This window comes from Chrysemys picta, chromosome 13 (genome assembly GCF_011386835.1).
Source record: "Chrysemys picta bellii isolate R12L10 chromosome 13, ASM1138683v2, whole genome shotgun sequence".
NCBI classification, from domain to species: Eukaryota; Metazoa; Chordata; order Testudines; family Emydidae; genus Chrysemys; species Chrysemys picta.
In genome coordinates, this window is record NC_088803.1 from 39,373,502 (window position 1) to 39,445,590 (window position 72,089).

At 43.6% G+C, this 72,089-nt stretch overlaps 2 protein-coding genes across 2 annotated transcripts; one reads left to right on the forward strand and one right to left on the reverse strand.

The window, feature by feature from the left end:
* Nucleotides 1-281: 281 nt before the first annotated feature.
* PEDS1 (plasmanylethanolamine desaturase 1) lies at nucleotides 282-34,519 on the reverse strand. The gene is made up of 6 exons (XM_005286229.4): nucleotides 34,147-34,519; nucleotides 27,594-27,713; nucleotides 8,881-8,972; nucleotides 8,013-8,157; nucleotides 6,998-7,210; nucleotides 282-1,467 (listed from the first exon to the last, which is right to left on the reverse strand). Exons 1-6 carry the CDS (start codon nucleotides 34,442-34,444, stop codon nucleotides 1,346-1,348), a joined length of 990 nt encoding a protein of 329 aa, XP_005286286.1. The 5' UTR covers nucleotides 34,445-34,519; the 3' UTR covers nucleotides 282-1,345.
* A 10,248-nt stretch (nucleotides 34,520-44,767) lies between these two features.
* CEBPB (CCAAT enhancer binding protein beta) lies at nucleotides 44,768-49,107 on the forward strand. Its single transcript, XM_042858332.2, has one exon. It carries the CDS (start codon nucleotides 47,434-47,436, stop codon nucleotides 48,415-48,417), a length of 984 nt encoding a protein of 327 aa, XP_042714266.1. The 5' UTR covers nucleotides 44,768-47,433; the 3' UTR covers nucleotides 48,418-49,107.
* Nucleotides 49,108-72,089: the final 22,982 nt, after the last annotated feature.

Genomic DNA, 72,089 nt, shown 5'->3' on the forward strand with positions numbered 1-72,089 from the left:
CCCACCCCTGCCCTACGTAGAGCTCACTGTAGGATCTGGATGTAAAGCTTTTCTGCAGGGTGGTAGAAACTGAAATAGTCCTTTGTTAGAATGTCAGATGCTTATATACTGAAAGAGTAAAATACACTGTTATAGTATAAGCAAAGGAAATGCAAGGTTTACCTCCCCAGGCTGCTGGGGGACTTATGCATTAATCCTGTGAATGCTAGATATTTCAGACTAAGTGTTGAGGATGAAGTGTGATTTTATACCATCAAATAAAAGAAGAACTGCAACGAGACTTAACAAATGTGATTAGTATTATCCAACTGCTGTTATAAATTATATACATTCAGAACATCACGTTAAAATATTATTCCATGTTACACCAGAATAGATTAAGGCTTTATATTATTTACAGAAACCAACAAGCACCTTAAAAAAACACCAACCATTAACATTTCTGTGCTAAAGACACAAATTTGATGTCTTTTGCTCTCAAGAGACAACAATTTGCAGATGTGCCCAATGCTACACCTACTTTAAACATTATTGGAACAGGAAACACATACTTGCAAGATCCCATCAGTGAGCACTCCGAATCAATTAATGCAAGCATGTGGGATACACATATACAATGTGCCCTCCAGATACTCAGACATTTATTAATGTAAAGCTGAACGCTTATACAGAAATGGTTGGTTCAAATGCCTCAAAAATTTGAACAAATTTATTTTATTTTAAGAGAAACTGAAAACACTTAAGAATTCTTTGCCCATTGATAGAGTCAAGATTTCAAAGTCTGCTCCACACCACGTTAACAAGACTTAACGCAATAGCAAAGATGGAAGTGACAGATTTATCAACCACTAAACGCACTGAAACGGTGACAATTTTACTGGCTTCGATCACTCTGACATGCTGTTTTCATGCAGCATATCTGGATGGGATTTCTTGAAATGCTGTGACAAGTTATCTTCACTATTCTCCATATTGGTCTTAGACAACAAGCTACTTTTAAAAGTTAAATAATGTTGATACAACACATGTTTACTGTGCCACCAATGTATTAGAAGTGATGGTGCATCGTCTTCCTCTCTGGCTCACCTGATGGCTTTTATGAGACTCTAAGACATCAGCAGACATGGCTAAAGAAAGGTGCTCAGTACAAATGGAAAAGTAACCATTCGCATTTCAAGTATTGTTTTAAGAAGAATGAGTTTTTAACTGCAGTCGATGTTAGCACTTTTTAGCTTGTGCTTTAGTCTGTTATTTCTTTAGAAGTCTTGCATTTGGCTGATGGCTTTTTTTTTTTTAAAAAAAGGTTGGCAACAAAGATAAGAACTGTAGAAGGCTGGTAAGAGTTTTATTTAACTTTCTGAGCCCACTTCATGTCATCTGCTCTAGGCTTTTGCCCAGTCACTCCTTGGATAATATTCTCCAAGCATCTCCAAAATCCAATCTTCTCTAATGGATAGTTCAGCCAACCTGAAAGACCAGAGGGGGGGGGGGGGGGGGGAATTAAAAGTATTGAGCATTAGCTTAAACCATAGCAGTAGAAACTCAAGTTTGCATTGCTTTTCTTCCCTACTTAACAACGTTATTCACTTTAAATATCAAACAAAAATGTGTTAGCGCACTACCACTGAACTTTTCTCTATGGGCAAACAGTGAAGAATGGTCACTACCAGGGCCGGCTCTGGCTTTTTGGCCGCCCCAAGCAAAAAACAAACAAACAAAAAAACTATGGCGCGGCCGGAGCCAGGGTGCAGGGGGACTCCCTATGTTGCAGATGTGCCCCGGCTAGCGGGGAGAAGGGGGAGGAAGCGGGGGAGAGAGAAGGGGGGCAGCCAGGGCTTCAGCGGGGCGCTACCATGCGGCCCCGACTGGTGTGTCGCCTGCCGGGAGGCTTCGCGCCGCTCCGGTTGTCTGGAAGGGAAGGACGCGGACTGCCCTGCCGGACTTGCTGCAGGGCGCTCCTGTCCTCTGCGCCGCCGCCCCCTACAGGGCAGCCGGAGCGGCACAAACAAAACAAAACCAAAAAAAGTGGCCGTGCCGCCCTAGGATTGGGCAGAATGCCGCCTCGAACAATCTGCCACCCCAAGCACCAGCTTGCTCCGCTGGTGCCTGGAGCCGGCCCTGGTCACTACACAAAGCTAAAGGAGACTATTAGGGTAAAAAAGAGACAAACTTAAAAAACAAAAGTAATTTGTAAATACAGCACCTTGAATTTAGATATTTCTCTTTTAAAATTTCTAGCTAGTTATTTAGATTACAAATTGCCCTTCATTCAGACCAGTGAGTTTCACTTTTTGTTCAGATGGTTTCCCTTTCTGGTTCCTGTGCACTAGCGCACAGATGCAATGCCTCATTTGCAAGCAGTGCAAGAGAATATTCAAATCAAACAACGTAACTGGTCACTGACATTTAGACAGATTTATTAACTCACCAGATTTTGTAAAATTTCAGAAAAACCTAAATTTTGGATCTACACTACTTATATCCTTAAAAAACAAAGTTTATACCAACAAGCCAACTCCTTTCTCACCATACACAAAGTACTTAAACAGATCTTCACTTCTGACACTGTAAATACTCCAGATTTGCTTTTTCTAATAAAAAAGAATGAATTAACTTTAAAACAGTAAGATTCAGTATATGTTGCCCCAGTCATAACTAAATATGCTTTATATTAATTCCTTGTTTTCAGTGGCACAGCCAGGGAAGTGGTAGGGAAAACTGCATGTTTAACTAGGGAAACTCCAGCTTTTAAAAACACATTAACTCTCATCTGTCTAAACATTATAACTCAAAAAATAATTCTGATCACACTGTACCCTATGTACTATTATATCTACGCTTTTGTCACCTTGTTATTAGATACTGTCGTGTGTTCTAGATGGGGATACATTTTGAGATTATTTGGAAACTGAAGCTAACACAGCATGGGGCCACCTGTGTTTATTAAGAAAAGCATCACAAAGGGAGCACCTAACTCCAGTGTCCCAGTATCTGAAGTAGCCATCAAAAATTTTCCAGGCAGTGGTCAAGATGTTGGTATTAGCCTATAACAGTAAGTAGCATGGACCTTGGCTATGCAATATTGCCACAGATGCAATCAAGAATGTTTGAGCTGTGCTCCTATTGATTTAAAAAGAGAGGGGCTTGTAGTGCACCTTTGCTTCGACTATAAGGAGTTTCATTTGGGATTATGCTTTTATCACGAGACTTGCTCAGTGGTAGATTTGTTAGGTAACCTTATTTCTGATTTTAAAAGGTGTATAGAACTAGCTTAATCTTAAGAGCCCAGAGTTGCAATAAATTAAGTAAAAAGCAACAGAGGGTCCTGTGGCACCTTTAAGACTAACAGAAGTATTGGGAGCATAAGCTTTCGTGGGTAAGAACCTCACATCTGAAGAAGTGAGGTTCTTACCCACGGAAGCTTATGCTCCCAATACTTCTGTTAGTCTTAAAGGTGCCACAGGATCCTCTGTTGCTTTTTACAGATTCAGACTAACACGGCTACCCCTCTGATAATAAATTAAGTAATGTTAACGTCCTCTGCATACAGTCAGGAGATTAGAGCACTCGAAGTATTTACCTAAAGTATTGGGATACCTTCCTTGGATGTGCTTAGTAAAACAACATGCTGTGCTCAGTATAAAGTTGAAATTCTAAAACAGCAGTTCAGACTTTGTTTAGCATGCAGCTTGCAAGACTCAAGACCACTTGGTGTGCCACTTTCATAATCTTATTCAGGATAGTTACAGTTCTTTCCTGATACTGTACTTTAAACTAACCCACATAATACTAACTGAACTGCTCTGAAAAGCTTAAATCCATCTTTTCCTGCGCAGCGGCATTTAGGTTAGTCATGCCAGTGAATCCATGCTTCGGAAAACTGGCTCAAGTACATAACATTGCACCCACCAGCGGAATCCTCACTCTCAAAATTTTCTTCCCCCAAGAGTTCATGGGTGAAGGGAAAACAGCAGCAGGTGGAGAGGAGGAAACCAAAGAGAAGCACAGGTGCGTGGACATACAAGGGCTATTGGGCAAGAGACAGAACAAGTAGGAAAGGATGGGAGGCAGGATGAGGAGAGGAACTGAGAGGCTGCCAGAGGAGCTGCCCTGCAGCCAGCTTTGTCAGGTCAGAGCAAAGCATTCCTATAGATGGGGTACATCAGAGCAAACCGATCCGGGCTGGTGGGATCTTCATGCTGCGTATATGCCCATCACAGGATTCAAACAAACATTAAAGTGGCACCCATTGATCCCAAAATAAAACAAGGACACTTTCAGGGTCATTTCAGCACTGGCCACCAGTACCCCACCTCCTCCCTACCCAGCAGGTCTATCTCCCACCAAGTCTGTGTGCAGGCTAATGACCCAGCACCTGTACCCTGGGGCCAGTATTTACTAGGTCGCCTGCTAGCAACCCTCCCTCTCTGTACACCTCATCCCTTCTGGAAAGGCAACAAGTCAAGTTTCATCAGAGCAATGTTGCCAGCACCCTCTGGGAATTGACCCATCCTTCCCAAACTTCTAAATGTGACAGTTGTAGGCTTTGCATGAACAATGTAAGGAAACAGAAGTTAACAGACTGCATGAATTCACAAATAGCCTTGTAAATAATATAGAGCTAGTAGATAAATAATAATGATAATAGTAATGCGTGATAAGCTTGCAGCTGCAGCTCTGCTTCCTAACATAAGAACGGCCAGACTGGGTCAGACCAAAGGTCCATCTAGCCCAGTATCCTGTCTTCCGACAGTGGCCAATGCCAGGTGCCCCAGCGAGAATGAACAGAACAGGTAATCATCAAGTGATCCATCCCCTGTCACCCGCTCCCAGCTTCTGGCAAACAGAGGCTAGGGACACCATCCCTGCCCATCCTGGCTAATAGCCATTGATGGACGTATCCTCCATGAATTTATCTAGTTCTTTTTTGAACCCTGTTATAGTCTTGGCCTTCACAACATCCTCTGGCAAGGAGTTCCACAGGTTGACAGTGCATTTTGTGAAAAATGCATACTTTATAGTATATGGATAGCTTATGATCAATACAGGAATTGGTTCACAAAATTAGGAGGCCAATCAAAGCATGTGATACAATGCAGAATGTAATGTGCATGTGTTAGTTTGTTTTAGACTAGGTATATAATCTGATTTATAATTATGCACTTGGGAGTTGTGGTGCATCTTAACCCATCCCCTTCACCTAAGCCTCATCACCTCAGGTATAACTTTATGAAATGCCAATAAAGAGACCTCAGCAATACATCTGGATTCAAACCAATTTTTTGGATTCCAGAGAACTGGATAAACTGTTCTCCCAGAACTGGATGACATGCTCTGGATAAGCCAAGTGGAAAAATCTGGGAAGGAATCCCAACAGTCAGCCTGGAAGCTTTAGCATTAGGAATTCCATTAAGAGTCCGTGTGCTCAGTTATCGGACACTCTCCTGGCAAGATACAAGGGCAGACACTTATGTACATGGGGTCAGCTCTGAAGCAGAGTGTACTCTCAGGATTTGAAGTCTTGCTCAGTGACACTAACAAACAAGGCTGCTTTTGAAGTGCAGTACATGCCTCAGTATCTATTAACACTTCACACACAACACACACAAAGAGCTTTACACGTCAAAGGCTGTGGGTTTCCCCACTGTTCTAAAACTAAGACCACTGGGATTAGGGATCCAAAAGCCTTTGTATACCTACACTTTATTCAATGAAGCAATCCATCATATTACCTTGATGTGAAATTAAAGTGGGCTGGAGAGGAGGGAATGGGATTAATACTTCTTATAATATTTTTCGTTCATTTAGTGCTTTCCGTACGAAGCACTCCAAGTCCTCCACAGAAGCTTGCTATTGGAGGCAGACAGTCAAGTGACTAGCTCAATCCTAACTCCCAGTCCTCTGTTCTTATCACTCTACCATACCGTCTCAATCTCACTGCATTTTGTTCTGACAATGATTAGGAGCAAACCATTTGCTTTGCTTCACATTTGGAGGTTAGGAGAAATCCAGACTTCAGTGTAAGTATAAAAGGTGAGATAGGTCAAAAGAGGACTCAGCTAACAGCACAGTAGTACCTGAAGTACCAGGGAGCTAAAGAAGCTGAAATAGAAATGAAACAAATGCTTAGGGTAGGAGACTATTTTTTGACAGATGACAGGAACAAGTTATAAAGCTTTACACAGGACACAGTACTGCATGACTAATACAAATCTATAGATTTTTATTTATTTCATGGTCCATTTGTCAGAGCAGGAAATGGAGTCAGGAATCTAGAATTTTATTTCCAGCTGTGCCATCGCTCGCTATGTGACCTTGAGCAAGTCATTAGCACTCTGGTTTAGCTTGCCCATCTGCAAAATGGACATAACCAGAATGACTTTAGTTGAGGTGAATATCATGATTTATAGATCCAAGGGGAATCAGAGGCCAAAAAAAAACCTTGATAAAGAAGTTACACATGTTCTGAAGGCCTTTGTTAGAAGTATTTGGAAATTCTCTCATTATGGCCATGAATTTCATAAGTCTAAGAACTTGTTTTGGAAACTAACATTCAAGGAGAGATGCCAGTGTAGATTAAGAAAATGAAATCATTCCCTTTATATGAGAATAGCAGCTTTCACAGAATTCACTACATTGAATAAAGATGCACTAATTTGCATGCAAGATCAGACTGCTTGACCTTTCCCAAGACTCAGCATCACTGACCTGAAGTCAACAGTAAGAAGTTACTGATTTTCAGCCAATCACAAGCCTGATTTTTCTTCTTTTTTGGGATTGGGATTTTTCTTATTTATGTAACAATACCAAGTAAAGAGCCTCAGTTGACTTGTACAGTAGAAGCTAACATACTGCAACTTGTGGCACGTAACATCTTGCACATTTTATAGACTGCTAAATAGTAATCATATATGCAATCAGACTACATTCTTGCCACATGTATGCTTTCTGGCTCAGTGAAAAAAAGCTCAGTCCAGGAAGATATAGTTTACTTTACCTGTGGTAATACAAAAATAAGTCTCATGGGGAGACACATGATGGATTCGGTGGTGTTTCCGCGGCAGGATAACATGCCAGTCCTGCAGAAAGATGACCCAGCGAGGAAGACCAAAGTACGTATGAGACCATTTGTGAATCTGGTTTGTCAACGTTACAAAGATAGCCAGGGCAAAGACATAACATTCCCATGGGCATGTCTGGTACAACGCTTCTGCAAAAATAATAAAAAAAAGCATTAAAAACCCAGACTCTCTTTCCTTTCTTTTATTTTATTGAAGAAGCAGATTCCTACCAGATAGTTTCTAATAATGCCTGCCCTGTTTAGAAGTTGCCCCTCAATTCTGACACTATTCTAGCAGTGGCTGACACTTCAGATGTTAACAAGGCCCATGACCAAATTGCTTCAGCAATAGACTGACAGCAGAGCCGCTGAGTCATGAACAACTCATCTCATATGACGTTCTGAAATACCACAAAGTAATAGGGTTGCAAGACTAGTATGCACCACACCAAATTAGTCAAAATAAATTCAGTCTAATGGACAGTGGGAACCTGAGCTATGGGTTTACTGGCTATTGTAATTAAATAGGAGAATGTAATGCTGCATTATTAGTCTTTACATTTATTGAACTACTTCTGCAAAATAGCAAATTTCACTGGTATTTAATCTTAAGCTTTCTTCCTTAATTGCCTGAGTTTAAAAGTCCTTTGGGAAAGAATGAGATGCTAGTTCTTCTGGAGAATTTATATTTTAAGGCTTCCTTACTGAACTCTTCAATAGAACACTTTCCTGGAGATGGGAGATCCTTGGCACGGGAAAAATTAATCACCCATTATCAAACAGTGGAAATTCCCCCCCCCCCCCAAACATCTGCTTCCAACATAAATTAGAGCCGTTGACATGAATCAGATTCAATTTTTAATCCCTTCCCCACACAAGGACAAGCACTTATTCAATTTATCCAGTGATGAAGATTCTAAATACATCTACATAGTCACTGTTAATAGCTTACCTGGGGAAAGAGAAACAAATTTGTAGGCCATGTTTGCCAATGGCACTAGCGTCATCATGCAGTTATCTCCATTGGTCTCTATAAAATCATGTCTAGTAATTGCTGTGGGGTCAATGTGATGTTCTCTGAAAGGTCTGATGAAAGCCTGAAAGAACAAAGCCAAAAGTGCCAGGCCATTACTCGTACGAATGAATGGATCAGAAACAGAATGAAAACATCACATCAAAGAGTGATAAAAGGGCTTCCATACTATCATGCACCTAAGAATTAAGGTTCAAGCTTTTAGAAGTAGCGTTTGAAATAATTCAACTATCTGTTGCTTTACACTGGCAAATCTTCATACAATGCTTATATTTCAGCCCAGTTTTTGCATTTTTAAGCAATGTATTAATATTGTTAACACATACGTAGCACTTTTCATCTCAAAGTGCTTTATAAAGGTGGATATGCATTATCACAATTTTACAGATGGGGGAGAAGCACAGACGTTAAGTGACTTGTTAAAGGTCACACAGCTAGGCAACAGCAGATCTGGGAACAGAGATACTTAGTCTTAGTCTACTGTTACTTCTGCTTGTCAATACTCCCAGTCAGAACAGGGCACATTAGAAAGAGAGTCACCTCAAACTTCCTGACTTATCAGTCTAGAAGAAGTTTAACACTGTATGTCATAGCTCTACCGCCAATATGCCAGGCCAATTAGCATGGGATAAAGAGAGTGAGGAGGACACAAGCAGGCCAAATCAGTAGGAGAGAAGACAAGACAGAAAGAAACAAGTTCCTATATAGTGCATAGCACATTTAAGATGGTAGCAGCTTCCCCAAAAGTGATTTTTATTTGACATTTTAAAAATTAAAAATCTCAAACCTTTCCAACTATGGGCAGCTCCACAGATCCCCAGGTGTCTGCTCCCCAGTGCACTAATCCTGACAGAAAGTCAGCAGTAATAACTCCTGCAACTTTAAGAAAACAGAGTTAGGAATCCAGAAGTATTGTTTCTATGTCCACAATCTCATAACCCTCCCCCCCCCCCCAGAAAAAAAAATATCACTACTACTATTTTCTGGACAGATGCACACTCCCAAACACAAGAGTGATCTGGCCACTCTGAATGCACAAAAGTCAACTCTTCAATGAAAGTGGATGATCATGACAGAGGTCATTAAAAGATTAAGTCTTCTCTTAGCTGACAATAAGATCTTGGATCTGACCTACAATCCTATTGTTATCAAATAATAATTTCCATACCAGTAAATCTAGATTTGTCAGATATTAATTTATAATGATAGTCAATCAGTGAAACCAATTCCTTCTAAAATGCATCTCTACTCTGCATATGATCCTCTCTCAAATATCTATATGTATAGCTGGTAGATCTAATTAACATATCTAACAGCCAACGTAAAGGGACAGTTTGGTTTTACCTAGTACGTACTCTGTTTAGACCACCCTTTTCCAGATCTGCACAGATATTCATAGTGTTAGTGGGTAGCACTACCCACAGCGTGGTTGTTATTCTTTTTGCACTCGCAGAGACCTCCTACCAGCAGACCCCCGCTACCACCACACACTCTTGGACCTCGCCAAAGCTTTCTAAGCATGATCCGCAGAGAACTCTCTCAGCTTACTACTAAATAATATCAGCTACAGATGCACACTTTAATACCTGGAAGGGGCTTCCAGACATGGTTCTTTACAGCAAGGCTATTTATAAAGTAAGGTTGAAAGCCTAGCAGCCAGCTATCGGGTGGAGCCACCTACAATAATGCAATGAGGAGCATCAGAGTCCATATTGATGATTCCCTGCAGAAAGTGTTCTATACTGAAGAGTTATTACAGTGGCATGGTAGATGTAGAAGAATGTGTGTCTAAATCTGTAAACAAACATGGACAGTTTGTGAATAAGAATATCTTTTTTTAAACTGCCAGCCATGTGCACTAAGTTTGCAATTTAAATGGTGTTCTTCTGTTCCTGCGGATAAGTAGATTTATTTAAATTTTAGTTTTATACAAACTCTTTGCCAAAAGCACCTGTTCAAAAACTCAGGGCAACTTTGGCGCATCTAAAGACAAATAAAAATTGATTGAAGCAACAGCACATCTTCCCGTCAGACATCTGGTCAGTTGTGTGACCAATGCATCGTAAGATGACCCTATCATACTTCCTCACTACATTGAAATTCTACCATCAGCTGCCTCAGCTCTTCACTAGACAGGATTTACAGCATGCCCAGAATGTCAACCTATTGGGGGGAGATAATTAGCAGGAAAGTCCTTGGAGAGAAGGCTCTGCCAGCAGCCACTTTATAGGGGCAAGATGGGGGGAGGGGGAAGTCAAGCTCAAAGGCCTCTGCTGATCACAGCTGTAGCAGCATAGCACAGGGAGAGACACTGTCTCTCCAGTAGGCAAGTCCCGAGGCATTTAGGGCCTTATAGGTCAAAACCCAACACCACCTTAACCATCACATGGCCAGCAATAGGTACAAAAAAAAAAAAAAAAATTAGTAATAGATTCTACAGCTCCAACTTTGCCCTTATTGCTCTGAATGGAGTTTCTGAAGTGTCACCAAGGGCAGGATTTGGTTACAATTTTGTTGATACGCAAGCAGGAATAGAATCCAACTCCCTTGTGGAGCCGTGTTGGCTCTCCAGGTATAATAGAATTGCAGTCTTTCTGTGCATTTAAAGTCTTATCTTCTGAATTTGGCCACAGAGAAGAACTGTATTGAGTAAAAAGGTGCATTAGTTTCTCAGTGTATAACTGCACTTAAACTGTCAAGAACAGCAGTACTCTCCTCTCCCACACCCACTCCTTCTGCAGCTCTATTTAAAGGCATTCAGTAGACACTGACCTAAACTTCCACATCTGCAAAGTGGAATATGCAAATAAAATATACCTGGAAACTGATTAGGTGTTTTATCCTGGAGGGAGTCACATGGAAACTTTACACAACTCCTGCCAAGCTAAGCATCACACTGATCTTTCAATCCATTGTCAAAGGGCACCTTGGAATCAGAGAAGTAAATAAATGAGGGGTGTGTGCGTAACATTTCAATAAAGGGATTGGCTAGCAACCAGTATAAAACCTAATGAACCATACCATTCATATCTGACACTTGGAATGTAATTTATAAGGCAGAGGCCTTAGTCTAGCAGTACGTGTACTAAGGGTGGGTGCATGCTGTATTTGAGGAGCTGGTTAACTGCTCATAGGAAGCCACATAATAGAACTAGTCATATAGCCACGGTCACAGAGTTTCTGGAAGTTATTTTAGTTCTCCATTTTTTACAGTCACATTAACATTTTAAAACCGGCTCGGTTACAAAAGTAACGGTGTCAGACATATTCTGACTTTTTAACTCTAGAAACACCAGCTAGTTTTTAAAACAAGATAAGAACAGAGTTTTATTTTATTTTTGCTGTATATAACTGGAGGGCAATACCCAAACTGCCTCACTGATTCTTCCTGGGACCTTGGTCTGCCACTCCAAGAAAACAGGGGGCTCCTGGCTTTCTACTCAGCAGGCAAGCATCTTCTCTTCCAGATGCCTTAGGGTATGTCTACACTGCAATTAGATATTACCACATCCCCCCAACCCCCACACAGGCCCAAGTCAGCTGACTTGGGTTCATGGGCTCAGGCATGGTGAACTGTGGTGTTGACATTCCAGCTTGGGCTGCAGCCTGAGCTCTGGGACCCTCCCAACTTGCAGGGTCCTAGAGCCTGGGCTTCAGCCTGAGCCCAGAAGTCTACACCACAATCAAACAGTCCTGCAGCCCAAGCCAGCTGGCATGCGCCAGTCATGGGTGTCTAGTTGCAATGTAGACAAACTTTAGACCTCTCCTCCACCTCAGCTCCCCAGTCACAGGAGGTGGTGCTTTTGTCATGTGGGTCTGCTAGGGTTTAGGCAGAGACAAGCAGACCCGTGTCACTACTTGTGACCCAAACCAGAAATTAATGGTTACATTGTTAGCTTGCCTGGCTATGTTATTCTGGCATCTCACTGCTGCTCTAAAGAGAGTCTCAAACACCTCCTTCCAGGATGCACCAGGAGTAAATTACCTCTGCATTTTTATCCAGCAGTGAGACAGGTTGGGTTTCTCCTAGTCATGAGTTGATGTTGACATGCTTTTTACTATGGGGTTATGGAGCCACACATCCTGTTGCAATCAGGATGCTTAGATCATCTGTCTTGGGACCGTTAACAAGATTTTGTTTGACGTTAGCAGGATTCCCAAAGTGCAGATACTTTTATGAAACAAGAGGAGTAGTCTTTTTGTTGTTGTTGTTGTTGTTAATACTATGAAGTACTGCAGGAATTCTCTTAGTCTGCGTGTGGTGCAGAGATAGTGCAGCTCACCCACTCCCCTCCATTCACACAGTATATTCTGAGGGTCCCCCTCACTCTTTGCCCTTCCCTTGGTCTTTTAGCTAATCCCAGACATGTGCCTCTCTGCCCCCAACAATAATGGAATTAACAAATTATATTCCTTTTCTCTGTCCTTTGTCTTGCCTTGTCAATTTAGACTGTAGGCTCTTCAGAGCAGGAACTGTCCACTGCTGTTCTTGTATGGTGCCTGTCTCAGTGAAGCCCTGATTTGGCTAGTCCCTAGGTACTACCATAAAAAAACCCCATGATTAATTCATTTTAGAACAAGACTGTCTTGTTCTAAGATAGATGGATATGCTAGAGATACAGCTAGCCAGTGTGGGACAGCACTCAGCCTTTGGGATCACCCCACATCATGAATCTGAAAGAATGTGTGGCTTCTACCTAAAGGGGAAAAGGAATAGGTGGTTTATTTTAAAAACTTGGGCCATGGCTACACTAGAGAACTTACAACTGCATCAATACAGCTGCGCCGCTATAAGCTCTCTGTGTAGCTGCTCTAAGCCGACAGGAGCGAGCTCTCCGGTTGGCTTAATTATTCCAGCCCCCGTGAGTGGTGGTAAATACGTTGGCAGGGAAAGCTCTCCCACGACCTAGTGCTGTCCACATCAGCATAAATTATGTTGCTCAGGGGGGTGGCTAATTCACATCCCTGAGCGACGTAACTTAGTCAACTTAATCTGTAGTGTAGCCATAGCCTCAAATACCACGAATACGGAGGCTGTAGCAGCCATGTACCCAATTCTTTCTCACCTGACCTCACAAAGACTGAAGTATGTTCTGTGAAGATCATATGGCCTTGAAACTTTCAAGATAACTGAAAAAGGAAGAGAAGAAGAGCAGAAAAAAAGTCTCTGTGGAAGGGTCTGAGAATATTTTACACAGCGTTTCAGGAGCAGTCACTATCAAACACCAAGATCAGGGAAAGAGTGAAGAGTTTGGTAAGACGTGTCTTATTCTAAGGCCGTTTGAAATCCCAGCAAATGCTAGAAGCTCCTTTCTAGCAAGCAGCATTGCTAGGTAGGTTTCACTTACAATCTAGCTGATTCACAGCTGGGTAATTCTGGCAGAAAGGAGTATGGAAAGAGGATGCGGGATTATACCTGGCACTCGTGGTGGGGATAATACTTTGCACTTTATAACACTTGGATTCAAGGATCTCAAAGCACCTTACAAACATTAATGAATGTAGCCTCATTTTCCTCACGAGTCAGGCATTCTCCCATTTTAAATAAGGAGATGGAGGCATAGATGCTAAGTGACTTGTTTAAAGTCACACAGGAAGCCTATAGCAACACATGGGATAGAACTAAGGTCTCTGGACTCCTACACCTGTGTGACTATAAAGAACTTCCTTCCTTTCTGACTGAGTGAGATGTAACGAGGTCTGGAGAGAAAAACATAGCCCAATTGTGATTGATAACATTAGGGAGGGCCAGTCACATATCCAGTAAAGATGGAAGCCCAAAGTTTGTGATTCAGGGATGCACGAGTCTCATGCTGATCAGAAGCCAGGCCACTGTAGAACAGCAGAAAAAGGGACTTTTGCTGAACTTGATCTTATTTCAATCCAATCAATAGGAACTCTGAACGATTTATTTCATGATGGATTAGAAAAATCTCAGAAAATATCATGGCCAAGAATAATGGACATTGACTACCATCATTGAATGTAATTAGAAATATATAATAATGTTTTTAATTTTTTTGATTAATGCTTTTTAAAAAAAAAAATCAGTTCAGAACTAGGTATCTAATGAAAACTTTCATTTGTTGTTTGATGTATAGACCAATATGTTGTTAAAAAAAACACTTCATTTCAATAAACAGAATCAGCTACTAGCCCAATAAAAATATTTATCTAGTTTTGGGCTACTTTTTAAGTGACTTTAGACTATTAATGCAGAATGTCGTTCTGCTGAAAAGAAGAAGTGGAAACAGAGGCCTGGAACACACAGAAGGGCGTTTCTTTCAAAAGCAGCCTACTGATCATGAAGTGAATAAAACTGACAGGCCTCAACAGAAGGTGAAATCTGGTTTCACAGGCAAAGAGTTTAATCAGGCATTTTAACTGGAGCAAAGAACAGCAACAGAGGTGGTTTCAATAAGGCAGAACCCTCATATCATTGGCATGCAAGGGAGGAAGTTTTATTAAAGAGGCTAGGCACTGGTTTTTGCCAGAAAGGCTGTGGCTGGTTTTGCCCTCAGATACATACAGGGTCTTGAGGTACAGAAGCAAGAGGCTGCAATGGACCTCGGCAGAGGCAAAGGTGTGATGGCTAGTGGAGCAAGATCTTGAGCTGGTGGTTATTGTTACAAAATGAGCATCATTGTGGAGAACTCAGTAAAGAGTTTCTAGGTATACAGGTGAGATACAGCCAGTGAATATGACTGACCCTTAAAAGATCTGAGACGTGTTAAGAAGCTTGGAGCTTTTATACCATGCATCAATACAAGCAGAAGCCTAGGGAACGGCAGCTTCTGATGTTTTTGGGCTGTTTTGCAATAGATGGCAGGCAGGAAAAACCAAAAATTGCAACAGCCAGAGAACAGAGTGTATCCAAGAACGTCGCATTAGAGCAAGTTACACAACACTGACAATTCTCTGGTGACCTGAGCTCCCAAACGCTATAGGAAGGTGCCAGAGAGCAGTGCACCTCATATGCCTGGGAGCTCCACAGATAAAAGTTCTCTCTTTTTGGATTTGTGACAAATCAGATACATTAATGGGGATAACGCCAATGTCATGCCAAATATAACTGTACCTTCCCTTGGTTGTGATTTCCAAGTGAATTCCACCAACAGAGCAGTCTTATACTGGAGTAAGTGACGTTTCACTCCTACTCACAGAGTTCCTACTATAGGTGTGTTGGACTGAGGAGTGTCACATGTATTGAAGTGTTGTATTTTTCCCTAGACTGTGTACCGAAGAAGTGGGCTGTAGTCCACGAAAGTTTATGCTCTAATAAATTTGTTAGTCTCTAAGGTGCCACAAGTACTCCTGTTTTTCTTTTTACTTTACCACAATTGCTGTTTAAAGTGAATGACTGAAAATTTGCAAGTGGAGGGGGTTAGAAGGGAAAAAACTCAAGCTAAATTCCCAAAACAGATAGAAATATACATATATGTTTACTGGTAACACATCTTTACTCCTAGAAGCACTTGTTTTAGGTATTCCCATAACAGTAACACCCATCTACATTCCATACAAATTTGTCACCCCCTCACTTTTGTTGAAAATTATTTACATGACAAATAAGAACTAATGACATCGATGTTTTAGAAAACAATTAACAGCAAAGGAAGGAATCCTGCAACATTTTAAGTTTCCTGCAATTAAAAAAAAAAAATTAAGAGTCACTCATTTTAGCCCTGTCACATATATGGGCCCTGGCTGGCCATTACAGATAAATACCAAGTAAAGCAATCAAGATTGGAGCTGGATGCATAGCCTACACAAGCAGCTAACTAGATCAACAGGACAGCAGAGTCTCAATGGCTGCTAGGAAGGTGGTCCCTCAAGGATTTAGCTAGAAGAAGCTGAAGGTTTTTTCCTTTTGCCACTGCATGTGTCCCACAGGTTGGCAACACCTGATCTAATCTACAGGGAACATTAAAACCAACAAACAAAGGTCAAGCAAGCACAAGACAATGATAAACTTTGTAGCTACTGGTCACATGTCCACCAGGGGTAGTTGGGGCAGCACAGAGGGTGTGGTGACAAGACAATTTGTGACTGTCTCAAGTAGCAACAGCCTGCTGAACATGTTAACCTTGGCTGCATTGCCCCCAAAACAAACAGTGCACAAAGTTTACTCAAAAGTGAGTATAGTTTAATGATAAAAATCTACTTATATATAGTATTGTCTGAACATTTAAACAGAAATCCTGAAACAAACATTGGTCGATGTGTTTGAATATTAGGGCACTGAATGACTATTCTGCCAAGTGTAATTATTACTAATATTTTGCTATTCTACAGCACCTTTCAGCCAAAGATCTCAAAGCACTTTACAAAATTTAAGCCACAAGTATTCCTGAGAGGCAAAAGGAGGAGAGTGAGGAACAGTTATTAATCACCCCACCCAAGGTCACATGGCGAGTCAGTGGCAACGCCTGGATGGAACACAGGTCTCCTGGTTTCCTAACCACATGTGGTCTAGTCACTGTATTACACTTCTTTTAGAAATGCTTTATTAGAATACAGCAGTATCTCTTGCCTGGCCTCCCACTATTTTAGCTCACATCTGAACACAATGGAAGAGTCCACCAAAAAGCCAGAAACAGTGTGTGGCCTAGAGGAGAAAGTGCAGGAGTCTCAGCCTTTTACTTTACATCTGAAGGTTAGATGCTTATGGGAGAAACAAACTAATAGGTTCTTTTGGTTAAACTACCAAAGTGTGAGGGGAAGAGAGTTAGATGCAAAACAGCAGCAGCAATTCAAAGTGAACAGGATAGGCTCTCCTCAGACAGCCTGGCACATTCTCTGTTCAATCAACTAAGGAAACAAATGACTCAGTTCTGGGAAACCTGTGCTGGGTAGCTTTACACATTGGGAGTCTCATTCAGTTCAATCCAAAAGAATCAAAAAGCAAGTACTAGAAGGATGGAAACATCTCCTGAGATGCTCTCTGTCCCCTTAGAGAGGAACTGACAGAAGTTGGCTGCATTAAAGTTGTGTCTTTTAAGGCGTGTATTGGGGAATTTAGAAACAAGAGTTACATCTAAGAAGGTACTGTGACGTTGTGCAGTCTATATGGTTTTATAAAAACATGATAATAAGTGAATATAATGTAACTGGGATATGCTTCATGCAAAAGGTCTCTTGTAAGGTATCATTACAAAGCTTATAATCTACTGAGTGTGATTATCCTATTTGTATAAATGTACCATTCTTGTATCTAAAACTAGAAATATAAAATATAACTCTGAGGGCCTACTGTAATTATGCAAAGTGTGGGCCATTAATGGTGGTTTGGAATCTTGATGACTCCCATTAACAAGGACCATTGTCTGCAGATGGCTGTGTTTTGCCTGCGAGTCTTCCTGTGTGTGTGTGTGTGCTGGCAAATGGGTAACGAAGTCTTGCAGTGATATGTGATCATGTCACCTGAACTGGAATCCATTTTTAACCTGGTGCTTTTCCAGTGAGGGGGGGGTGGAAACCCAGAGGGACAAAGGGTTCCCGCCTTATGCAAAAGATATATAAAGGGGTGGAACAGAACAAAGAGGATGAGAGAAGCCATCATGAAGAATCCCCTAGCTATCACTTGACCTAGAACAAGAGCTGTACCAGGGGAAAATTGTGCCCAGGCCTGGAAGGTGTCCAGTCTGAGAAAAAACTTACTGAAGCATCTCTGAGAGTGAGATTATCTGTATTCAGTTTGATTAGACATAGATTTGCGCATTTTATTTTACTTTGCTTGGTGACTTACTTTGTTCTGTCTGTTACTACTTGGAACCACTTAAATCCTACTGTCTGTATTTAATAAAAATCACTTTTTACTTAGTAATTAACTCAGAGTATGTATTAATACCTGGGGGAACAAACAACTGTGCATCTCTCTCGATCAGTGTTATAGAGGGTGAACAATTTATGAGTTTACCCTGTATAAGCTTTATACAGGGTAAAAGGGATTTATTTGGGTTTAGACCCCATTGAGAGTTGGGCATCTGAGTGCTAAAAACAAGCACACTTCTGTGAGCGGTTTTCAAGTAATTCGGATCCTGGGTCTGTGTTGGAGCAGACGGGAGTGTCTGGCTCAGCAAGACAGGGTGCTGGAGTCCTGATCAGCTAGGTAAAACAGGGATAGAAGTAGTCTCGGCACATGGGGTGGCAGCTCCCAAGGGGGTTTCTGTGATCTAACCGGTCACAGGTACCGAAGGGAAGAAGTGCCCAGAAAGATGGAAAACAGCCTGTCAGACACTGTAGCTTGAGTTACAGCCAGAAGCTGCCAGCAAAACCAGCTGGGGAGCCAGACACTAAACACAAGGATCGGCCAGAGAAATTGGCTCGTAAGCAAACATCTATCAGATAGACGACTTGAGCAAAACAACCCAGCCCCAGTTCAGCAAACTAAAGAACCAAGTTTCAACTAAAAAAAAAAAAATAGCAACAAAGCTAGCTTGCTTTGGATGTACCCAGCTAGCTGGAGAGCCAGATGGGATTGAAGTGAGAGACCTTCCTATCACACTTACACATGCACTAGTCTAGAATTCTGTTTAGAACTGAAAATTGATGGTTATACAGAGGACACTGACATAGAAACTCTTCTGCTCCGTCTCTTCAGAAAAACGATGGCAGCATGCGGACCCCAGAGCAGGCTGGTATAGTAGAGGATGCTGCAGGAGAACCAAAATGGAGACTTGCTCCTTTGCTAAAAAGACTCCCCTCCCCCCAGCAGTTCACCTCCTGGGTGGCTTAGTGAGCAAAGCCTCTTGCCACACACCGACACTCTCTGAAGTCTCTGGTTCCAATCAAGCAGGATCAATGCAGCCCTTTGCAGTACCATGCAGTTTACTCTGGAGGTCCCTTTTGGAGGATAACATAATACTCAAATATACCTTCAGGATCCTATGGTGCGCTTCATACAAGGCCTGTGTCTGCCCCTAGCGTGCCTGTTCAACACTCCCTCCGGCAGCACTAGCTAGCACCTCCACCCCAAAGTTGGCAGCATTTCAATGGTGCAGCATGTGTAGGGCTCAAGGTAAAGGGCTCAGTTTTATAAAATAATGTATATTTCTAGAGTACCTTTCTCTTTGAGGGATCCCAGAGCATTCAGCTACATACTTATAAGAATCATTGCACCCGTCTGCAATGCAGCTGCAATAGTACTGAATGTGGGATTTTTTTAACCAAGACATCTATTCTTTCAGAACAGGCTATGTACAAATGTTTACACTAGTGTGATTCTCAGCTTGGGTTAGACACACTTGTGCTAGCTCTAATGGAGTTAGTGTGCTCACATGGGTATGTACTTGAGACAGCGTGGAATTCAATGCACCTACTTCAAAAAGATGAAGGGATACACTTCCTGTCTACCAAGATTTATACTGCACTCGTCACTTGGATATCCAAGCACCTTATATTGTAAAAAAACCATTAATTTCTCTTAATCCTGACAGACTTTGAACTTGTTCTAGAGTCAACATAGATCATACTTGATACTTAGGTAACATAAGAGTTAAGCAATCTTTTTTAAAGTAACTAAGATAAAAATCAACTTTTACAACAAAGCAGCCAATCAGTTAAGGTTTTATAGCTAATCACTTTTTTCTGCACAGAGGAAAGAAATGGAGAAAAACTATCAATCTGGATTCAGTTTATCTGTCAAGTTGCAGTCTGATGACAATATTGCAATTAATAAACCTCTAAAACACAAAGATAACACCAAATACCACAAGTCAGCCCTAAAGGTACAAAAGATTTTAAGTTTCATCTGCATTTGTTGTTTTGTGTGTTTTTTTGGCTGCTTTATGACATACTGAAGGACTGAAAAACAAGGGAGAAGACCCATTTACAATGTCAAAACCGGCAAGTCTCGTCCTCTCTAGTTTTGCAGTAGGGCTTCTTACATGGAGAATGGGTGGGGCAGGTGGGGGGGATAGAGAGGGGAGGTACTGTCTCACAATGTAGTCCAAGGTCTCACTTTAACTGAGGGTTGGTCTACACTACACAGTTAGGTAGACATAATGCAGCTTACATCGACCTAATAATGTCAGTTTCTACAATCTTCCTCCTGCGGACGTAATTGCCCTGCTACACCAACACAATAACTCCACGTCCATGAGAGGCGTAAGGCTTACAATGATGTAGTTAAGGCATTGCAGTGTCTGAGGACACTGCATCCCTTACATTGGCGGTTGGCTGTCTTGTCAATTTCACAGCTCCTCTTGTGGAATTGACAAGTAGGCCTGGCAACTAGAACTCAGCCTCCTCCTCTCCCTGGTTGACTTACTTTTCTAGTGTAGACATACCCAGAGAGGGCAGGTGTATTAAGTATTTGGCAGAGACATCCATGCCAGTAAGCAATGGAGTTAAATAAAAGTGTTAAAACCCCCAGAGTTTTAAATAGTCTTACTCAATACCACTTCCCCTTCAAACAGCTCAGCTTTGTCTCACAATGAGACTTTTCACAGCTCTCCAGTCACTAGAGAGAGATCCACAGCAAACAAGACCTGAACTTCTAACATAAAAGCAAGCAGAAGCCCCCCCACACACAACCCCCACCCTTTAAAAAAACAAAACAAACCTCTCAGGCCATCTGTGCACATCAGGAAAGGCCCGGATTAGGCCCATCTCAATTCTCCTTTCCTCTCTAGATCACCTTTGAGCAAACAAATACAGAATCTTTAATTCAGAAATCGTTCTGAAACCAAACAAAGTTCTTGGCCAGCCTCTCTCCCTGCATGAGACTCACATAGCATATGATTTGGCACAGCACATTACAACATGCCAGGTCAGATGATATCTAATAAAAGAATCTGCTCACATCGCCCAGGCAAATGACTGCCTTCGTGACAGCCTGCACACACAGGATCCAGGCCCCTAGAGTTGGAAGTGTTTCTGGAGTCAGTGAATGTCACTAAATATATTTTAAGTAAATTCAACAGTAAAAAATAAAGGAGTTTTTCCTATCCTGTAAGGCACTGACAGAGAAGGAGTGTAATGTGGCCATTTAAAGTATGCCTGCACTGCAGCTGGGAGCATGCCTCCCAGACTGGAGAGACAGACACTGGCTAGCTGCACATGAGCTAGAGTGCTGAAGCGTGGATGCTGGGTCTCGGTCTCGTCCTGAGTTTGGACCCAGGAGCTGAACAGGCTTGGACTTGGGTGGTCAGCCTGAACCACTGTCAGTGCTGCAACATCCGCACTGTGATTTTTAGCGTGCTGTTTTAAGTGGAGGTGGCACATCTGTCTTATCTCCAGGCACTCTGAACCTCATGCTCAAACACACACTTTGCAAACAAGCCCGAAGAAGGGGCACCAAAAAACTAACGACAAGAAAACTATTAGTTACTACTGCAGCAGTAGTTCTAGATCTTTAATATTTTACAGTTAAACAGGTTTTTGCTAGTTTCCCATGTTTTCACCTTCACAGGGAATAACTCCTCCCACTTCTTTTGTTTTTACATTGAAAAATGTAGCGCTAGTGAATGGAACCTTCAGCCAGAACTCCAGTTTACCCATAGAACAGATACAGCACAGGCAGCAGCACTACCTGCTTCCCCACACAGCCAATCAATTCATCTCACCATTGAAAAGCCCTCCCCTATCTCCAAAACTCATGCAATTTCACTAGCAAGAAAGGAGGCAAATAACTCAGTCAGTGGATGTTGTAATGCAATGGCCATCCACTAGAAATGGACTGAAACCCCACAATTCATTTCATAGGCTAGACAGGTGACAAGGAACAATTCTCTCTGATCAGTGCTGGATTCAAACAAATGACAGGTAATATTGAATCTAGCTCAGGATTCTCAATTAAACATTATAGACCTCCAGTGACACAGCAGTAATAATGGAGCTTTCCACTGTTACTAATTGCTTCAAATCATTAAAAAAAAATGTAGAGCTTTAAATTAAAACTTTTAGACACAACAGCAGGTTCATAACATTAACACACACCAATCCATGCCACCTTTTGCAATAAGAGAACGAGATAACTCCTGCTCTTTAGCTCAAAGCCCTTTGGGTTTTGCCAAAATGACCCCTGGGGTAACCCTTTAGCAGGGACAGAGATCATCTAAAGCAGGGATTCAGGCACTCTGGAGGTCTCAGAACAGCCATTTGTGCAGGGATGAATAATTCTCTACATTCCCATACTCAGAATGACATTATACAGAAATAGAACAACTATAAAAAAAGTCAAAGAATCCTTGACTATGGACCAAAAGCAACCTCATGATCAGCAGGTGCACTCATTTAAGTCAATATAAAATACACCCACTTACTGTAGGGCTGAATTTGGCCTTAAGTGTTTAATGTTTTTTTTAAACAAGACAAAGTTGGGGAAAGCATATGAGGGAAATTAAGTAACCCTGGATCAAATGAAACACTGATATAATCTCCCTCTCCAGAGGAATAATATTAGAGCATAGCGTCTTGTTTGTTGCTGTGTGACATTTATATTACTTTATTGGACTCATTTTTGAATAGTTTATCAGCTATTTCCACACTACTATATTTACACAGAATCCAAATTCTGCTACTTTAATCATTCACTGCTATTTAAACACTATTATCAGTGAATTGGCTACCTTATCAGTTAAGCTCGTAACTGGGACAACCAAGGGCTCAGTCTTTCATCACTGTTCCTTCTGAGAAGAAAGCCGTCTGGGAACAGATATTATGGGTTAAACACAGGGTGGATTTGATGTAAATCACTAGTCAAGAAGACTCGATTTAATCATGGATTTCTACATAAAAGTGCATTCTTGTTGGTTGTTATAACCTTAATACATATTCTTCACAACTCAGATAGATGTAGGTATAGTTTTTAGAAGGTATACACTATACATTTTTAAAGTGATTTATTTTGAAAATTTTCAGATTAGTTTTACAGCTAAATCAGAAAATGAATGATTGTTTGGTTATTTCATTTACCAAAGGTAACTGAAGCAGATATTTACGAAGTCATTGGGAGTGAACTATCTCCAATTCAACAGGTTAATCATTAATATTTGGAGGATTTTCTTGCCGAGCTGTATTAGGAGGAGGTCATCACCAGACAGACATTTAAATTGTTGTAGTTAACTAAAACAATAGCGTTATGTAGTCTGAATGTTTTTCTTCAACAGCAAACACATAATATTTTAACAAAACAAGAATATGAATTTTTGAATTTAGTTAAACATTCAAGTTTTTTAAAATCAGGTTTGTTTTTGTTAAAGTTGTTTTTAACTAAAATAGTTAAATGAAATATTTAAAATAAAATTAAATCGACATTAGCCAGGTCAATATGAGAAACTTAAAATATTGGCTTCTGCATCTAACTCAGTCGTCTTCTCTTTCATTTTCCTGTTTATTCATAATGTGGCAAAGCTTTCCTGCTTTTACAGGTCCCAAACGATTTCTCAATTTGGAATGAATTAGTCCAAAGTAAGAAAATATTCTTTCTGCACCAGCAGAAGAAGCTACTGCTGTTAAAAGTGAGATTAACACTTCAACAGTCTCTGAATCCAAGTGCTTAAGTGACTTCCACCAGTTCACTGATGTGACTTTCTTTAAATCATCAGCAAACATATATTTCTTGAATGGTTCTTATTTCCAAACTGGGTCTCTTTTACAGACTGCTGCCCTTATAGGTTTTCCCTTCTAGTGAGAGAATGGTATGGTAGATCTCAAATCAATGAAGGCAACACTCAGGAAGACCTCAAGACTTCTGGAATATGCTGCTCAAACAGGTTTCAGAGTAGCAGCCGTGTTAGTCTGTATCCGCAGAAAGAACAGGAGTACTTGTGGCACCTTAGAGACTAACAAATTGCCACAAGTACTCCTGTTCTTCTTTTTGCGGATACAGACTAACACGGCTGCTACTCTGAAACCTTAGAGACTAACAAATTTATTAGAGCATAAGCTTTCGTGGACTACAGCCCACTTCTTCCGATGCATATGCATATGCAATGAGTGCAATAAAGTAATAATGCATATGCATCGGAAGAAGTGGGCTGTAGTCCACAAAAGCTTATGCTCTAATACATTTGTTAGTCTCTAAGGTGCCACAAGTACTCCTGTTCTTTCTGCTCAGTTTCACTTTTGTTTCTAATGCCTGTCCCTCCCTTTTCACATTTATCTCCAGACTTCTCCTTGTCCGGACCTATTCCACCCCCAACACTCCTCTATTCATGGAACTTTTTGAAACTTTGAACTTTTAGAGAGATTGACTCTGCATACACAAATTTGAGGTCTTATTTCTCACCTATATATATATTATGTATTTAAAAACATTTTTGCTGTTAACAAACATGTTATGTCTGGAGACACAAATCCACAGTTTGAGAACTGCAAAACTAAGCATCTCTGATGGTATCTTCTAGACTGAGCACCGAGTCCCATTGGGTAGATAGAAAGATTAACCTAAATAATCTATACAGAAGTCCCTGGAACCCCATAAAATTGGGTCCCTAATCCATGAACTATTGGAACTCATTTACAAAACTTTACTTAAACATTACATGAATATATTGTCTCATACTATAGAATCAGAATTTATAATCCCTATTCCATGATGAGATATCTTTGAACTATAGTGTATCTATCTTTAGATAGTTTTTTCCCTCAAAAAGCATTTTATCAAAATAATCCAATTTAAATAAAAAACAATTTTTTAAAAATCATTGATTTTTATCCACCCTAGTTAAAAATAATTGCCGACTTCTTCCCCTATCTATCGTCTCTTGATCATGGGATAATTCCCATGCAAGATGTCATTCTCTCTTCACCACCATCCCATAAATGGGAAACAGAGAAGGGAAGAGGGGACAACATTCTAAAATTGAAGTGAAAGGAGAAAAAAAAAAAAAAAAAAAAAACCACCACCACCGAAATGAGCAAAAAACAAGTTTAAGAGCCACTGAGAACTGGCCAAGCAGTCTTACTGCTCAGGTTCCAAGAGCAAGCAATATCTAATAGCTGTCGTACTTGCTTGGTATCCTGTAATAAGTAATACTGCTCACACTGAACTGGGATTTAGATTCCCATTCACCACCCACAGGAACAATGTGAAACATACAGCTCACATTATATTTATTCAAGGCTCCTTCTCAGAGAACAAGCATATTAGAAAGCACAGCAGCTGAGAAGAGTTTAGGGTATTCATCTGCAAATATGCTCTTTTCTATTCATTAATAAAGCAGTTACTGTAAAGCCCATGTTTATATTTTTCCTTACCATTCATCCTTAGTATATGGTACAAAAGTCACATACACTAGAGGAGGCAGAAAGTTAGCATTTTAGGGACGTTTGTTAGCATCATGCTTTGTTGAGAAACCAGTATTTAACCTACAGTTTGTCAGATAGTTAGGAGAACATACAATCTAAGCCAAGCACTATGCCAAGGTAGCATGCTCTCTCTAATACTTTCTCTGCAGATTCCCATTACAGTCTCCATGCAACACAGAATCACAGTGGCGTTCTTTTGAAGCAATCTCATTCCACTAGAATGCTGACTCTTCAAAGCAGATATATTTGGCACCTGGGGATGCTTTTTGCCCTCTGTACATTGGGCAGCATTTCAAGTTGTTAAGAGTGCAACTTGTTACATGGAGCCCAATTCTAATATACCAGAACCACCTTCAACTCAGTTTTGTGTTCTGTTAAATCCACACAACATACATTCCATCTATGGGGTTGAATCTGTCCCTATAAATTGAGGGTTGCCATAAATAAGTTATGAGATTGAAATACTTGATTTCTTGTAATTCTGCCTATCATGAAGCAGAACTACTATAGCAGGAGTTCACTACAAACAACTTCCAACACATCAGATATTAAAAATAATTGCTATTCAGATTCACAAATCCTGTATGCTATGAACCCTGAAATGAGATAGTGAAGTAGCACAGCATATAACCTGTGTTGATAAGAACACATTTTACAGCCTTCCATACTGTATTCTCTTTCCCTATTTTTAGTAACTTATTTGGTAGTTGTTTTCCCCCCCCCCCCCCAATCTGAGGACTCGCACTTAGTGGGTTTTTTTCATAATTCCTTTTCCCCTCTGAATCTCGCCACAATTTATCAGTAAAATTGTATTGACGATTGTAACAGAAAATAAAACAAAGTGTACAAGTTTTGCCAGTAGATCTCAGAGCATTTTAGTAAGGTGGATAAGCATCACTGTCACTGGTGTAACATCATGTGATACAATGTGAATGATGAAAGTCTGGAAAAAAGGCAATTAGTAGTTCCAAACACAAATTTTCCCCAGAAATTCCCAAACTAGTCCACAATAGGTACAGAAAGTGATCAGGCCAGATTCTCTGTGGTGCTGCCTGTGGGAGGGGTGCCCCACGGGAGGAGCAAATTTGGCTCTTCACCAGCTCCAGTATAATTCAGAGCAGCCAAAGAACCCTCCATTCCTGCTGATAATATCAGGATGCAACAATGCTTTCAGCCAGAAGCCTCCTCTCCCAACACTTTCCCCCTATTTCAGTGCAGGGACAAGGGAACAAAGTAGGAGCCTGCTATGCATTCCCTTAAGCAGAAGCACCTCTCTGCTCAAGCAATCCAGTCAGCTTTCAACCCCTTTGTACCACCAGAGCAAGGCAAAAGGACTAGACTGTCCCTGGCAATCTGGGCACCTATAAATGCAAATTGGGAAGATAAAGTAAACAGACCAGATTTTGTCTGGCAATCTGATCTGTTTACTTTATCTTTCCAATTTGCATTTATGGGTTTCCAGTCCAACAGACTAAAAACCAATCAAAAGTCACTTCTTTATGGATTACTTACAACAAGGAGCTAGCAGAAAAGACCTGCAATCTCAGTTAAATGATAGAGTTAACATTTTGAAGGTGAAGGCCAGGTCTCAGATTCTGATACTCCTGACATGTCTTTATTTCCACATTTGTAATATAATCAGAGACACTAAGGAAGAGCGTACATCTCCAAAAGCCCAAATTTTACAGATGTCTGACAATTCAGAACCAAGATCTTTCTTTGTACCCACCTTAATGGTACAATCCTAAAGACTTTCTATAGCAGGCATTTATTTAAATGGATAAATATCCATAATAATTTTGTAACTCAGTTATTTATCTTTTGAACAAGTCTCGTGTAATTATTTCAAAGAAATTAAAAAAAAACATGGGAAAAAATATCAGAATTAGTGATCCTTCTGACCTCCTTTGTAAAATTCTTTGAGGTCCACTGATGAAGAGCACATACAGAGGTGAGCATTATTCTACAAGGCAAAGCCATTTCATCTACAAGACAAGAGCACAGAAATGGTTGGAACAACAGCCAGAGTAGTGATGAACTTTAATTTGAAGTGGCACCCTACACTGAATATTTAGTTGCAGATACTCATTACCACTCTCCTCAACTAGGAGACAAGAATCTGAACAAATGCTTATGATCACGCATATACTTCCAGCTTCACAAAATGCATTTCAGTGACCAGGGAATGATGAACATTTATGTTATTACAATTCAGTTACTACCTTGTGAATGACTTCTACTTACATATCCCAACAATAACTGAGAGAGTATGGTCCAGGCTCAAGTAGGAGAGGAGATTGTAGAAGTTGAAAGAGATCAGACAGAAGCATAAGATGACACTGATCCATTCTTGCAGTCTTTTCCCTGTTGAACAAAAGAGGGCACATTAACAGTAATATTTGAAACACTTTGGGATTAAAAGCCAAGGTACTATAGTAATCTATTGCCTGTATGATTTGCTCAGTTTCTCCTCTTTCATGTTGTTTAGAAATGATGAGGCAGAAACTTATTTAGTGGTGGGAACAGTATATTTTGTCTCATGTCAGAGACACTCCTCCGCTATGCACCATTATTTAAATAAATAAATAAAAATCAAATAAATAAAAAAAATAAAAAGGACAGAAAAAACATCTTTCCGCATAGTTTTCAGTTTCCTTCTTGCAGTGTTCACTGTCAAGCCCTTCAGCAGCTTTGGTCTTGCTTTTGTAGCTGCCACACCTTTTCTACGCAAGAACAGGAAGCAGCACACCACTTCACTGCTAATGGCACATTTTCACTGTTGTCAGCAGGAGTGAAGTTCAGCCTCAAAGTGCTGATTTTCCTTCAGCAGGCTTTTTACCTTTCAGTCTTAGGAGTCTCAGATATAGTGACTGAAGTACTTTGTCCCCCATATCCATGTACAGAGGCTATTTTAAAACTGGTCATGAAAAGCTTCCATCATATTAAGGAAATGAACAGAAACTGTTTTTATATGTTTCATTTTCAAACATGAATGAACAGGAAAATGCATTCTCTGGTATTCCCGTGCCGCAGCAGAGCTGCTTTCATAACATCTTTATATGTGGCTCTCAAAGCTCTTTAGGCATTAACCCTCCCCCCCCCCCAAAAAAAAAACCTCCACGGCCTTATCTTTACTAGGGGAAAAAACCCTTAACTTGAGTTAGTTAAAACAAGGGAGTTTTTTATTTTCACACAAGTTAGCAAGTAATATTAAAGACTAGCCTCCCTGACAGCCTTTATCTGAGCCTGATAACTTGTATGAAAATGATCAACTGCCTAATCTTCCCTAGGATTTTACCTCAAATTAGCCATCTCAAATTAAGAACACCTTTTCCCTCCCTAGTGAATGCCTGTGAGGCATGATAATTCTGAGTGTTAAACAGAGGCACAGACAGGTTAAATTGCTTAACCAAGGTGGGTCTGTGACAGAGCTGGGAATAGAGCCCAGGAGTCCTGACTCCCAGTCACATTCAGAACTTTGTATACAGTAGAACCTCAGAGTTACAAACACCAGTCAACCACACACCTCATTTAGAATTGGAAATACGCAATCAGGCAGCAGCGGGGGGGGGGGGAGGGGGGGAGAGGACTGTGTTAAACTACTAAAAAAATAAAGGGAAAGCAGCATTTTTCTTCTACACAGTAAAGTTTCAAAGTTGTATTAAGTCAACATTCAGTTGTAAGCTTTTGAAAGAACCACCATATTGTTTTGTTCAGAGTTATGAACATGTCAGTTATGAACAACCTCCATTCTCAAGTTTTTCATAACTCTGAGGTTCTACTGTACTGTGAAATAACAGGGCATACAGCTAAGACAAGATACTCTGGGACACTTGGGAAGACACAAGAAGGTGCGGTCTAAGAATCAGTCATTTCAGTTGAATCTTGCTACAGTTCTTCACATTTCAACAAATGCTCACTCTTTACCTTTACAAAGAGGAAGCATGTGTTTCAGGATAGAATTACACTCTAGGAAGGTTCTGATTTGCAGGGAATCAGAGCTAGAAAGCACCCGCTACTGGCTAATCAAGAGATACTTAAGTTTAGGACAGTGAGACACTATCTGATATGCCTTTGCTTCCTCAGACAAAATAAAAAAAGTGAATTTACAATCTTTTAAAGTGGCCAGTAAGAACAACAGTTGATGTAGTTACTGGTCATGAATATCCTGAATATTCTATCAGATGTGAGAAGTCCCAATCACTCCCCCTTCTTAGATCTCATCTGCTCTAGCAACTCTCTCACTGCTGACAACAAATGTCAGCAGCAACAGAGCTGATATGGTGCTGAACACAGTTTAACTGTAAGCATTGTCAAGTACAAGTTATTAAAAGTTAACTCTTTTCTGAAAAGGTGCTGAACATAGTTAGCCACTACTTTTACAGATAAATCATGTTCAGCACCAGTTCAAATGTACCTGTTGGAAGGGAGGGATAGCTCAGTGGTTTGAGCATTGGCCTGCTAAACCAAGGATTGAACCCACAACCCTGGAGGGGGCCATTTAGGGAACTGGGGCCAAAAAATAAATAAATAAATAAATAAAAAGTTGGGGATTGTTCCTGCTTTGAGCAGGGGGTTGGGCTAGATGACCTCCTGAGGTCCCTTCCAACCCTGATATTCTATGATTCTATATCAACCATCAGTAAGGGATACTTTTTGTAGTGTAGAAAACAGTCAATCAGTGCCAACTTAGGTTTAATACCTGTTTCCAATTGTTAGGGAAAACCTTGCTGAGCTGTATACAGAGGAGCAAAAAAAAAATCATGGTGATCAAGGGTCTGGTATGACGAGCAGGGCATTTTGTTATTCTCCAGTAGGCTGAGTAATATGGCATGCCCAGAAAGCATTGCTTTAATAATTCAGAAATAGAATTGGATGGGAATAAGAATCTTAAAAAGTAAACATGTCCTAATCTCACCACTGCAGAATTTTGTTCGGAGAAGGATGGACGTATCTAAATTGTAAAGCTGGATCCTGGGATAGCAGATGACTTTGTAAAAAGAGCAAAAGTGATTAAAGGAACACCAAAAAGAACAGGTTTTCAAAGAGGCAGAAGGTAACAATATGAAAGGCTGCTCTAAAAAGGCCTCCAAGGTACCCGAAGTTAAAGTTAATTAACATCCACATTCCGCAAGGAGAAGTGGCACCCTGATTAGAAGAGCTAACTTAAGAGGTCCACAAGGAGCAATTAGTTGACAATGTGGGAAAGATCAAGGCACTTCTTCGCATGTCCCAAGGTGTGTGACTAGAGCCCTGGAACTCTGCATACTAGGGATACCAAGACCACTCTCTTCATACTGACATCTGAAACCAGGAATATGGCCCCAATCTTGGCCAGACTTGCAACTGATTGACCAGAGTGCAAGTCAGCACTGATCACCTGATATTTATGGAACATGTGAACTTTAATAGTTGCCAGAGAGGCATTTTACCATTTTAAAAAAGGATTATGGAAATAAGCCAAAGTGACATGAGCTGAACTGGAAAAAGACACTCTTATTCCAGAATAAAAATGTCTACTTGTGAAGTTATAGCAGTATAGTTACGCCAGGAAGTTTCTCCATGTAGACATTCTCAATGTACCTAGGAACTATTTGTCATTCCCCCCCCAAAGTCATTATTCTAGCTTCATATTTGGACCCCCACAGTATCAGAATATGCTTACTTATGGAACTTGCAGTGTGGTCCCACCAGTGCATAAAGGGTTCACACATTTAATTCCTACTAGCATTAGTGAGTTACTGGTATAAAACCCCCTATAAAATCCACAATATGCACTGCTCCCTAATTTTTATCTGTAGCTGAAGGTAAAGGTAGTAGTCTCATACTTCAGAGAGTAAACAGACTACTAGAGAGAGTAAGGAAGAAGTTCTTCCGCTATAAGCCATGACAAAGTCAGCAAGGAAATTATTGGCCACCTTCCTTTGATGCCTAGGCAGTCTCTGCTGGGGTTAGGTTAGCATACTTGGATTAATGGTCTGATCTTTCAGCACAGCTGTGGTATGACCAATGTAGAGAAAAAAGTTCAAGTGGGTATGTCACTTGAAATAAACAATCCAGAAAACTGAAAAGCTAAGACACTTAAATGCATTCACTGATATTCATGTTCTGCCTGTGTGTGAAGTTTATTTTTCCTAATCACCTCAAATCTGTGAGCTAAGCTGTTTTAGCTGAACTGCCGTTTATGGCTGTTTTGCTGGAAACAGCAATAGGCACAGTTTCACTGAGTGCTGAAATATGTATTTTTTCCTCTTTCTGAAGATTAAAGCTCTCATCTTAGGAGGAATCTGTTGGAAATGACAATGGCATCGAAAATTACTCCTTACCCTTCATTCCAAAGAATTAATATATTTTTCCACTCATAGAAAGTAATATTAGGATGAGTTTCTGCAACTATTTCCACTGCATGATTGCACATCGATGGTTTGGGCTAAAAAAATGACACGCAGCAAAGTTTGATAACGGGTATGAAAAAAATTAACCTCCCCGCCCCAATCTCAAAGCACCATATCACTAGTACATGCCAATGCCATGAATATTTCTGTTGATACTGCCTTGCTGGGAGACAAGACTTGAACTGCAAGACTGGGGTGCGGAAAGGGAAACAATTTCTCTTGCTAGGCAACAGGGAAGGCTGCATGCTCTAGGGGCTGGAACACTGGGCTGGAATCAATGGACCTGGATTCCAGTCTGTCTGACTCAACTATTTGGCCTAGACAGCAAGTCATTTAGCTTCTCCATACCTCACTTTCCCCATCTGTAAAATAGGGATACAGCCAACTATCTTTTCTAAGTGCTTTGCAATCTCTTTTTGAAAATTGATATGTAAGTGCTGGGTATTACTGATAAAAATAATAAATTCAAACAATTAAAATTCATCTAAAAAGAGTACAGAAAAACCATGGAGTGCCTCGTATTAAGTGTATATTATTGCAGTTCTGCTTCAGATGAGTTCATTCCAGATATCTTCACAAGACACATGTCACACTGAACACAGATACCAAGTGTGGGACATTGCTGTTTCACAGTGTTCCCAAGAAGGATGACAAAAAAAGCCCTTTGATATGGGAAGTTAACAATAACTTCCGTGTCTAGATCTTGAGGGGTAGGGGTTGTGTTGCGTTAGTAGTTTGAAGAATAAAAAGATCTCTCCTGTCAGCCTTTTCCCTCTGCAGACCTGGGAGAGACAACTAAGCTAGGTAGCTGATTTGCCACATGCTGCAGCCCTATGCCTCTCTTGGCATGCACAGGCCTTGCTGTCTGGAGCCAAGGAAGGCGGCGTTTTGCCTTTCCAGGCAGTAAGGAAATCACCTAAAGCTCACTTAGCTTTGGAAAGTGGATCTCTCAGGCTCCCAGCTTCCCCCCGCCTCAGCAGTCTTCTGTTGCCTCCCTTCCACTCGCTTTTACTTCCCAAACCCTGTTCACTGCCGAGCTTCCTAATGACTTTTCCTTCCTGCCTGTCTCCCTCTTGGTCACCTCAAAGGGCCCTGTTGCTGTCACTGCACTTTCCTCAGACCGCCTCTCTATCCAAGCATCTGTTCTTCTTCCATCTTCTCCCATGGGTCCCAGACTACTGCGCTTACTGCCCCACACGCCCAACTGTCCATTCCACATCCATTATGGACCTCCATCACTGGACTTTTCCTGGTCCAAACGCCCTAACCTGTGGTTTGACTTGACCAGTTGTGTGCCACATGGTGGCCCCTATGGAGCATACTTGGTTGCCCTGCAGAGTGAATTACAAGAAAACTGACAGGTGGCAGCCTGGTTTCAGCACCATCCTCCACTCAGACACACTCCTCAGACCTGACATGTTAAGTTCAGCTCAAATCATCAGCTGCTCCACAGAGAGCATGAGGGTCCAGGCCAGGCCCAGCCCTCCTCCCACATCCCATCCCCATGGGATTCACTTCAAGTGAAATTCCCTGTCTGGCTACAAAGGCAACAAGGCCAGGGGGCTTCCTCCTCAGGTCTCAAATTGAGAAGTCAGACCCCTTGGACAAGTCCCTTCAAATGAATACTACCAGCCTAAGAGCTTATGTCCTAGCCCAGGGGTTGGCAACCTTTCAGAAATGGTGTGCTGAGTCTTCATTTATTCATTCTAATGTAAGGTTTTGCATGCCAGTAATACATTTTAATGTTTTTAGAAGGTCTCTGTCTATAAGTCTATAATATAGAACTAAACTATTGTTGTATGTAAAGTAAATAAGATTTTTAAAATGTTTAAGAAGCTTCATTTAAAATTACATTAAAATGCAGAGTCCCCCAAACCGGTGGCCAGGAGGGCAGCGTGAGTGCCACTGAAAATCAGCTTGTGTGCCGCCTTCAGCACACGTGCTATAGGTTGCTTACCCCTGCCCTAGCCCATGGAAAGAAGGGTTCATACCTAGTTACTTGCTTGATCCAAGGGGGAAAGAAACCCCACTCAACTCTGGGGGTGCAGTACATGAGGCTGCTCCCTCCAACATCTGCCTGGCCTAGGTGAGGGGGCTTGAAGTTGTAGCTTAGCCACCAGGGGGTGGGTGGGGAGGAAAGAGGGTGTTTTCCTGCCTGGGCATCACTTGGGGAAGAATAGGGCTGCCTTTCCCCCCTCCCATGCAGAGCCTCCCCTCCACTTCTATAACCCCCCTGCATCCCCCCAGTTCCCCTTATACCCCCCATACTGCCTACACCCCCCTCCCCCGCCCACCACGCCCCCTATACCCCACCCCACTCCCGGAGCAGAGCCCCCCGTTCCCCGACCCCGCCGCGCCCCCTACCCAGCGGGGCAGAGCCCCTGCCCGGTCCCCCTGCGCACCTGGGGAGTAGAGCTCCGCCAGCTCCCGCGCCCCGACGTGCTGGGCTCCCCAGCGCCGGCTGCTGCACTCGAACTCCTCCTGCGCGTAGACGGCCTCGGCCTCCAGCTCCGTGCCGGCCCCGTTCGCCTGGAGCCGGGCGCACTCGTCCCCGCCGCTCGCCATGGCCCGGCCTCGCCGCTCCGCCGCCTGCTCCCGGGCCCCGGCCAGAGGCAGCGTGTCGGCTTCGGGCTGCGGCCCGGGCAACAGGGCTCCAGGGCCAAGGGAACCGCCCAGTGCGACCGCTCGCGCCACAGGCATCGACACTAGCTGGGGCAGCCGCACTTACTTGCCTGCCGGGAGTCGCCGGCCAGAGGAGGGGGAGTGGCCAGCTACGCCCCAGCACCGCTCGTCCAATCACCTCCACTCCCGCACCGCCTTTCGGCCAATGGAAACCAGCGGTTGCTATGTCTCAGCCAATGGCAAGACAACAGAGGCCTTCGCATCTGGAGCACATCCTCTGCTCGCTGTATTAACAGGGGGCGGGGTATCACATCTGGAGACGCGCCATTGCACGGATGGCCTTCATGGGGCGGGGTTTCACATCTGCAGCAGCACCTCTGCCAGCTGAATTAACACCGTGAAAGGAGCACATCTGGAGAAGCACCATGGCATAGATGCATTAATGGGGAGGGGTTTCATATATGGAGCAGCATCTCTGCCCCCTATATTAATGGGGGAGGGGCACCACAGCTGGAGCAGAACCTCTGCCAGCTGTATTAACAGAAGAGGGGCAGCACAGGGCTGTAACTAGGGCGAGAGGGGCAGCTGCCCAGGGTGCAGAGTGGGCGGGGGTGCAAAAATGGTGCAGGACAGGATAGGGCCCAATGGCATCAGTCGTCCCCCCCCCCCCCCCAAAGGATCGGGTCAAGCAGCATAAGCCAGAGTCCATGGATGGGCATAGTTTGGGGGTAGGGGTGGCATTGTCCCCGCCCATAAAGAGACCGGTGCCGGGAGTGGAGGGGGTGGTATAGAGTTGCTTGTTCTCCTGCCAATACCTTTGCAGCTGGACACTGTCTCCTAGTGCCGAATGTCTTCCCCTTCTCTGTTTGCTGGATACCCTATATGGCAGGGCTGGCCAAACTTACTGACCCTGCGAGCCACCTCTGACAATCTTCACAAGTTCGAGACCCGGGGCGCACCTGACAGGGCTTGGGCCTTCAGCCCTGCTCTTGCTGAAGCTCTGAGCCCAGGCAGGTGCGCCCCGTAGGTCTGAATTCCTGAGACTCCCCCTCCCTGCTGGGCAGAAGCCCTTACCCCACCACCCCTCTACAAGACAGATGTCCCAAGCTCCCCCCACCCCAGTCTGGTAGGTGGGGAGGACATGGGGTGCTCTGCAAGCCGCATTTTAATGGTAAAGGAGCCACATGTGGCTCACGAGCCAGTTTGGCCACCCCTGCTATATGGCCAGAATCCTGTTTCCTATACAAAGGTGAATGCCATGGGGGTAGGGACTACAGGGGAAGGGGGCTGAGGTGAGGGAAAGAAGAAGTGGGGCTCCGCTGTTAAGCCAGCCCATCCTCCCCAGCACTGGCAGCCCACCCCCAGTCAGTTCCCCTGCTGCAGGTACCCCTTCCAGTGCCTTCCAAATATCCCCTCCCTTCAGCACTCCCCAAGTAACCCCCACAGTACACAGACACTCCTCGGACACCCCCCAAGTGCTTCCCCAGCCAGGGCCACCCAGAGGATTCAGGGGGCCTAGGGCAAAGCAATTTCGGGGGCCCCTTCCATAAAAAAAGGTTGCAATACTATAGAATACTATATTCTCGTGGGGACCCCTGCGGGGCTCGGGGCCTGGGGCAAATTACCCCACTTGCCCCTCCCCCCGGACAGCCCTGCCCCCGGCTCCTCCTCCCCCTCTCCCCAGCAACCCTAGGGGTTGCTCCATTCTCACAGCCTTCGTTTCTGGAGCTGACAAAAGCAAGTCCACCCTGCCAACAGCCACCTGCCCCCAGTGCCTGGGCTGGGCACTGGGCTTCATGGCCAACCTCAGAGCTTGGGCTGTGTGACCACGAGCCCAGAAACCATGAAGCTGGACCAGGGCAGCCAAGGGGAGCAAGAAGCGGTTCTGCTCTGCGCACAGGGAGTGTGGGGAGAGTGACCCGGCTGGAATGGCAGGTCCCTGGGCGGTGACCAGATGACCAGGCAGCTGAGAGGCAGGTGCCCAAGGGGAATGAGTACTGCAGGGCTCACCTTGGGAAGCATCTCATGCCAGCCAGGCTCCATGGCCAGGGGCCAGCTCCAGGGGGTGTCGCTGGCCGGCACCAGGCATCTTCTGGGCAGAGGCAAGAACATGTCAGGGGCACAGCTCAGAGCTGTTCTGCCCACACTGCCTCAGGAGTGCCCAGCTGTGCAAAGGCAGCCGGCTTGGGGAGCAGGGCCCTGGCTCCCACAGCATGGAGAACCACAGGGCCGGGCAGCTCCCACCAGCTTCTGATCTGCCAGCTCCTCTGCAGAGACTCACAGTGCCAGGCCAGCTCTTCAGGCAGAGTACTCGGAACCTCTGTGACAAATAGGCAGCAATCTGGGGGTGGGCACATGATCCCGCATGTCCCCACCTCACATCACCTCTAAGGGGCACAGATACGATTACTTCCCCCGGGTGCTAAAATGCTTAGGTACGACTCTGGGGCCAGATCTTCTAAGGGGGACAACCTTACAGCCAAAGACAAAAATCGCCTCTTACACTCAAAACCAGAGCTTCGTGCACACCTGTACCACCCTCATATTACCAGAGACAATATCCACCGCAGCTCCATCTTGTGGTGCACTTGGTCTATGACAGGCCAAAGAGTGATTCACACGTATTTCGTGGTTACCTAGCACATGAATATGAGTTCTCAATGAACTGATCTGATGCCCTGTAAAGCTCATTCTAACCAGGAAGTGTCATATGTGTTAGAAATAAATTCAGATTCTCAAGTGTGTTTTGTTTCAGTTGCATCTTATACAGATTCTCACACAGGTTGTGGTGGCTGTAATAATCTTAAGGCCCAATCCTGCAACACAGTGAATCAGCGCCAGCTAGGGACACTCAGCATTTCCCCAGGGGTATTTAGCACTTTGCACGATTGGGCCCCATGACAAGACTTACTTCAATTTTTCATTGCTAGATGCCAGATCCCAGTGTTGAGAATTACATTATTTTAAGTTGAAGACACCTTTAACTTCTTAATAATACAAGACCACCTGCCTAAAAGGCTTTTTTTTTTTTTTTTTTGGTATGTTTCATAATGGTATCTGATGAATTGATACTTACGGACAAAGTTCTGACTTGTTTTTTGTTTGGGACTGATCCCAGAGGTTCCAACTAGAGCCAAGGGGTGTGTTGCTATTAACTTAAATGATAGCAGGATTAGGCCTTTGTTTGGTTTATAACAGAAAAGCCTCCATTTTGGTGCTGGAGAAAGGTGGTGATTGATAGCCCGGAGATCAAAGTCCTTTATTTATCCACAAGATGGGTACAGAACAGGTGCTAACAGTGCCCACTTCCTACACTCACTGCCCCAGCAAGTCACCTCAAACCTGACCCAAGGAATAGCCCAGTGGTTCTCAAACTGGGGTCATGACCCCTCGGGGGGTCACAAGGTTATAACATGAGGGGTCACGAGCTGTCAGCCTCCACCCCAAGCCCCGCTTTGCCTCCAGCATTTATAATAGGTTTAAATATTTAAAAAGTGTTTTTAATTTATAAGGGGGGTCACATTCAGAGGCTTGCTCTGTGAAAGGGGTCACCAATACAAAAGTTTGAGAACCACTGGAATAGCCTCTAGTGGTGAAAGGGGAGTTTAGTCTCCGTGGCTCTTTCAGTACTTGGCCCGATGGCCTCTCTGCCGAGACTGATGACAAGTACCAGTTGTAATGTTGGGTTTAGTGATGTGATTTGCACTGGGAAATGGACAAAGAGCCACCAAATACAATTAATAGATGGATTTTTTGGTAATCAGTATCTCTGGTTTTGGAATTAATTAGGGTTCTTGAAGTCTCTATGTTTACTATATCAAACTTTGTGACAAATGGGGAATTTTGGTAATAGTTTTACGATGCCTGTATGTGCCTCAGTTTCCCTCTGTGTATTGCATTGCTGTGCACAGAGTGTAAAGGGTTAAAAAGCTGCTTTGGGGGCAGATCAGTTGACATGAGGTGTTTGTGTTACATAACTGTCTGTTGTGGTATGAACGAGTCATTAAAGGTCTGGCTGAAACCAACCCAGATCAACGGAGGTTCCAGAACTGACTGACCAATTGACACTTCTCCGTAAGAAATTCCGGTGGGCAGAATATGTGAACTCAGCATGGGTCTGCAGAACAATGGACCAAGAGGTGACAGGAGGCTGGGATAAGACCTGGCCCTTGGGCAGACATGTGGGTTCACCTGGGACTGGAAGACAAAGGGACAGGGACCGAGAGAGGAAACCAAGATGTTTTCTTGATGGCACCATGGCTCAAGGAAGTTCTGGCTTGTCCAATATGGACTATGTTTTAACCTTTGCTTCTCGATGCAAGGACTTTCTGATGCTGCATTCCAGTTGATTAATTAAACTTACTGTGTTTTGAAACTGCTGCCAGGTGTCACTGCAAAAACTTGCGGAGGTGCACTGATCCCTGAAAAGCGTTAAAGTCTCTGACCAGGCATCCATCTCAGTTGGACTTGCCAGGCAGAGCTCCTGGTGTGGGAAACAGGAGTGCTAGAGCCCAGAGACTCAGTTTCAGAGGCATGTAGGACCCAAGGCAGAAGCCTGACTCTTTTGGCCAGGGGATACTTTGACAGGAAGTACACAGACTTCAGCCACCATTGCAAGGGCAAGCAGCATCGAGCATGTGCCTACTGACAAGTGGCTCAGCAGCCCCAGCCATGTGCACTCCATCATTGTCCGGTTCGAACTTTGGTGCTTTGCCAGCAACTGAATTGCACAACGAGCGCTGACAGTCCTTTCAGTGATGTTTATCCCAGAGCTCAGAGGGCAGGTGTATGAGTGAGATTTACCTACCAGCACCCCCCACTCTCTCGGGGCTGGTGCCACATAGCAGGCTCTCCTCCTTTTGCACCCCCTGGTTATGGATGCGCCAGCCCTATGGTGGCTTGCTTCTTTTGCAACCTGGCCCTCCATCTGGGTCATATATAGTCCCCACACCTTCCAAAGTAAACCACAAGTCTTATAAACGGTACTCTGTCAACCTCACTTGGGGCCTTTGATCTGACTCCCGGATTCATAGTCCTTATCTCTGGTATCAGGGAATTTCAGTAGTCTGTACCCCTTGTTAGGGAGTTTCCGTTCCACCTTCCTTGGTGGGTCAGCACTTCAGTCACTTGCCTGCTAGATGGCGTACTGGGTGAAGCTGGCTTGTCTGCTGTCTGGACCCTGGAGTTCATTGCCTCAGGGATCTGAGGAACCCTTCAAAGATTGCTCCAGGAGATAAAGCTTCAGCTGCATATCCCACAACATACACATTCTTGTGGAGAATGAAAGGCACACAGAGCATCTGCTCAGTACCTGGGACCTTCCTAAACAGAAGAGGGTCCTGCTGTGTCCATCTTTCAATACAACCAGCTCATTGCAGGATAGGCAGAGCTTGAAACTTGCAGGTTTCAAATCTGCCCATGTTGAGAAGCCCTGTACAGGGATGTCTGTACAGGGGGCCCTGACTATAAATAGTCCTGATGAGTTGACAGAGATCATATGTCAGAGAATCAGAAAAGTTCTTGTGATTTTATGAAGAGTCTGATTCATTTTGCTAGCACAAATATTCACACACATATTTCATGAGTCCAAATGGAGGCAGGGCCTTAGCCCTTTTGAAAAATTTAGTTATAAATAACAGGAGTACTTGGGGCACCTTAGAGACTAACAAATTTATTAGAGCATAAGCTTTCGTGGGCTACTGCCCACTTCTTCAGATGCATATAGAGTGGAACATATATTGAGGAGATATATATACACACATACAGAGCACAGTGGGCTAGCTTGATTATCACTTCAAAAAAAAATTTTTTCTTACTTAATTGGCCTCTCAGAGTTGGTAAGACAACTCCCACCTGTTCATGCTCTCTGTATGTGTGTATATATATCTTCTCAATATATGTTCCACTCTATATGCATCCGAAGAAGTGGGCAGTAGCCCACGAAAGCTTATGCTCTAATAAATTTGTTAGTCTCTAAGGTGCCAGAAATACTCTTGTTCTTTTTGCGGATACAGACTAACACGGCTGCTACTCTGAAACCAATGTTATAAATGTTCTTTCTGCAGCTAGTCACTAGGTGGCAGTATGAGCTCAGCCACTGCACTTTAAAAGCACATGCAGGCAGTGAGGAAAAAAAAAGTCCCTGAACTCTGAAGTTCACTAAGGGCTTGTTTACACAGGGACAGTGAGGAATGTTAAGGTGAATCAACTAAAGGTGTGGAGTCAATGCAATGACTTTGCTTGTGCTTAATGTGATTCTACTCCAAGAAGATTGTTCAGATTCCACCCAATCACAGCACGAATATTAACTGGAAACCAACCTCTTCTGGGTAAAAAAACCAACCCTCGTTATATGTATGCAATGGTATAAAGTGCATATATTTCAGTAAAAAGAACATACCTTGCTAGACCGGTGGGGACCAAAATCAGTCTTGGACTAAGTAAGAGGCAACTTCTCTGGGCTTCAACTGAAGTTGCACCCACTTACACGAGGGAATGAATTTCAGCAGCAAATTGTAATTTTTTAGCCCAAATCTTACTTTTTCTTTCAGTTGTCAAACTCCATATAATTCTTTATATGTATTTCAGATCTATATATGGCTCTTTAAAAATGACAGCTCCATTCGGTCAGTCCTGATCAGTACCAAACCAGTTTTCACATAAAGTGGAGAGTAAAAAATTCAGTTAAAAAAAAAACAGATTTCAGCTTCTAGCCTCTCTGTGGGTGTGAATTATTTATTATAAACATTGCCAAAATAACAGGATTTTAAACACTTTGTAGAATGCCTTGACAGTATCCTTCTAAAATACTTTATCTAGCCCTCAGTAGCTGTCTATTAACAACTGTGAAAGCACAGACAATGTGCTAAGGCACAACACTGAGAATGTCCCTACCCCAAAGAGATTACAATCTAAAAAGGATTATCTGATCTATCTAGCTTTATAAAGCACCCAATCATCACGGTATCACATCATTCGGCAGAGTGGCACCAACTATATACGGTCACTTTTCCCTTCCTTATGCGCCTGTGCTGAGAGGTGAGCACTGGAAGGGTAAGAGAATTTCATCAGACTCCAGTCAGAGTGAGGTTCATTGCTGGCTTTTCATGATTATTGGGATGTGAAGGTGAACACGATGGCAGACATAGTTGTTCGCTGGTCAAGGTGTGGAAGTGCTAGAGCTTGGAGGCCACTTTCTCTGGCTCATTCCACTCATTTGTACCATCTCTGTGGGCCTCTCAGTCTGTGTGGCACAAAGAGAGCAGAGACAGCCCCCAACTCCCTCGCCGGGGATATCCCAAGCCTGGGATATCCCAAGCCTGGGAGTGGCTCCAGAGGGTGTAGAACCAGGAAGCTCTTACACTTCCCCCCTCAAAGCCCAGTACAGGGGGTGTATTGGGGATGGGGAAGGTCATGTCCAGGAAAGGGTCGGCTGGAGCACAATATGCTCTGGCTATCTCCAGTTGGTGTACAGTCCAGAAGGAACAGTTGCCAGCTAACACCAGTTAGAACAGTCTGAAGGGTACCCTAACCTGCTGGGACAGAGAATCAAATAGTTATAACTAGCTCCCTGACAGCCCACCCTCTCTGCTGCATTCAGCACAAGCCAACAGCTGTTGAGAACCTGGCCTTTGATTTTCAGGTGAAAAAAAATGAATTGCAAAGGCAAGAGGATAGCACACCAGCTTCACCCACAGCTCAGCTATTTGTTTGTAATGGGAAAACTGGGGAAAATCTCCAACTATTAATCTTCTATGGCTTTCCAGCCAAGGAATGGATTCCCCTCCCTTTTCCTCTCCCTCCGCCATCCTCTGTATAGTTTTCCATGCTTTGTGCTATCACTTCCAGCTTCTATAGTGATGTACTATCTACCTGGGTCAGGAACTTCAAGGCCTTTGTGTGGCTTTCCTGCTTTAGGAATTTCCCAAACAAATCATTGCCAGAGTCCATTGATACCAGGAAGTGATACTTGCAGTGGTTTCCCATTGATATCAGCTTCCCATTTCATCTGATTGGATCATTTCAGAACCTGCATAAAACAGAGAAGAGTGTCAATATCACACTGTCTTCATTTTCCAGGATCTAGGAGAAATTCACCAGTTTAGGAGACCAAAGGGAGGTGACAATTGCCTGAGCAGGAGTGACATCAGATGGGTATAACTGTCAAGATCATAACCTCTAAAATAATATTGAGCTGGGACTTCTCGAGGATTGTCTTTGGCAAGCAATTACATCTCTTTCAGTAATAAAACATAAACATAAACAATCAGGTCAAATACTGCAGTCCTCATTGAGGCAAAATTGCCATTGGGCTACATCCTGAGAGGTGCTGAGCACCTGACACGCCCATCGACATCAGCAGGAACTTTGCCTATGATATAGAAGGAGTGAAGACTGAATGATTTGACTCATCATTGTTAGCTGGCCCCTTCCATCTGTGCCTTTGTGCTCTCTCTTTTTTTCTTCCACCGAGGCCAGAGAGCAGCTGATTTGACCCTGGAGTTTCACTGGAAATTTTTCAGAGCCATCTGTTAGAAGAAGGTATTTTGGTCATGTTGTCCCACAGGCTATAGAGTCCAGGTATCATTTCTTCAGCACACTGTAGGGCAAAGAGCAACATGCAGACAGATAACGCAGTGATTGAGCAATCTAACACTGCAGAGGCTGGGTGTGCCAGGTCAGACGTTAGCAGAAAATAAGTGGGGGAGGGGAGAGGCCTAAAGAATACTTAAGCATCACCAGTTCACAAGGGAGAGAAGGGGTTGACAACCAATCACTGATACATGCTCTATAATGAGAGAGTTGAATGAGGCCAGCTTCAGTGTGCAATCAGCCTGTGAAACTCACTGCTGCAGGAGACTACAAAGTTAAATATTGTAGCTGGGTTTTGAAAGGGGAAGGAAATGTTATGCCCAATAACAAGATTTGTAGATTTGTATATGAAGATTAGGGTAAGGATCGGGGGAGGGTAAGTTGGAATGGGATCCAACTCCCTCAAACTTCGGATATTGACCACCCCCTGAAGCAGGAAGTTAGACACATGCTATGTTTGTAATGTGGCAAGTTATGAGTGCAAAACATTCCACTGCAGGTGTGTGATTTAAAGCGATGTTAGTGGCGAGGTATGTGTACATAACTAAGGACCAGTGTGCATGTGGAGGGAGCAAGGGCGAGAGTAGGGGACAAAACAGATTTCAGAGTAGCAGCCGTGTTAGTCTGTATCCGCAAAAAGAACAGGAGTACTGTGTTAGTCTCTAAGGTGCCACAAGTACTCCTGTTCTTTTTGCGGACAAAACAGAGTGAACCTGGTGCACTGTAGCCAAATATGACAAAGATACACTTACATTTTAGTTCAGTGTGGCAGCCTTTGTTACCATGATCCTCCAGCTAGCCTTACCAGAAAAGCTTACCTTCCTACCTACCTCCCATCCACCAGATTTTTTCAGAAGCACTTTTGCACTTTCTCCCATGCTGCACAATATGCATAGAAAAAAACTCCCCTATAGAATCTATACAGCCATTACCTTCTCTTCCTTCAAATGCCCCCTTAACTCACCTCTGTCATGCTGCCTACAAAACCCACCCTGCTGATAATGTTTAGGCAGGTGGCAAGTTAATGTTACAGCTACTGATCGGCTTATTACATCTCCAAATTGTGGTAAGCACTTGTTCCTGCTCCTCCTCCTCCCCTCTCTCCTCCTGTTTGTTTGAAATTATGTCTTGTCTTTGATACTGCAACTTTTTGTGACTGAACCTGTCTCTTACTATATGTCTGTACAGTGCCCAGCACAATGGAGCCCTGACCTCACTGAGATCTCTAGTGACTAATTGCAATACAAATAATAAATAACAAGTTAACAATTTGCAGTGGGAAGTATTTGCAGTTTTTATCCAAATGCAGCCTGACTAGAGAGCAGCTAATAGTGTAATTTCAGTAGGCAGATCTTCTTATGAACACTTCATTCTTTGATCTGTTGGCATTATACAGATGTCCTCTGCCCAAAGCTAACACCAGCTCTTTCTGGACTGTAGAAAGAGGTGGGTGCAGAATTGGAGATCCTGGAATCACTGAAAAAGAGGGAGAGCTTCTGCAATGCTTTGGTATAGGTCTGATCCTGGGAAAAGAGCACATTGGGAAACAAGGTGCTACTGTGATGTTCCCGGGGAGTTGTGAATTTGGGAGCAGAATCCAAGACATGATGGGAAAGCTGCAAGAGTGATCTCTGTAAAACAGATCTGAATAGGTTGTTCTCTTTGCCGTTTTCCTTTTACATTAATTTTGTTTCACTCTTTCACTGTTTGCATCTTTCTTCTTGTTCAAGCAAAGCTGTAAGAATTTGTGTTTTATTGCATTAGAAATAGAGCTGGTTGGAAACTGGGGAATTTTTCCAAGGAATTTTTTTTTTTTTTGAGAAAACGAAATGCTTTGAACAAAAACAAAACAGAACAAAATTCAGGCTTCCCTCAACAAAAATATTCTAGAAAAGTAGACACTTTCTGCAAAAAATGTCATGTTGTCGATAACCCAATTGTCAAAATGTTTTGACAGAAAATTTTGGATCAGCCTTAATAAAAAGTGCTGCTCGTCTCAATTGCTTCTTGGAGAAAGAACCAGAGCTCAGCTTCCTTTAATAGGAATGTCTACACCTCAATACCTACCTAGAGCAGCTTTCCAGAGCAAAAACTCTTTAGGAGGATGAAGACACAGAATGGGAGTGTAAATAGCCATAAGAGCAAGCCCTGGCTCACTGCAACTTACCAATATTTGCATTCTGTAGAGATGTTTGGATCTATAGAGCTGTAGGCTCAAGCCACAACATTCAGATCCAGATCTGGATCCAGAATTCTTTGTCCAAGCCCAGCTCCACAATTAAATATCCTTATTAACAAATGTAATTCACCAAAGACTACTGCATTAAAGACAGAAATATTTGAATTCTACAAACCTGTTAGTGTACATTTGCTACTGAAGTTTAAAACTTTTGAAGAAAGAAAGAAAGAAAGAAAGAAAGAAAGAAAGAAAGAAAGAAAGAAAGAAAAAGAAAGGATGCTTCATAGGCTGATTTTTGAATTCTTCCTCTTTTCAAAGTCTGAGGTTTGAACATTCATGAACAGTTGACTGTTTGAATCGTATAATGCAATACCTGTTCCTCTGGCTTAACGTTGCAATATTTCCCACACCGCAGGATTGCTTCACATTATTCTATGAGGCAGTGTCATTTTCTCTGCAGTGCTGGTCTTCTTTACTGAAACGAAGGACACTCCTACTTCCTTTAATTATATGTTTTGTTTTAAATTGATGTCTTTTATTCTGAGCATGAATCACCAGCTTGTAAACAGGTAAATGTGGGAGTAAAAGGGAAAACATAAGTTTGATTCCCAAGGTGGGTGTCTTTAATTAAAATGGACATAAGAATTTATTCTTACTTCCCAAATTTACCATGCCCCCCCCAGCCAATTTGACTTAATAAATTAATAAATCATTGCATCCCATGCCTTTACGCGTATATATATATCTCACTTTTTCCCATTAATTTTAAATACAACTCCCAGAGCACAAACTCCATAGCACTTGTGTACTCTGACAATTGCAACATACCATATAAGGCAAACATGCCAGGCCAAACTTTAAGGCCATCCACCCTGCACACAGAGGTGGGAAGGGGAGTTTGGGATTTGCCTGGCACTTCTAATCATGGCCAGATACAGAGAGGGTCTTCTGAAGCAGTGCCTTACCCTGCTTTGAGCCCAACACAGTATGCTTTTTACACCCACTGTGGCAACCTGGTTCTGAGTGCATCTGTATGGGACAATTTTGCCTGCCAGCATGATAAAATTCATAGGGCACTGGATTGGTATTAAGATCTGGTTTCTATTCCTGGCTCCAGGGCTGTCTCTAGGGGGGTGCGGGCCCAGGGTGGAAGTAACAAATCTGTCACTTCTGGGACTGACCCGTCACTTACAGGACCTATCACACCGGCCAATTGCATTGGCCTGCGGGGCCTACCAAAGCGTGGGGCCCGGAGCAGTCGCCCCAATTCGCCATACCCAAGGGATGGCTCTGCCTGGCTTTACCCCTGACTGGATGAGCTACCTTGGGTAAATCACTTAACTTCTGTGCCTTAATACGTAAAATGAGAATACTGACACTCACCCGCCTTTGTACAACACTTAAAGATCTACAGATGAAATCTACAGACATCACAAGCCTCAGAGACAATGGATCCAGCCCATACTGGCCTCTAGTAGTCACATCTGGCCACTTGCTGTCCCCACAGCTGGACACTGCTAAAGCCTGAGTGGTTTGGGTTGGGGAGGGAGAAGAAAAGGGCTGGAATCTGGGGAAGAAGGACAGGGGTGGATCTGGTGGCTGCTTTTTCCTCCTCTCTGAGGACAGATTGGATCGGGCAGGGGAGAGACTCAAGCGTTTATGCCCATACGGGGACATGGGCACATGCAGTGTCCCACTGTGTGTGCATTTGTCCTAGGGTCACACCAGGGTTGATTACCGTCCAGTGACATCTCCTGGAGATTTGACAACAGCTAGAGAGAAGAAAGGAGAAGGCTGCGATCCCTTTCTCCGTCTCAAAGCTTTCCCTCCCCTTAATGATGGTGAGAATAAGTCCCCTCCGCTCCGAAGCCAGCCCTGTTTTTCTTATGAATGACTAGGTCAGAGTCACACACACCAAGTGCCTCCCGCGGAGCTAGAGGCGGTAGTTTACAATTACAACTGTACAAAGTGTGCACCAGGTGGCAGACATCCAGCCAGTGACGTTCCTGTTGCCATGGGATCCACCGCCCCTATAAATAACAGCAAAGGAACTTTCCTAAGTCAGAGACTTTAGGACTCGGGACCTAGAACCAGATGGTCCGGAGGAGAAGCAGCAGCCGCCGCCGCAGCAGGATCTGAGCCAGCCCAGGTGGGCAGCACAGCTGGGAAGCCGGACCCAGCACCAGAGACCGAGGCAGGAGTTGCAGGCCCCCCACGTCACCTTTGGCAGCTTGATCCTGTGGCTGGGGGGGCCCCCTGCGCTGTCTCCTCCTCCCTGCACCCCCCCGTTGCTTTCATGCAACGCCTGGTGGCCTGGGACCCAGCATGCCTCCCCATCCAGCCACCTGCCTTTAAATCCATGGAAGTGGCCAATTTCTATTACGAGGCGGACTGTCTGGCTGCTCTGAGCAAGGTGCACCCGCGGGCGGCAGGGATCCGCTCCATGACTGAGTTCACCGTAGGGGACCACGAGAGAACCATCGACATCAGCCATTACCTGGACCCCTTAGCATCCCAGCCGCCGCCACCGCAGCCGCAGCCTCCTCCTGCAGGAGCAGCAGCAGGGGGCAACTTTGAGCCTCCCTGCAGCAGCAACAGCAGCCAAGATTTCCTCTCCGACCTCTTCTCCGAGGACTATAAAGGCGGCAGCAAGAAGCCCGACTACACCTACATCAGCCTGCCCAGGCATTGCCACCCGGGCGCCGGCCAGGGCCAGAAGCTCGGGGGACTGCTGACCTGCTTCCCGCCCCAGATCGTGGAGACCAAAGTGGAGCCGGTCTTCGAGTCCCTGGACTCTTGCAAAGGGCCCTGTAAGGAAGAAGGAGGCGCAGGGCCGGGGCCGGGGGGCATGTCCTCCCCCTACGGCAGCACCATGCGCTCCTACCTCGGTTACCAATCGGTGCCAAGCGGCAGCAGCGGCAACCTGTCCACCTCGTCCTCTTCCAGCCCCCCCGGCACCCCCAATCCGTCCGATTCCTCCAAATCCGGCGGCGGGGGCTACGCCGGGACCCCCGGGGGCAAGAACAAGTCCAAGAAGAGCGTGGACAAGCACAGCGACGAGTACAAGATCCGCCGGGAGAGGAACAACATCGCGGTGCGCAAAAGCCGGGACAAAGCCAAACTGCGCAACCTGGAGACGCAGCACAAAGTGTTGGAACTGACCGCCGAGAACGAGCGGCTGCAAAAGAAAGTGGAGCAGCTCTCCCGGGAGCTGAGCACCCTCAGGAACTTGTTCAAACAGCTGCCCGAGCCCCTGCTGGCCACATCTGGCCACTGCTAGCCCCACCGCTGGACACTGCTAGAGCCGCAGTGGTTGGGGTTGGGGGGGGGGGAGGGAGAGGGAGAAAGGGCTTGAATTTGGGGAAGGAGGATGGGAGGGGGGAGGGGTGGATCTGGTGGCTGCTTTTTCCCTCCCCTATGAGGACAGATTGGATCGGGGAGGGGGAAGAAATGGGGAGAGACTCAAGGTTTTTGTTTTGTTGTTGTTGTCTTTTATTTGCAATTTGGTGGAAAAATCTTCCGCCGCAGCCTGTTTGTCCTAGGAGGGGGACTCTCCTGGCGGGCGCCGGGGTCCTCAGCACCGTGTGGCGGAATGACAGTTGCCGATGGTAATTTTTTTTTATGTTACAGTCCCACCGAGCCCCCCTTTCCCCGAAGCGGTCTCTCTGCAGAGTTTGTTGAATGTTCGTGTTATTTAAAACAGAGCGAGAGAGGGAGAGAAAAAGCAGAGAGTGATGCAATCCTTTAAACATGGCTGGGAATGCTGTGTACACATGATGCAATCTCGTGTAACTGTCAGTCATGAATTGAGTAATCTGTTAAAGATGTTCCTGGGGTTTTTTTTATTATAAAGAAAAATCTATTTCTATAAGAAAAAAACACATATGTATATTTTGGGATCTATAAACGTTCTTGCTACATTCGAAGCATTAATGAACAATTTTAATAAACTTTATGGCTAGGAAAAAAAGGAAACTTGTTTTATTTTAAAGGCACTTTAAAGCCAGAATGAAATCAGTTGAAATGCCAGCTAGATCTGGCTGTGTCAGGAATCAGGGCTTTCTGTTGGCCTTTTGACTTTCTCCGTGACTCAGCAAAAAAACGGGAGAGAACCAGAGAAGAGCAGCTGTGGGAGCTCCAGCCAGTTCCCCCTTGCTGCCTCACTGAATTTCCTCTAATCCCTTGAGTTAAATGCTGTTTGGGATTTTTTGCAACACTCATAACTCTCCACATGCCAAGACCCAGAGGTGCCATCCAAACCGTGAAAAATGTTTAACAAAGTCCCTCCAGGCGAGGGACAAGGTTAAAGCGTGGGAGCGGGTGGGGAAAAGAAAAAGTAAAGGAGGAAGTTTGAAATGAGGAGGGATTCTTTCTTTAAAGCTCAAGTGTTTGTAGCCTCTCAGTTTCATGACTCAGCATTTCTAATGTCTGTGGTTTACAGCAATGAATAGTGATAACATGGCATTTTTGTGTTGGATGGCGGTAAATTTGGGCCAGCAATGAGGGACCTCTCTCTCACATAACTAGGGCCCGTGATAAATGTGTGAACAACTCTCTCTATAATTTCCTACTGAGCCTTCTTTTTAAAACGTTTTTCTAAAAGAAGCTGTTGAAACAGTTGAGTTTTTGAAAGGTGGGTGTGTGGTAATGGTGGTGGCAGTGAACAGGTCAGGTATGTGGTTTAGGGTAAAAGTTAGGGTATAGGAGGATGTGTGTATGGAGCCATAAGAACTTTGTGACAAAAATAATAGAAGCTCTGCCAGCAGATGTACTATGTGGGATTTGTCAAGGCCTGTGAGTTACACATGGCTCTCTATAGTTTGCTCTAGTGTACGTGCCTGTAAAATGTTATGAGAGCCTAGAGCTGATTACGTGCAGGGAGTTGGGTACATGTTCAGGTCTTATTCAGCATTTTCCAACATACTAGGCCTACTCTAAGCACATCCATCTTCTAAATCCAGATGTCGAAAACTACCAGGAAAGAATTTCCTTAACCCCTCTATACTGTGCTTTACAGTAGGGCACAAATGTTCTGTTTCTTTAAGGGTGTGGATTTGAACTTGCTGCCTGTTATATATTTTACTGTAAAGGACAGTGATTGGGAGTGGATGTGGGGTAGCCTTAAATTTGGTGTTTGTTGATACTGATTTTACTCACAAAATATGTGGTTAATGAGGGAGTTGTTTTTAATTTTCAGTCACAGTGATCACATCTTCCTCAGGCAGGGAAAACTAGAGTCTACAGTGGAGTTGATCATGTAACTCTCTGTTCATGCATATCTCCCATAGCCCTCACGAGGAGCTATGCAAGAGTAAGGAGTGTGGGATTAGATTCAATGCAGCTGTATTTCCCTTTTGCTTTGCAGTTTATACAAAGTAATTAAGGGACTTTTCTGAGCCCCTAGAATCAGGCTTTTTGGGGTTATCTAGTCAACCTTCCTGCATTGTGGCAGGTTCACTTCTTGCAGGCTGGCTGGATGTCAGGTCTTGCCTTGAATCTACCTAGTGATGGTGATTTCCACAATCTCCCATTACCACTGGTTCCACGGTTCCACGGTTGAACTGTTCTCCTAGTTACAAAACTTATCCTAATATTTAGACCCTATTCTCTTTTCTGCAGTGAAGGCCCATTTGTTCTCAAACTTGTAAGTGATGGTTCTGAGTTACATGGGAGGACTGCTGGCTTTAGAGTTGCTGAATGAAGGGCTGGAAATATCCCCAGGAACATTTCTTATTTCATTTATAAAGGACAAAATTTCCATCCAAATCTGTGTGTGGAGGGCAGATGTGAGGGGGAATGGAACTGAAAGAGAAGACATATTAAAGATCCTAATATTTGTTTAAAATAACATTATAAATCAGTGGGCCAAATTCCAGCAGTGGAGTTGCACCAGAGATGATGGATGGGCTAACCTGTTGCCTTTAAGCCTGGACTTGCTATAATTTAACTGGGACCCACACAGCTGTAATCAAGACAGATTGACAGGGGTACTGGAACAATTTTTATAGTGGGGGTGCTGAGACCCATTGAATCAAATTGTAAACACTTTACATAATGGAAACCACTTCAAGTCAGGGGGTGCGGGAGCACCCCTTCCCTCCCCCCAACATCCCTATTTCCAGCATTTATGCAGATTGATATAAAGACTACTTGGATTATTGCTACAGAATCTAATGCCTCCCTTAATTTGGACCATGTGTAACTCAGCTGGGATGTATCAGTACAACACTGAGCTTTGGTGAGGTAGGTATTACTACCCCTAGTTTACAGATAAAAACTGAAGCAAAATGTTGTGATTTGCCTTAGGCCTCAGAGGGCATCTGTGTCAAAGCCAGGATAAGAATTCATGAATCTCTGGTTCTGTGTGTTTTATCCAGCCACCTACCTTACAGTTGAGCAGCTTTGCAATGATTTTAGGTGTGTATGGGCCATGGAATACGAGTCTTCAGAAAAAATACCTCACAATTAAAAGATTTCGTCGTATAAAATATGCAGGGACTGTTATCTGGGGGAAAACAGAAACAAAAAACAACTAAACAAAGCAATCTGGGCAATCCATCCAAGTTTGATCACAGCAGAGAAATGGGGACCATCCCCGTCCAAACCTAGCTCATTCTCAAATATTGATCTAGAGTCCCATTAAAAATACATTTCTGCTGATTGAAAACAGAGCCTCATGCACCTCACTTGTCACTTTGCTCTGTCTCTTCTGCTTCTCTGTGTTGAGGACGCTCATGGAGGAGCCAAATATATTTTGGGGTGTGATGCTGGAGTCTATATGCAAGCAAAACTCCCATTGAAGTAAAGGATCAAGATGAGACCCAGGAGCACAATTTTGTTTCCTTTGAAATACGTGCGAACCATTCAGATTTCAGCCTTTTTTTTCCAAGTTATCATTAACACTTATTTTTTATTTCTACCAGCTCATGCTTGCTGACCCCAATGGGGATTTGCTGGGGTAGGAGATAGCAGAATTTCCCCATCTTTAGAAATATAATATTCCTAATGAGAACATAAAATCCCTGCCATATACATTCTGTTTCTAAAGGGTTCTAAATCCCACTTCTGAATCTGCTACACCAGTTGTTCTCAACGGGGGTCCGGGACCCCTGGGGGGTCGCAGAAGGTTTCAGGGGGTCTGCCAAGCAGGACCAGCATTAGATTTGCTGGGGCCCAGGGCAGAAAGCTGAAGCCCGACCGCCTGGGGCTGAAGCCCAGGGCCCTGAGCCCCGCCCACACAAGGCTGAAGCTGAAGCCTGAGCAATGTCGCTTTGTGGGGGCCCCTGTGGCATGGGGCCCATGCAGTTGGCCTGCTTACTACCCCCTAACGCTGGCCCTGGCTTTAACAGTTGTTGTGGCACAGGTGGGCTGTGGAGTTTTTATAGTATGTTGCGGGAGGCCTCAGAGAGAAAAAGGTTGAGAATCCCTGTGCTACACCATTTGGATTCAGTGATATTTAATTCCACAACAGAAAATCCATTCCTCAAAATGTATTGTTTAAATAAACATAATTTAAAATATTAACAAGTTCTAACTTTTAAGCAAGTTATCTCTCAATCTGTCTACCTTGTACTACACTTGTCACCGTGGCATCTGCGTGTCACAGATATTTTAGCAACAGTTTTCTGCATTGCTGATGTTATATGCTGTTGCTTCACATTCTAAAGATGCTTAACTCGCATTGCCTTCCATTAGTTACCCCTGGAATTTTCAGCAGTAGGAATTATTGTTAAAAATTACCCTTGTTTGTGTCTGCATTCATTTTTTCCTGTGTCACACTAATAAATGCAATCTTACAAATTACAAACATGCACAAAAAGATTATTGGAAGGATCAGTCATATATTAATTTAATAACAACAGGTTTGTCTTCTTGAAATCATGTGAGAGCCATCAAATATCTAAAAAAACAGCCCAGGAAAACTATAAATGAGGCAGTATAACTAAGTTTTGATGACTGAGATTTACCCTTGCAATCACAGTAGTCCTAAATTAGAAGGAAGGATGCTGCAACTCAAAATAATATCTGCTTTAAGAAACCGGGAAAAAAAAATTGGAAGCCAGATTATACCTCATCACTTATGTTTATATTTTAACTTCAGAGTCCAATTATCTCCCTGCACGTTGTGCAGTCAGTCACATAAATACAAAGTGAATGTAGAACATGAATACATCAAAAGGGTAGGATTTGCATCCAGTTTGCCATGATATAACTATACAACATGTAGAGGGCAGTGATGATTTGGGCCCTAACTTCTTTTGCTACATAAAAGTCCTCCTAAACATTAGAGCTGGATGAAATAATGCAAACAAAATCCTATGAATTTTTGAATGAATTATGTTTGCACCCTTTTATGTTTGTTTTGTGCAAATATTCGAGAGACAGTTTTATCAGCACAAATCGATGTGTTTCAAATTTGCATGAACCAATGTGAATGGAAAGTAGAGTTAAATTCACACACAACCACAAGTATTTGGGCTGAAAATACTTACCATCCAATCAGGGAACAAAAACACCACCACAAACTTAACTGACCAATCACAACTAAACAAATCAGCTCAAATTTTGAATATTTGTCCATAAAGTCCATAAAGTTAAAAAAAAGTAAAATAAAATATGTTGACAAGGTTGAACAGAAAATATATTTGGGGAAATTGTATCTCCGTTGGCAGATAGTCCCTGAATAGGAAAAGAGGCTCTATTAGTCTATAAATTTTCCTTTGCAAATTATTTGCTGAGCTCCAAAGATACTTCATAACTTGAGCCATGGGAAGTGTTTGCAATAGAATGCGAAGCCATGCAAATTCCCTTGGCATTGAAACAAATTCAGATAACATCTCCCAAAATGTTTTCTGAGGTTCTCAGGTGGAATTGGGCTCCATTTCAATCCAGACTGGGTGGATGAGCACCAGGTTGCTATAGTGACTGGTGCCCTATGTAAACACATAGATTAGATTCCATTGTGGATTGGCATCAAACCCATGTGAAACCCATGGTTCCATATGGTCCTGATGCAAAACTAGGTGAAGCTGCAATCGAGTTTCACTTTGAATTTCTGGTTATGTTTGAACCTGAAGCTCAAAAGATAATTTTAGGGGAGTGTAATCCCACGTGGACCAAAGCCAAAGGAAATGTATTCATGAGTTCCTGTGAAGTGAAACCGCTGAATTCATCCTAATTCTGACTCTCCATCAGTCTGATTCATTCACAACCAAAGTGCCTTTTGGAAACTGTTACCACCTGCCTGCTCAACTGTTTTCTATTTTATTTTATTGTATGGAAGCTTTTGTTCCCCCCTAGAAAAGTGAGTGATTATATTCTGAGACAGGAGGGGTAGAATTCAGCTTGATTGTAAATGATGTCACTGACATAAATTGAGGTGCCACCATTTACCCTAGAGCTGAATTCAGACCCAGACCTTCAACTGGCGGCCACCAATTTCACACAGAGCCACAATGTTCTGATCTTCATCTGCTTTCAACTTCCCCAAAGTTTGGAGTGTCTAGATCCAGTTTTGCTCATCCCATTAAAGGGACAGAATCTAGATACACATTTTGATCCACATGAGGGTCTTGGTCTTCATCCTGTCCTGTCCCTTCCTCTCCTGTCTGTGATATTTTTAAAGCACCTATCAGTCACACAGGTATCAAAGCACTTCCTCAAAGTTCAGGGGTGTTTGCATCTGGGGGTTTACTTAGGTCCCGTGTTGTAATTTCATGCAATTAATACAATGAAAAAAAAAATAGCCTCTACAAATCCAACATATTCCCTGTATGCAGTGCTCTTTAAAAACACTGACCTTTTGTGAACAGACCTGTTTTTGATTGGCTCTAACACAGAACAAGTCTGCACACTGAGCCAATCAGAATGAAGTGAGGAAATAAAGTCGTTGATAGGGCCTACAGAGCTTAATGGTTTCTGTCCCCCCTTTAAAACCAGCACCATCATGGCTTGTTTATTTTCTATAAATACTTTGGCTTACTAGTATATTGCAACAACAGATAATGAAGCCCGTGGTAGGTATTTCATCAACAATGCCTCCAAATTACAGAAACAGTAAATAGGACTCTAAAAATAATGTAAAAATCCCTCTGATTTATAACCTATCGACTGCTCCCTCCTACACTGGGCTGCCTGTGATCTGGGTCTGCAGAAGCTCAGGGAGCATGATTTATGTTATGTATCAGTGAGCCGAGGAGCATTGGTTTCAGAAATGAATGTCACAGTGATGCACTGGGAAAATATTTCTGTGCAACATGATGAAATAATTACTTGGCTGAAGTAAATCAGGAAGGGAATCACAGGAACAAGAGAAAGTGCCTGGAGCCCATTCAACAGGCAGAGGGGAAAAGTGCTGCTGGCCAGCTAATAGAAAAGCTGTTTCGCGAAGTTCCCCAGCATCTGCCATAGACAATGGTTCTGGGGGTTGAGGATGTTTCTGACACTGACTTGCTCCACTCCTAATTGTCTAGGTGTCTTATTCAGGCTGGTGAAATATTGTCTGTCTATGTCCTTATGGGCTTTTTAGAAAACAAAATGCCAGAAAGCTAATCTAGAATACGATTCAGCAAGGTCCTTAATACAGGCTTAACTGTAAGCACCTGAGTAGTCACAATGAAGTCGAGGGAACAGTTCACTATAGACTAATTAATGGAACTAAAGAAAGAAGGTCCCGTTCCAAGAGAGACTTAGTCTAGCAGTTGGTACCAGGGGGCCAAGAGTGCAAGCTGGCCCAGTCCTCTTACACTTAAAACTCTAGAGCTTCAGCCTGTAACACAGGCCTAGCTGCATGCTCAATAAAGATATCTTTCCTACAACTCTGCCTGCCACTTCAGCTATTGCTAAAGAGCCATGGTGGCAGTGAACACTTCTGTGCTTAAAGTTAAACTAGGGTTACCATTCATCCGGATTCCCCCGGACATGTCCGGCTTTTTGAGCTAAAAATAGCGTCCGGGAGGAATTTGTAAATGTCCAGACTTCCCCCCCTGCATGCAGAGCGCGCGCGGCTAACAGGGCAGCCGGCTGGATGGTGCCATTTACATGGGGCTCTGACAGCCAGAGAGAGGCCCTCCTCCTCTCCCCTGCAGCAGAGATCACTCCCTCCCTCCCTGCATTCGCAGATCGCCTCCGGCAGTCTGGAGCTCCTCCCCCACTGCTGCCCAGCGTGCTGGAACGAACGGCTCAGGCCATTCCTGAGCAAGTTCACAGAGACCTTAGCGAAGGCCAACAACAAGGGGGAAGGGGGTCGGAGAAGGGGCAGGGAGGTTCTGGAGGGGACAGTCAAGAGACGGGCGGGGGGTCGGGAGTTCGGGGGGGCTTTCTGGGGTGGGGGTGTGGATAAGGTTTTGAGCAGTCAGGATAGGGGGTGGGGTTCTGGGGGGGCATTTGGGAGGGTCTTAGGAGGGGGCAGTTAGGGGACAAGGAACAGGGAGGCTTAGGTAGGGGGTGGGGTTCTGGAGGGCAGTTAGGAGCAGGGGTTCTAGGAGGGGGCAGTCAGGGGACAAGGAGCGGGGGGTGTTTGGGAGTTCTGGGGGGAGGCTGTCAGGTGGCAGGGGTGGGGAGAGGGATCAGAGCAGTCAGGGGACAGGGAGCAGAGGGGTTTAGATAGGTCAGGAGTTCCGGGGGGGCTGTCGGGGTGGTTGGATGGGGCGTGGGAGTCCCAGGGGTCTGTCTGGGGGTGGGGGTGTGGATAAGGGTTGGGGCTGTCAGGGTACAGGTAGTGTCCTAGGGGGCCAGTTAGGATGGGGGGAGGGTTTCAGGAGGGGGCAGTCAGGGGACAAGAGGCAGGGAGGCTTAGGTAGGGGGTGGAGTCCTGGGGGGCAGTTAGGGGCAGGGGTCCCAGGAGGGGGCAGTCAGGGGACAAGGAGCGGAGGGAGGGTTGGGGGTTCTGAGGGGGGGAGTGGGAGGGGCAGGGGTGGGGCTAGGGCAGGATGGGGTGGGGCTAGAGCAGGACGGGGGCGGGGCTAGGGTGGTGCTCCTCCCGTCCTCTTTTTTGCTTGCTGAAATATGGTAATCCTAGTTAAACGTGTGCTCAAGTAACTTGCTGCAGCAGGTCCCTAGTTCTGAGAAACCCGAATGGAAGACAAAAGACTAACACTACAGCTGTATATGTACACAGTGTCCATCAGACACACTGTATTCCCAGACGCTTAGAGAGCCAAATAACAACAGCAGTGCAAAGTTAAATAATTAACAATGTAAGACAGGGAGAAAAATTAAAAGGAATGGGGATCAATGACATGGTTAGGCATAGGCCTGTGAATCAGAAGGTGGGGGTTCTAGGCCTGGCTCTGCCACTGATTAACTAAGACTTAGAAGTTCGTTAGGCCTATGTATGCACATATGTGTAGCTCCAATTGTGAATGCAGTTGCAGTAATGGCAGGTGCAAATGACCTGTTTCATATCTAACCAGTAATGCCCCTCTGCCATGTCCATTGGCCAAACCGGACAGTCTCTACGTAAAAGAATAAATGGACACAAATCAGACATCAGGAATGGTAACATACAAAAGCCATAGGAGAACACTTCAATCTCCCTGGACATTCAATAACAGATTTAAAAGTAGCCATCCTTCCACAAAAAAACTTCAAAAACAGACTTCAAAGAGAAACTGCAGAGCTACAATTCATTTGCAAATTTAATATCATTAATTTGGACTTGAATAGGGACTGGGAGTGACTGGCTCACTACAAAAGCAATTTTCCCTCTCTTGGTATTGACACCTCCTCATCAATTATTGGGAGTGGACCACATCCACCCTGACTGAATTGACCTTGTCATCACTGGTTCTCGATTTGTAAAGTAACTGCCTTCTCCTCATGTACCAGTATATTTATGCCCGTATCTGTAATTTTCACTCCGTGCATCTGAAGAAGTGGTTTTTTACCCACGAAAACTTATGCTCAAATAAATCTGGTAGTCTTTAAGGTGCCACCAGACTCCTTGTTGTTTTTGTGGATACAGACTAACACAGTTACCCCTCTGATACATATCTAACCAGTCATTTGTGTGTGCAGTTACCATGACTACACATAAATCCTGGTTAAATAGGCACACAAAAGTGTGTACATTTTTGTACATACAATACATGCAGTTTTCTGAAAAATTAACTGTGCTTCATCTTAGTTTCCCTATTTGTAAAATGGAGAAAAATAAGCTTTATTCTTCCTCATCAGGCTATAGATTGGATAAATCTATTAAAGGTTGTAAAGCATTTGAGATCCTCCAATGGAAGGTGCTATAAAAGGGGACAGGGGGAGATATGAAAATTGACGATGAGCCATTGCACTGGAAAGATACAGAGCAGCTGTTTGGGATGGCAGGAGCTGCAGAGAAGAAGGCTCTTGCACAAATAGTTTGGAAGGCTGGAGAGAGGCCTGCTACACTCGTGAGAAAGGACACAGCACTAGAGATAAACTAGGTCAGGGAATTCAGCTGGAGGGCTTTGAAAGCAGGGAGGGGAATTTTGAACTGGATCTTATTTGTCTTGTGTTTTTTATCTATCCACCATTTTCTTAGACTTGATCCCACAAAGATATGCTTAATTTTGTGCATCCAAACAGTCTTATTGGCTTCAGTGGGATTATCCATGAAAGTAGAGATAAGCAAATGCATAAATCTTTGCAGGATCGAGGCCTGTGATCGTACAGTCTCTGGGGAAGTGATTGTGTCCTCTGTTTGCACAGCACCTAGCATACACACAATCAATCACGAGGAGGAATGTGGAGCTGTCTGAGGATCGGGGTGATTTCGCAGGCTGTCTGTGCAACAAGGGGGGGAAGCAGCATTTTGTACTATCCAGGGAATGAACACATATCACAGCTAGGGAGGGAATCAGATACTATCTTCCTCCTCTGCACCCTGGCAGCCAGCAGTGGACCCCAGTTCAATAAAGTATGTAAGCCCATGACAAACTGGAGAAATGGTCTGAAGTAAATAGGATGAAATTCAATAAGAACAACTGCAGAGTACTCCACTTAGGAAGGAACGATCAGTTGCACACATACAAAATAGGAAGTGATTGCCTAGGAAGGAGTACTGTGGAAAGGAATCTAGGGGTCATAGTGGACCATCAGCCAAATATGAGTCAACAATGTAATACTGTTGCAAAAAAAGCTTTCTGGGATGTATTAGCAGGCACGAGAAGTACTTCTACTACACGAGAAGTAATTCTTCCACTCTACTCCATGCTGATTAGGCCTCAACTGGAGTATTGTGTCCAGTTCTGGGCACCACATTTCAGGAAAGATGTGGACAAATTGGAGAAAGTCCAGAGAAGAGCAACAAAAATGATTAAAGGTCTAGAAAACATGACTTTTGAGGGATTATTGAAAAAATCGGGTTTGTTTAGTCTGGAGAAGAGAAAACGGAGAGGGGACATGATAACAGTTTTCAAGTACATAAAAGGTTGTTACAAGGAGGAGGGAGAAGAATTGTTGTTCTTAACTTCTGAGGATAGGACAAGAAGCAATGGGCTTAAATTGCAGCAAGGGAGGTTTAGGTTGGACATTAGGAAAAACTTCCTAATTGTCACAGTTGTTAAGTGCTGGAATAAATTGCCTAGGGAGGTTGTGGAATCTCCATCGTTGGAGATTTTTTTAGAGCAATGTTAGACAAACAACTGTCAGGGATGGTCTAGATAATACTTAGTCCTGCCACAAGTGCAGGGGACTGGAGGACTAGATGCTTGTCAAAGTGCCTTCCAGTCCTATGATTCTATGATAAAGCTAAGCACATGTTTAAGTGCTTTGCTGAATAGAATTGAACATAAACATGTGGTTAAAGGTTACCATGTAACGCAGGGACTCGATGCTCAGAAAGGTGTTAAGTGGGATGTTGTAGATCAACTTGCACTCACATGGGCCAAAAGGAATCCTGATTTACTGTCAATGGTGTATCAAGAGCCCTTTATCATGAGTGCTGGCAAGGGCTGGGCAAGCTGATATTTCAGAGCAGAGTGTTAGAACCTGGCCGGTAATCAGAGGCTTCCTAAGCAATAATCCATTCTAGATCAGCGAGAGCTGGTGCCATGATCTATGGGCTTCTGCGGCTTGGAAGGCAATGGATAAAGCAGGTGCGGAGAGTGGCAGCGGTGCAGCCAGCAGCATGCATTGGCCAGTCTAATTGTTGCAAGTAATTCCTGAAAAGCATGATTATAATGATTACATTTCTACAGCACCATAAGCAAGATGCTGTACAGGTAAGCTAATAATGACAATTAATATTCTGTAGGGCTTTTCATTCATGGCTCTCAAAGCACCTTATGAAGATGGGCAAGTCTAATTATCCCCATTTTACAGCTGGATAGATGGAGTGAGTTGCCCAAGGCCACAGAGTGAAAGAAACACTCTTGGGGCAGTGCAACAGCGTGACGCCCCTTTACTAGCATCTGTGTCCTTGGGACACCATCTAACCTCTTTTTTGTTGTTATTAGATAGAGCCCAGTCAGGCCAGCCTGGCTCATGCCAAGTTGCACCTTCCTCTAGAAGTGATCCCATTGATTTCAGTGGAACTGCTTGTGAGGTTGCATTCAACACAAGTAAGGGAGACACAATCAGGCCCACAGTAGTGTGGAGAGAGGGCAAGGACAGGGGTTAGCACTGAAAGGGGGTTGGCCAATAGACCTGGGTTTTGAGGAGGGTTTAGAAGACAGAAGCGAGGTTAAATGGCCCACAGGGATGGGGAGGCTGTTCCAGGCCCAGGGAGAATGAAGAGAAGGGGCAGAGCTGTTTGTGGCAGAAGGAAACAAAGAGAGCGTGAGCTGAAATGGCAGGGCGTTTTCCTCAATAGAAAGCCCAGCCCCAACCTCCTTCAGATGGGATTAGGGTGACCAGATGTCCCGATTTTATAGGGACAGTCCTAATTTTTGGGTCTTTTTCTTATATAGGCTCCTATTACCCCTCACCCTCTGTCTCGATTTTTCACATTTGCTGTCTGGTCATCCTAGGTCATCCGACTGCTGCTCCAGTCTTTCATGCCACGTTCTTAAAGGCAAAACCACAGCAACGGGTTGCTGCGTTGTTCACACCTTCAGCACCATGCAGTTTTCCCAGCGGCAGCAGGTGCTCTTCTGTGCAAGCCCTCTGAGCACTTTATTATCGGGCTCATCAGCTAGCAAGCAGCCATAAGATCGACTTGTTTACTGTAGCATTCAGCCTTTTTATTGCACGTGGAAAGGGAACTCCCTTCTCAGCCCTCCAGGTGGCCCCTCCAGGGCAGGGTTGAGGCCCATTGGTGGGGAAGGGTGAGGCTGGGTGGGGGACACTTGCATTGCTGTCCTACCTGTTCTGATCAGTCTTCAGGCCTGTCAATTAGGCATGTTTTATTGGCCCTAGATTCATTTTATTACTGTAAACACGTTGAAAATGTCTGGATTTAAACAAAAAAAAAAAAAAGAAAGAAAGAAAGAAGAAAAAGGTTTAGGGCAAACTCCAGCTTTTACAAACTTTACAAAGGGTAGCAGAGTGTGCCGATGCAGTGCTGGAGCCTTGTACCATCTCAACACTGCACGGGCAGCCAGGGGAAATACATCATTCTGCAACACACCGTCCTGCTGCTCCAAAATGAGTGTATGTGCCCATTAGCATTGGCTGCCATCACATCACATGTGCACTGGGGCTGGGGCTGGGCAGTGTACAGTCAATAAGAAGTCAACAGACAAAGTCCACTTGTGGCCATGGAAGGCCTATAGATGCACTAATCATACTATCCAGTTAGTGCTCAAGGCAGTGGTCAGACTGGAAACAATAGTGGTGGTACTCCCCCAGGTTCCACCCACAACCCAGGCTCCACCCCACTTGGGAGGCCAAAACGAGATACCACACACAGTAGACAGTGAAATATCTAACAAAGTTGGCAGCTAAATGCTCACTATCAAGCTTCAGAATCAACATGTTCTGAGATGAATAGGAGCAATTTGCACCTCTCAGAGCTGCTGTTTCAGGCCAGAAAAGGGGTAAGTTCCCATTTCTCAAAACTATTGTTTCAGGCTGTCAGAAGACTCAATTGGACATCATTGCATCCATTCACACTGAGTTCACATTCTGAAGGTTAGCCTGCCAACTATAAAACAGAGTTCTTTTGTTTGTTTGATAAAAGGTCACATTGTGAAGCATCCACTGGGGACAACACCAACACCAGCTCACTAAATTACCACGAGTAGGGCCCTACCAAATTCATGGCCATGAAAAACACATCACAGTCCATGAAATCTGTTTTTTCCTCCATGAAATCTGTTTTTTTGTGTGCTTTTACCCTATACTATACAGATTTCAGGGGGGAGATCAGCATTTCTCAAATTGGGGGTCCTGACCCAAAAGAAAGTTGCAGGGGGGACACGGTATTGCCACCCTTACTTCTGCACTGCCTTCAGAGCTGGGTGGCTGGAGGGCGGCAGCTGTTGGCCAGGCGCCCAGCTATGAAGGCAGCGCCCTGCCAGCAGCAGCGCAGAAGTAAGGGTGGCAATACCATACCATGCCACTCTTACTTCTGCACTGCTGCCTTCAGAGCTGGGAGGCCGGAGAGTGGTGGCTGCTGACTGAGGGCCTAGCTCTGCAGACAGCAGTGCAGAAGGGTGGCAATACCATACCATGTCATCCTTACATCTGCACTGCCGCTGGCGGTGGCTCTGCCTTCAGAGCTGGGCTCCCAGCCAGCAGCTGCTGCTCTCCAGCTGCCCAGCTCTGAAGGCAGTGCTGCCACCAGCAGCAGCAGCGCAGAAGTAAGGGTAGCAGTACTGAAAACCCTCCCCCCCACAATAACCTTGTGACCCCCCCCACAACTCAGGGCCCCTACAATCACAACACCATGAAATTTCAGATTTAAATAGCTGAAATCGTGAAATTTACGATTTTTAAAATCCTATGACTGTGAAATTGACCAAAATGGACTGTGAATTTGGTAGGGCCCTAGCCATGAGGGAGTGCTTCCCTAGCTGCACTTTCTGGGGATGGAGATGGAGACTATCATCTTGTACCCTCTTCCTCCTTTCCCATCATCCAGCCCCACCACACAGGGCAGGATTTGACCCTTTTTTGTTTAGCTGCTGCGGCTCATCTCCAAGCAAGCTATAGGTGTGTCTGGTCTTCGCAACACTAATCTGCCTCAAAGTGGGGTTTACCCAATGAAGGATTTGTCATTGACAACGGGGCACATAGTAACTTCATTGAGGAAGTGGAGAGAGGCCGGAACAAATGGGGGAAAAATGAATCACCTTCCCATGTCAAAACCATTTCATAATGCACAAAACCCCACTGGCAGCATGACCTGTAATGCTAACCCCATGAGTCAGACTTACCAAAATCACGAGATTGTCTTAAAAATCATAAGATTTTAATAATAACTCTGGGATCTTTTCATTAGCCTGATGGTGTTTTGAGCTGTTCCCCACAACCATGAAGACTAGAAACTTCCTCTGAGATTCTCATGGGTTCATACGATTCCCGGAAAGACTCCAAACATCACAAGATCATAAGAGTCGGCAACATCAATTCCTCTGGCTAAAAATAAATTTGCGACTGTGAAAATTAAGGTTATAGATTAAAATTGTAAATACAGACAATGTGCTTTAAAGCAGTCAGTTCTTACCGAGGGTCAGCAAGGCCTACAAATCACTTACATCCTACTAAAGCCCTATATTGAGAGCGAAGACCTTGTGCTAGTTCCCTGCATTGGGTGGGATTTCATTCCGAGTGATTTACTAACTTCACAGATGTAGTTTGATTTCAGACAATGGCTTAGCTGGAACAGGCTGTGTTTTTAACAAACCTGATTTGTAAAATGTGTTTTGAAATGACCCTCAAAGCTGAACTCTTTCTCTTCTTTCCCTGGATTTTTGAAATCTATGATAATCTAGTTCTACCGACTCCTCAGAATTTTCCCTTCAAATTTTCCTCCCCATACTGCATGACATTCCATATGTTGGTGGGAATTGGCACAGTTTTATTAAGAACCTAATAACACATTGTGCAGTGACAGTGTGTCATGGTAATAAACTAGCCATGTAATTCTGCCTGACTCATCAAACAATATGGAGCAATAATGTTTGAATGCAGTTCAGCATATGCAGCTGTAAGAGGTACGTGGCCAGGGGAAGCTGGTTTAATGCTCCAAGAAATTAGCTGGGCAAACGCAGTGTTTTATATTGTTAAATATTTTGCAGGGCAGAAAATGAAGTGCAATTGGAAGGAACACATTGTCTTCTAGTGCATCCATGTGATGCCAAATTCTTTCTACCTTACTCATGTGAGTAGTCCCATTGATTTAAATGGCAGCAGGAGCAGGTCATTGACTTCAGTGGAAGCAGTCTCACTGGGAGCAGGATCAAGTCCACGGATGTATTCCCGTGAGTAAAGCATGCACGATCACACATGAAAGTCTCTCTGTGCAGAGGACCAGCTCAAGGGCCAATGCAAAACTGACTACACCAGGTCTCAACATTTCTACTGAAACTCCTTTTCGATGGAAAATTGGGTTTTTGACATCAGGAAATTCTCCCCAGAAAATGTTCTGATTTCCCACAGAAAATTCTGACTTTTCTTCAGATACCCCAAAACTTTTTAGTTGTTTCTCTCCCCTACCCCTGTCCTTTTTTTCTTTTTGAATTAAAAGTTTTTTGGGGAAAAGAATATGTTTCCAATCAGTTGTACTATGGATGCCCCATATAAGTGCTATGCTAATGGCCTAAGGGAAATATAATTGGTGCATGGGCCTTGTTTTGGGCATCTGCACAAGGGGGAAATTTCATCTATGATAAGACAGCACATTTTCAACCTCCAAGTGAAATAGAAACAAATAAGTAACTTTCTTTATTAAGAGTTTAATTTCACTTAGCTGAACTGAAACTGCAGGAGCAAGCTGCAGGGGCTGAATCCATATGGCTTCTCAATGAAATGTCACCCCTATAAACTAGGAATCAGGATATCAAGTGACAGGCATAACATCATCAAAAGAAACTCCTCTTGACCGATTGTGGGATAACTGGTTGCATCAAGAGTGGGACATTGTTCCTAGATATTTGTGGAAGCAGTTGTCTTTTAGCAATTAAACTTCAATCCCAGGGCTAGTCATACCCTAAAATTAAAAAAAGAAACCAAAAATAACAACCACCCTCTTAGCCCAGTTCCTAAAGGCAGTGTTTGCTGGAGATCAGTGAGACTATGTAAGGGTCTTGCAAAATATTTATTAATATGTTATTGCTAAACAACAGCAGAGTAAAGCTTCAACACTGTATCAGATTGCCCTGTCACATTCTTAACTCTTTCCTAGATCACCAGAGTGCCCACAAGAACTACTGATGGGTTTGCCATGACATTGGCTGTTTTTAGCTCTGCGGGTTTTAGCGTGAAGGGCATTGCTGGCATATGCTGGCCACCCAAATGTTACAAAAGGCCTAATTTTCAGACATGTTAGGCATATGATTGAATGAATTTTTGTGCTTGAAATTACAATGCTTGCATATGCAAATCACAAATTAGACATATTTGCATATGCAGTTACTCAAACTATAGTCATGGTAATTGCTTATCAAAATGACACATGGAATCTCACACCCATTTTGCACATTTGCAGTTGTGAGCATCACCTTCCCAAGAGATACATCCACAATCTAGTCTAATTGTCAATTCCCCCCCTCCCCCGACAGAAACTTCCATGAAGGGTAAAACTGTTCTCAGTTGTTCCCTCCCCCACAGAGAGATCAGGAATTGTACAGAGCCATGCACTGATGTGAACAGCAGAACTAAAAAGGAGAACAGAAGGGGCAGTTTATATGTGGTCTCACTTTGTCTAATGCCCATCTTCATTATTACTTTAACCCTTAGAGCATTGCATTTGCCCATCTGCTAGTCAAGAGCACAAGCTTTGGCAGGGCTACGGACCATATTGTGATCTTATTTGCATTGGTGCAACTGAGATTAGAATCTGGCCCTGTGTGTGTGTGTACAGTTAGAGATAGCTATTATGTGGTTTGTAAGAGGTTAAAAGAAGGTGGAAACCATAACCATGAAAGTCATAAAGGCAACATATCCCAAGCCAAATAGTTTTGTTTCCAACTCCAGCTTTAATTATAACGTGTCACATAATGATGACATAGTGTTATAATAAGCACATATAACGCATTAATCTGATATTATGTCTTGGCTTTAACAATAGGCACAGTGAACCAGCCTTAGCTGCTAACTCATTCTGAGTGTATCTGCACACTCCACCTAGATACTTATCTGTCTCTTTAATTAAGTGGAGAGAAACATCTGGAGGCCATACCCATAAAACCAGACTCTGATGATAGCAGAGTTACTCTAAAGCTTTGGTTAATCACTTACTCCCACATATTGTCGAGAGGTTCCAAACTCTCCTCCTTTTCTTCTCTCTTTGGTGCCACTTATTCTCCAGTGTGCAGGCAAAAGTAAAAAAAGGGCACAAGACCATTAAGGTACCAAATAATGGGCCCATTCATGCATTCAGGAGCAGAGCCTCCATTGACTTCAGTAGGGACAGGACTGAGCCTAATACTTGCTGGGGTGGAAGAAAATGCTTCTGATAACCTGTCACTTATCCAGTGCCTTTGCTTAAATGGCCAGCCGCAGGCCTTGTCAATGGGTAGAGTACAGCTGACATTTTATTTGCACCCTGCAAATCCCACTGATCAAACTGAGTCTCCCCCCATGGCAATCAGTGGTATTACAGTGATCATCTTCAGTGGGAGCAGGATCGGGCCCTTATAGCATAAAGTCAGCTTTTCTGATTCAGGGCGTCTCGTGCAGCTTTACATGCATCTGAACAAGTACTCTTTATTTCTTCAAGTGCACTTACTTCCAAGACTGTGCGCAAGGTAAAACTAAAACAGGAATGTAGTGCTCTGAGTCTCGGGTAACTTGGAGCAAGCATTTCCAGTGTGGGGGACAGCTGTTGTGTGTATTACCAATCTTTCAGACTCCCAATTCTGTGCCATTTCATGTACCGAGACCATGCATGCCAGCCCACCTGAATGGGATCCGGAAAAAGGAACCGTGTGAGGGAGACAAGGGCCACATGAGGGTAATTTTCTGCAGTGATTATTTCATCAGAATCAGAGACATAATGTGAGGTTTTTGTATTTCAGCACTAGTTAAGCAGCCCACATCAGGATGGGCAAAACCAATGAGAGTCTGTCCACTAATCTCCTTCCCCTTTCCCTCTTTCTCCCTTAACTCTCTTCCAACCTTCCCCAGTACAAAATGCTCTGCTGATGCCCTTTGAACTGATTGTGTTGGGACGGTGATGCCAGAGTTTCTTAATCTTGCGGTGGTACCTAGATATTATGGTGATGGGTACGGAAATGCTGAAAAACAGACAGACAAGTAGATAGCTAGATAAGATTAGATGTACAACTAATTTAGCCAGTCATCATATAGAGCAACTGACACAACGTAATCTATATACCGCAAATCCTATTGATAAAACTGCTTTAAAGGACTTGCCTTTTAATTGTATTGAAAACCCATCTTTTGATCTGAATTGCTTTGGCAACATGTTCATTATTTGAATGGCACCTCATCTATCCAAATAATACTACATTTGTAGTTCCTGGTATGTAAATGCATCAGAGTGCAGGGTACATGCATGCATGCATACATATAAATGGCTAAAGAGCAGAGAAGATAACTAAATGTTATTGTACAGATACAGACTGAAAGCAAAATAATCTCCTTGTATTGATGTGTGGATATGAACAACAGTTCATAAAAGATACAAGCAGTAATTCATATTAATAAATATAAGCCTGACAAATGTTTACATTAAGAATATCCAGTATTTGAATTGCTTCACTAAGCAGAAAAAAAAGACATTTTCTTGCTCTATAATTAAGTAGATGAAACAAAAACACTGCACTTCCCTGTTTTTTTCTGGTAATATTTATGAATTTTCCAGGAGTAGAAAGGAGAAGAAGAATGAAAATAGACCTGTCAGTTTCACTATTGTTTATGGGCAGTTTTTACAATCCAGCTCTTGTGCACTGGCTTACATGCTGAAATGTGTGGGTTGCACATGTTGTGGGGGGGAATTTATTTGCTTTTTAACAAATTATTTTTAATTGGAATTTTAAAAATAGCCCTGGGAGTTTTCCAAGTGCTGTTAGGTGATGTAGAAGGTTATTTGCAGAAAACCTAAATTTTGGGCCAAACTGACATGCTGCTGTCTCTTAAATGTGACAAGATCAAAACAGCTAACATGAAGTGTACAGTTCATTAGTCTAAGTATTTCTCTGTGGGTGACATTCACCTCAGCGCAGCGGGCTAGCAACAGGGCTATGCATCACTTGAGTTCCACTTAAGCAAAGACTACTGAGTACAAAAACAAAACACAGATAAATAATTCTAGGTCTTAATTAGTGACGGATGAAGCTTTCAGACAATTCTGTGGTTTTATCTGGATAAGCAACAAAAAAGTTCAAATGTTAATCGAAGCCTCTTTGGTTTATAAATCAAGATGGAAATCTCACTTCAGAGCTGCCTTTCTCATGACATTTATAATATAACCGGATTCCAGCTGGGTTAGAAATTCTGGACTAATAGTACCGCTCATGGGATTTTAGTACCTCCACTTCTCACCTTTCCAGAATCAAGAATTGCAGGGGCACACAAAAATGAAATTGATGAACACAGCTCTCTGGAGAGTGTACACCATGATCTTGTAATCTTCAGTGATGTACCCTTTACCCTTCTGTGTTTGTCTATGAGAGTCTTGTCCAGTATCTATTTGTCTATTATGGTGCCTAGGGCCGGCTCCAGGTTTTTTGCCGCCCCCAAGCAAAAAAAAAAAAAAAGCTGGAATGCCACCGAGTGCTGCCCCTTGAAAAATGACGCCCCAAGCACATGCTTGGGACGCTGGTGCCTAGAGCCGGCCCTGATGCTGCCTCTTTATATGGTCATGTTTCTGTGACCGTTGTCTTGTTCACCTGAAAGTGTCCATCATTGGATGTCTCACTTCAGCTTCACTGTACATTTATGTGTTGTCTAACCTTTATAGATTGTGATTTTGAATGACTGATTTTCAACCAAGATAAGTATGCTAGTGCACATATAAAATGTGTGCAATTACACACCTAATTTGGACACAGAGCTTGATTTACCACTGCCTTGTACATTGCATAGTCATGAGTGCAAAGTGTGTGTAAAACACTACCTTTACGATCTGGTAGCATTTTGCTCCCACTTTGTATAACTGTTAATAACAACACAAGGTACAAGGCAGTGGACAATCAGGCCCACGGCTACTACTATTGTACATACAAATCAGGTATTTGCACGTGCAAATAGCTACTTATGCATCCAACTGACATTTGCCCATGCAGTTACCAAGTTTGTGCATAGTCATTGTAACTGTGTCTGTATTTGCTTTTTCATATTGCATGCCAAATGCCTTTGAAAGTCAAGGCCAGAGTGTGTAACACACTAAGGAACAGTTCAAAAATAGGTGCCTAAAAATAGTTTATGTTTAGGCTCCGAAGAAAGTAGCCTGATTTTCAAACGGGCTGAACAGCCAGCAGCTCCTGTCCATTGGCTTTCAAAAAATCAGACCACTTAGTTTAGCATCCAAATTGAGATTTAGGACCCTAATTTTATGTATGTAATTTTTTGAGAACCTTTGGCCAAATAACCTGTTAAATTGACAGCTCTGTGTTAGAGTCCTCACCAGGAAGTCACTAACTGGATGTTCCATGCCAACTGTGTAAAAAACAAAGATATGTAGAAATTTCTTGTAGCTGGAGATATTAGGTATTGTTATTTATCCCAGAAAGAATTAAAAAAGAAAGTTTAAAACAAAGCAAGACTAGTGGGCAGTTCAGGACATGGGGCACAACCAAACCTTTGTGAAACTGAAATATGTGTTTCTCTGTTTGCAATGATAACAGTAGCTTGCACTTAGGGAGAGCATTTTACTCTTTCAAAGCTCTGGACTCACCCTGGCTAATTAAATAACTACATCTTTAAATTAAATCTTAATTACAAAATAAACAAACAATAAAGAAAAGTTACCTTTTTTCAAAGTTCAGAAAATTTGAGTTGGCCTTTTGGGTGAAAGCTTGCTTGCTTGCATCTTCTTTTATCTGAACCAGCTCACTCAGCCCTAATCTTCTTCATCTAACCCACATGATTAATGCACAAAATAATTTTGGAGCAGGCCAGGTCCTGGCAGGAAGCTGTGTGTCCTATCATGTCTTCACAATATTAGCCAGCAAAATAATTGTGGTTTGTTCAGTTAAAAAAAAACTCTCCTAATTTACATATTTCCCTGGAAAGCTCTCCCCCCCACCTTTCTTCATTATTTTGTAGACTTTCAGTCTTACAACCTGATCTGCAAACTCTCTCCCCCAGATGGAATGTTTAGTCCCTTGAATAGTCTTGTTGCCTACAAGGAGGCTGCTCACAATAGTAAACAGGTTTGGGCCCTTACATGTAGTGGCCCAGGTTCTCTGCTGTTCTAGCCACTTTGTGCTGCTCAGGTGGTGCATGGTGGTAGAAAGTAGCCCTATTGGCCAGCTGGGAATTCCCCTGGCATGGGAGTGACATGGGCAGCTCTGACATCAGCTGATTCCTCCCATCCTGGCTGGGGGGGGGGGAGGTTAGAGTGTGCCTGCCCTATCTCAATTCCCAACTAGCATATAGTCCCATGGTGTTAGAGCAGCCCCTAAACTGCTCTAATTTACATTAATGGGCTGGGGCCAACATAGACGCAACATGAGAATTAAGGAGACAAAACTTGCTCCCCCATCATAGACTGAGTATATCTCAGCAGCAGTGAAAATCTGGGCCTTCCAGTTTTTCTCCATGGCAGCCCCTACAAAACAGGTGGTAGTGTGGATATTTGGAGGAAGGAAAGGTCAGAAGAGGAAAGCAACATGTTAGGTTAGCATGAAAAGATATAGTCCAAGGTCACTGTAATATCCCCTTCCCCAATGAAACACATCAGCTTTCAACCACAGAAGCAATCTGAGTTAATTTCTCAGTTGTTAGCGCTGTACTTAATTATTTCTAAATGGAGCAACTGCTGCCTATTAGCTTTGCTGAAATATGGCCCGAATCATCCTCTCACTCTTCCTGTATCAATCTGGAGCAGATAGTCTTGGGTGTTTGCCCAAGTCTGCATGATCTGTTGGTGAAAACAGGGGAATAGAAGTCAGGACTCCGGGGTTCTATTTCTGACTCTGCCACTATATTGAATCCTTTTACCAGGCCTCAGAGGAGAGGACAGGTTTTAGCTCTATGTGAATTATCTGAATGCCTAAAAATAGCCCAGAGCCATGAAGATCTAACAATATAGGGTGTTGGGCTCCAGGGTTTTGGTTTGGGCCATTCTAGAGACAAAGACCCAGATGTGAAGGCTGGATCTGGATTCAGGGCTATTACAGAGGCTGAGATTTTGGTCCAGGCTGAAGCTGCAAGTGGCAGAGCGGAGAAAACAGCCCAGGAGGAGAACTAAACACAAACTCCCAGGAAAGCAAGAGCCAAGTGCTCAGAGGGCAGCCTCCATTTCATGCAATTGGAACCGGTAATTTTGCACCTGCATTTGAATTGGGGGGTGGGAGGGTACAGAAGAGGCAGTTGGAGGTGCCAGCGCTGAGGTGCTGGGGCTGCATCCCACTGTGAGTGCAAAAGGGAGGACAGCCTTAGCCCAGCTGAAATTGTAGGCCCCAGTGTGTGTCTTACGTTCTTATGTCCAGCTCTTTGGTTGGTACGTCTGATGCCTGTTGGGCAAGGGCCTGGAGGAGGGTTTCCTCGGAACATTATCTGCACGGTGTAACGTTCTCTTCCAGCATTTCACAAACAACCACAAAGAGGAAGAAAAAAAAGGGGGGGGGCAACCCTCTTGAAATGAACTGCCTGATTCTTCTCTCCCCCACCTTCTCAGCCTCCCCTTTCCATCCTATAGGCCCGTGCCTAGCTAGTGGAAGCTTGCTTAGCTTGTCTCTG

Excerpts from the sequence above, each read along its gene's own strand:
- CEBPB (XM_042858332.2), top strand. The coding sequence starts at position 47,434 with ATGCAACGCCTGGTGGCCTGGGACCCAGCATGCCTCCCCATCCAGCCA.
- PEDS1 (XM_005286229.4), bottom strand. The coding sequence starts at position 34,444 with ATGCCTGTGGCGCGAGCGGTCGCACTGGGCGGTTCCCTTGGCCCTGGA. Across the intron at positions 27,714-34,146 it reads GGCGGAGCTCTACTCCCCAG|GGAAAAGACTGCAAGAATGG; the intron begins GTGCGCAGGGGG and ends TTTGTTCAACAG. Across the intron at positions 7,211-8,012 it reads ATTTGTTTCTCTTTCCCCAG|AAGCGTTGTACCAGACATGC; the intron begins GTAAGCTATTAA and ends TTATTTTTGCAG.